Source organism: Furipterus horrens, unplaced genomic scaffold (genome assembly GCF_987537825.1).
Source record: "Furipterus horrens unplaced genomic scaffold, mFurHor1.1.pri manual_scaffold_13, whole genome shotgun sequence".
Taxonomy (NCBI): Eukaryota; Metazoa; Chordata; class Mammalia; order Chiroptera; family Furipteridae; genus Furipterus; species Furipterus horrens.
In genome coordinates, this window is record NW_028327183.1 from 59,904,471 (window position 1) to 59,961,643 (window position 57,173).

The window sequence follows — 57,173 nt, forward strand, 5'->3', positions numbered from 1 at the left end:
CCTAGGTTAAGACTCATCAAATGCTAAATTTGAAATACGTTGTTCACTAATTAAACTTCTTCAAAAATGATTCAATCTAAAAAATAACTGTATGTCCAACACTTTTTAGAAAATAGGTTTAGAAACTATATTTCATCCATTTTTTATGTCCTATGGGGGTTAATCTTTATCAGTGAGAACAAATATATGAAACAATGAAGATCTTTCACATAAATTCACAGGAATGCTGACTGGGTCAATAAAGGAATATTCCTGGACAACAGATACCACTTTTCTGTAACTTAGATTTATTGCCAGGACACCAATAATCTTCAGATGAACATCTGAGAAGATAAAGTATTACACAGAACATTTTGATGATTTTCAATGACAATCAGTTTTTCCACAAAAGTAAACATGCCTGGAGATTGTCAGATTTGTGAACACACTGATCCGGCAGTCTTTTTCACAGAAACATTTCTGGATGTACTTTTAGAAGAGGCACATTCCATCTAGTTGGCTGCAATCCTCACCAATCCCTATTATTCCGTGATTCTGTAACAAGCATGCTTTTCTGTAACAACTGTGATCCCACTACCAGTAACCAACACCCATGGAACTGTAGACATTAAGACACTGGGTCCCTTGCAAGACCTTTGAGAATGATTCCCTTCAAAACTAGCAGTATACTGTGTGAGAAAGAGAAATTCAAGCTGATCTCAGAAGCAGTTCAATTTGTCGACCCTGATCCCTTTGGAAAGTGCTCTATGAGTCTCCTAAAACTCATAGCATCCAGGTGTCACATGAGTATCGCAGAGCTGCTCTTCCTGGTGCTGATGACACTGTGCACTGAAATAAAATGGTTTTGCGTATGCCCCACACTGCAGTAATTTCCGTCTGTATTGTGTCCGCTGATGTTCAAGCAAGAGGAAAACGTCTCTCAACTCTCACAGGGGTGGCTCTTCTGAGAAGACAAAGCTGCCTTGGGATTCTGAGCGTGTGAGACTCTTACAGAAACATATTGTTCAATGGGTGCCTCCACATCCTCTGCTCCACAGCAGCACCCTGAACAAAAACAGACACTGGTGAAGTATACAGTGATCTATAGAGAGGGGGTTTTCTCACCACAAATTTGTATCTGTCACATCAAGACATGATTCCATTCAACAGTTTTCATGCTGGCTAGATAGACTTTGACAGAGTGGTGGTTGGGCATTTTCAGTCACCAAGGTCAGAAAATAATGGGCACCTCACTAAACGAAGACACTAGAAGACTAGGGGACACAGGGAAGAGAGGCAGGGTTTACAAGCTGTTCCACTGCAGATACTCTCCTGCAAAAGCCTTCCTGCTGGTGATGTAAGGCTATGCAGAGGAAAGGGAATGTGCCCCAAATCACAAAAAGCAACTTCAGCAGAGCAGATGCTGTGCAAGGTTCATAGAGAAGTATGTGCGCACCTCCAGGAGCAGCAGTCATTATCCACAGTTGGAGAGCATATCAAAGGGACTCCTCAGAAATGGTTGTGACATAGAGGTTAGAGATGCAGAGATGAGCCCTGGCTAATCGTTTTTACTTTTTATCCAGTACCAGAGATTTTCCTGCTTTGTTTTCTTTCAACTCTCTCACATATCACTAATGGATTTCAGGTCCCCATTTATGTCTTCCCTTTTCTTTCTGATGGATAAAATAAGTGGTAAATCTGTCATTTTCCAAAAGTATGTTCTTACTCCATTGACATTTTGCTTCCTGGCAATCGTCCTCAGCTTGGCTCAAAGAAATACTTTAAAAAGTCCCTACATGTTTGAAAGTTTCTTACATTGACACCAGAAATGGGAGCACCTTGATAATACCTGTGATCTGCACTCAGGATTGGGTTATCCCTGGGATCCCCACACCAAGTGCTGGGAAAATACCAAGGTAAGATCTTTAGACACTATAAGGCAGTTACCACCACCAGGGAGGGACTGGGACATCCTGTCTAGTTTCATAATGGTTTTCAACTTCAGAGCTTGTGGGAAGACTCAGTCAACTACCATTCAGTTCCCGGTAAGCAGGTCTGTTGTACCCAGGCCCCACCTTGGAGTCTGGTGACCTCCGATCATGTGTCTGTCCTGAGTGCCAGGGTCTTACCAGCCCTGTGACATCGGACAAGAGCTCCTCTTCCTGTCCTCATCACCCCACTCCAGTCAGTTTTCTATTTTGGCAGGATCTAAGAAGGTTTGGAAACCAAAGCCTGTGTCACCTCTCAGTTCACAACCTTCCAGGGCTCCCAGAACCCTGAAAATGAAGGTGCAACCCCTCTGTCTCTCCATCAGGATGTGTCTCCGCCTCTGTTCAAAGCAGATGTAAGGCAAATCCCCGTCTGCAGGCCCTCAGGATCAGCCGCATCTTTGCGTCATTACACGGCGGCCCCTCAGCCTGTCACCCTCTCCCAACCTGTCACACCATTTGTCACAAACGAGCACCTCACAATCCCTTACGCCGGGGTCGAGCCTACAGGATGTGACAAGATCCCCACACCCAGGGAGGCAGAGCTTGGTGAGGTGAGGGGTAGGGCCCGGGGGACTTGAACTCACCTCACGAGGCACCTCATGACAGCCACTGGTATCGGACTCTGTAGTGGAGAAAGGACGGGGGAAGAGGGGTCGCAGGGCACCGCAGTCCCCATTCTGGACCAGTTGGGCATCAGCCGGGTGGAGTCCGGTGCCTTCTGTTGCATTTCTGCCGTGTCAATTAGGTCTCTCCGATTTCTTGTCACGGTAAATTCACAGGGGCCCAGAGCTCGGCTGCCTGATTGGAAGGTGATCCTGAGAGAAGACAAAATTTCCTCCAGCAGGGCGACGGAGTCCTGCCCACGGAGTCCTGCCCACGTGCGTTTTGCCCCAACGAAAATGCCTTTCCTGAGCCTTCATTGGCTCATCCCTCGAACAGCCTTCTGGGTACTGTGGTTCCTGGAGTCCAAGGAGATTAACAGCAGTTTTCCACCTGACGAGGGAGCAAAGACCCAGACCAGGGAAATGTCATGAGAGATGACGCGTCCTGGACCAAGAGAGATCTTGAAAATGACAAAACAAAGATGTCATCTCTTCCTGAAGGGTCTCGCTCTTAAAATCCTGAGGACCACATACCTGTCCTTTGGTGTGCTTTTTTTCACATTTTGACATCACCTATCCACTTAAATTTTACTGTAACATGAAATATTTTCTTTTGGACCTATTGGCTAGCCTTCAATAAAGACTTCGAGGAAACCAGGTACAAAAACATATATTTATTCACTGATATGTAACACAGACCTAGAAGAGCCTCTGAAGAAGATGAAATTAGTAAATTACTGAAGAAATGAAATACGATGCCATGTCTTTCCTTCAACTTTTCTAAATTTTTCTGCTCACACCTAACTACTTTGTCACATATTTTTTCCTCAGGTTCTCATGAATTAAATGGACTCACACTCTGCATAAACAACTTCATAATAACCATGTTCCCAGCCAAATCATAGCTCAAATTAAACCTTTCATTATTAGAAGTACCCTTTATTTACCACCATTGTGTTTTACCTGTTCTTAGGCTTAATAGAGCTCTTTCCTGTCTAGCTATTTTATTAATTCTCATTGTATACCTCCATTAATCAACAAGAATACCTTCCTGTAGCTTGATCTAATTCTCTTCTGGAAATAAACTGCAGTCCTCATGCAGGCACTGTCAATGAACTTCCTGCTGAAATGTTCATGTTCTGGTGCCCACTTTCCACACAATTATGGATGACGACACTGCACATATTTTGGGAGCAAATATTAAACTGGTACAAAACACATAATCCCAGACAAATGCCATAATCTTAGAAGATTGGAATACCTTCATGAGTCTTGACAAGGACCATGGTTATTGCTTTCATTAATTTCATATCAGTCAGTGACATGAGTTTTGGGGAGTTTTATTGTCACCCAGAGATGGCCAGGTGGCGAATCCATACTGAGACCTAGGAGCCATGATGGTACCTTGTCCACGAGCTTGTTTTGTGTGGACTGAAGTAGATATGGGGTATCTGAGAAGCTCCATTTATTTTCATAAGCACGTGGGGCAGAAGGTCACAGGGTGGTATGGCCAGTGGATGGTACCCACTGGTGATAACTGGTGGTAGAGCCACTACTTTTTCAGTAAGCACCAAGGCATGGATCAAGGTTTCTCTTTACCCTTTACACAGGCGGAAACTAGACCCAGGAGAGCATCATTTCCCTGTAATCAACACGGCTAATAATCCAAGCTATAAACCGAGGTTGCATGGCCCAAGGTATGGAGAGGAATCACTGATCTCCTCTCCTGGGCTTCCAGGAGGGCTCAAGAAATACTTGTTCATCTTCATACCACCCGATTCACCTTCAAATCCTGCTCTAGCCCAGATGATAGGCCATAAAAATGGGTGAAAACTAAAAAGCATGGCTTTTTATTACTAAATGTTTGAATTCACAAAAGTGATGAAGTGTGTTAATGCAGATTATTCCTTAAAGTTTATAAAATATACCTACTGCATTGTGTAAGGCATAAAATCTGAATAGTTTGGAAATTTTTGCATTACTGAAAATAACTTCCAAAAAAACAATTTTCCATGAAGCAAAAGTACCTGTTATTCAAGGAATGAAAATACGTGATATTTCAATATATATTTTTGCTGTTTTACTCTACTTATTAAAGGAGAGTGGCTGAAATTAAAAATAGGTAAATTATGTGAGCACAAATTTTAGTTAAAACTTGTCAGTAGTATATACAAAGCTACAAAAATTCTCATTAATCCTTAGGGAAATGCAACTAAAACAATAGAGACAGCATGAGGAACATATGAAAAGAGCTAAAATTTATAATTTATAAGGAATATTTTATGTTTATTTCTAGAAAGGGGAAGCGAGGGAGAAACAGAGGGAGACAAACATTGATTTGAGAGAGATACATTGATTGGTTGCCTCTCACACAACACACAACCTCCCAACCAGACCCAGGAATTGAACTGGTGATGTTTCGGTTCATAGGCTGACACTCAATCCACTGAGACACATTAACCAGGGATAAAATTTACAATTATTAAACAAATCAAGATTTCGTTAGTGTGGGGAAAAACAACCCTCATACAATATGAGTAAGAATGTATCTCTAGCTGGTGTGATGCAATGGATTGAGTGTTGGCCTGAAAACTGAAAGGTCACCAGTTCGACTCCCAGTCAGGGCACATGCCTGGGTTGCAGGCCAGGTCCCCAGCTGGGTGCATGTGAGAGGCAACTGATGGGTGATTCTCTCGCTCTCTTTCTCCCTCCCTTCCTCTTTCTCTAAAAACAAGTAAACAAATCTAAAAAAAGTTATTAAAGTGCATTAAGGCACAATATAGTGTAGACTGTGGTTTGTTAGGTTCTTCAAAATTTAAACATTAAACTTCCGAAGCATGTCCACACTGTGAACATACAACATTAACATGTTTTGTTTTCCTTTTCGTTTAGCCCATGATAATCAATTTCACCAATACACTGGTGTATATCGTCAGTCACTGACTGACGTGGTTCGAATGGAAAGTATAGTGTCAGTTACCGGTGACTGACATGGCACTTAACATGTTAAACACAGATGTTTCTTCAAGTTTTCTTCAGTGTTACTAAACCAGAAAAAAAAATTATTTCCTAAAATCTAACCATTTACACACTGAGAACTCTCCAATGTCAAAACAGCATAAACTGATGTCTAGAGATATCCCATGTTCATGTCACACTCGAAACATTTAAGCAGTATGAACTGGGATTAGGTGAACATGACTTGAAGGTAAGACATTTCTTAAATTTGATGTCCTCATAAAGCCTACCACCGTACTCATAAGGCCTTTCCAAAGGGTGAAATCTCTGAATATAAGGGAGCTTAGTCGTACAGGAAAAAAATTTCTCCTATTACATGTATTTATAAAACCTATCACCAGTGTTACCTCTCAAAAGATAACAAAGGAAATGGCAAGAGTAAGATTTTACAAATATTCTAAACTTAGTCATTGTGAATTCTCTGATGACAATGAAAACCATGGCCACTGGCAACAGATTTCCCATATTGACTGCACTCATAGGGCTTTTCTTCTGTGTGACTATGTGATACTAGTAAAGGTGACTGCTACAGGTGAAGGATGTCCTACATTCACGCACTCAAAAAGCCTATGTCCTTCGTGAACTCTCTGATTATAACGAAAAGCAGTTACTGGTAAAAGGTTTCCCAACATCTCTGCACGCAAAAAGCCTTTATCCGCATGAACACTTCAATGATGACAAAAGGCAGAGCTACTCATGTTTTTCCACATTAAATGCACTCATACAGCTTTTTTTCCAGAATGAACTCTATAGTGTTGAATAAGAGCAGAGCGTTGTCTAAAGCATTTCTTACATTCACTGCACTCATAAGGTTTTTCTCCAGTATGAACTCGCTGATGAATACGAAGAACAGAGCTACTGGTAAAAGATTTCCCACATTCACCACACTCATAAGGCCTTTCTTCAGTGTGAACTCTCAGGTGACACCGAAGGTCAGAGTTATAGGTAAAACATTTCCCACATTCACTGCACTCATAAGGCTTTTCACCAGTGTGAACTCTCTGATGCTTCAGAAGTGCGGAACTCATGGTAAAAGATTTCCCACATTCAGTGCACTCATAAGGCCTTTCACCAGTATGAAGTCTCTGATGAGAATTAAAGTTTTCTTTCCTCTTAAAAGATTTCCCACATTCAGAACACTCATAAGGCATTTCTCCAGTGTGAACTCTCTGATGACAATTAAAGTAATATTTCCTTTTAAAAGATTTCCCACATTCACCACACTCATAAGGCTTTTCTCCAGTGTGAATTCTCTGATGATTACGGAGGGCAGAGTTTCTAGTAAAAGATTTCCCACATTCACTGCACTCATAAGGCTTTTCTCCAGTGTGAACTCTACGATGACAATTAAAGTAATATATCCTCCTAAAAGTTTTTCCACATTCACTGCACTCATAAGGCTTTTCTCCAGTGTGAACTCTCTGATGATCATGGAGGGAAGGTCTACTAGTATAAGATTTCCCACACTCGCGACACTCATAAGGCTTTTCTCCAGTGTGAACTCGCTGATGATAACGGAGGGCAGAGCTATTGCTAAAATGTTTCCCACATTCTCCACACTCATGAGGCCTTTCTCCAGTGTGAACTCGCTGATGGTAACGGAGGGCAGAGCTACTAATAAATGACTTCCCACATTTACCACACTCATAAGGCCTTTCTCCAGTATGAACTCTCTGATGATAACAAAGGGCAGAGCTACTAGTAAAACATTTCCCACATTCGATGCACTCATAAGGCCTTTCTCCAGTGTGAACTCTCTGATGACATTTAAAGTCATATTTCCTCTTAAAAGATTTCCCGCATTCCTCACACTCAAAAGACTTTTTTTCAGTGTGAACTCTATGATGATCATGGAGGGCAGAGCTATTGGGAAAAGATCGTCCACATTCACAACACACAAAACCCTGTCTTTCTATAAGGAAACCCTGGTGCCCCACAACTGTGTCATCACAGCCAATGGCTTTCTTGGATTCTCTTGTGGTGTGATGATACGCTGTAGTTTGAGAAGTCATTCCAGAGTAAGAGATTTTGTTTGCCCTACACATGGTGTGAGTAGCCAGTTGCTCAAGATGTCCTGTGCTGATGTGAAAATCCTTTGCAACCAGTGTAGAGGTAAAATGCTCCCATGACATCTGAAAATCACAGTTCTTTCCAAGTGACACCTTGTCCACACAGCTTATGAAACAATCCTTTGTTGTGTCCTGCTCCTGGTCCTGGTGACTCTGTACATTAAAATAAAATGGTTCTGCACATGCCCCACACCTCAGCAGTGTTGGGCTCTGTTGTGTTCCCTGCTGGTCAACCAAGAGGAAAATGTCTCTCAAGACGAGTCCGCAACTCTCACAGGGGTGGGTCTTCTGGGAAGACAAAGATGACTTGGGATTCTTATCCTGCAAGACTCTTACAGAAAAGTTCTGTTCAAAGGGTGTCTCCACATCTGCTGTTCCACAGCAGCAACCTGAATAAGGAAAAACACTAGTGAAGTACATACTGACTTATAGGGAAGGGGTTTTCTCCCCACAGATCTGCAGCTGACACCTCAAGGAATGATTCTGTGCAACAATTTTCTAAGACAACCGAGATAGACTCAGAAACAGTGGTGGTAGTGCATACTAGGCCACCAAGGGGAGTAATTAATTGGACCCTCATTATACAAAGGATACAAGCATAGGATGGGTCACAAAAAAGAGAGGTAGGGTCTGCAAAAGCCTTTTTGCTGGCGATGTAAGCCTGTGTAGAGGAACGTGAATGTATCCAAAACTAAGAAAATCAACAGCAACAAAGCTGATGGTGGGCATTGCTCCTATAAAAATATGTGCACTCATCAGCATTGGCTGGTGTGGCTCAGTGGATTGGGCACCAGCCTGCAAATAAAAAGGTCACTGGTTTGATTCCCAGTCAGGGCACATGCCTGTGATTTTGGCCAGGTTCCTCATTGTGTGTGTGTGAGAGGCAACCAATCGATGTATCTCCCACACATTAAAGTTTCTCTCCCTCTCTTTTACTCCCCCTTCCACTCTCACTAAAAAATAAGTATTTAAAAATAAAAAAGAGAAAGAAAGAAAAGGACAAAAGAAATATATGCACACTTTAAGGCGACACAGGCACTGAGCAAAACTAGAGCGCTCACTAAGAAGACTCCTCAGAGAAATGGTGGTGGTGTGGAGGTTAGACAGGGAGATAGCAGCCCTGGCTTGAAGTCAGAGTAGAAGTGATACCTATTAAAACTATCCAATAGGCAAAATGCCAACACTGAAAAGGACAAGTACATTAAGGTGTGGCCACTGCCAATGGTGACAAAATAGTGTTAAACAGAACAGGTTTCTCATTACGTTTTAACAGAGAGGTGGCATCAAACCCTCTCCAATTGTCATTCACCAACACCAGACCCCCTGTGAGCCCAGCCTGTCATGGCTGGACTCATGTTCCTCTTGTGATAGACAAAGGACTTTTCCGTTTTACTCCCAGGTGAGCAATTGCATGGAATACTGATGATGCAACTCCTAAGAGAAAACTGGAGAGATGAATAAGCAGCACTGTTGTAGAACAACTCAGGACAAACAAGCCAAAAGAAAACATCTATGTCAATGATGACAGAATAAAAAATACACATATTCATTTTCCCTCAAAAATAATTAGACAATTATCCTTGTTAAAAGGAATCCTTGCGGAACAAGGGAAATCCTTAGAAGACCAGTTTTCCCGAAGAGCCATAAGTGGAGTATAAAACAAAGAACTACATGGAAAGAATTACAGAAGAAACTGGCTTAGCCAAGACGGTTAGATTCAAAAGACAAGGATGAGAGCTTCCACCCCAAGCCACTGTGCACCTCCTACCATGGACTCTTAATGACCTGTTTTATAAATGACCATGACAAACACTGTCACTGAGAACTTCAGGATTTTCTGTAACATCTGCAAACTTCTCACAGATTTCTCCTCAAAGGAATATACAGATTTTGTCAGCATGGTATCAAGAGGACTCCCCTTGGCCACAACATCATTTATAAAGGAGAAACATCAGTATCTCCCCAGCAATCTCTGCCACCAAAGACTCCAAAACAGATGGCTAAGTATTTGGAAAACCGCTACCCTGGCCATTGTGGACCCTATCTTCTTCGGTATTCTTAACTCAGTTCATCAGGCAGCAAGAACTGTAACCGAAACTTCCGTTCAGCTCAAAACATAACATATCATCTACAAAACTCTCTTATACCCACATGCAGATTAAACTACTTCTTGCACTGGCTGGTGTGGATCAGTGGGATGAGCACCAAATCCTAGTCCAGGCACAAGCCTGGGTGGCAGGCCAAGCCCCACTTGGGGGTGTGCAAGAGGCAACCAATCCATGCTTCCCTCGCACATAAACATTTCTCTCCCTTTCGTTCTACCTCCCTTCTCCTCACTCTAAAGATAAGTAAAATATCTTCAAAAAAAAAAAAAAAGGTTATGGCCACATATGTTGAAAATAAACAGATGTAAAAAACATTACACACACACACACACACACACACACAAAGAGAGCAGGAGTAGTGACAATTCTCTCACACAATAATAGACATCAAACACCCTTGTCCGGGTGGCTCAGTTACTGGGAGAGTTGTCCAGTGCACCAAAAGGTTGTGGGCTCAACCCCCAGTAAGGGTGCCTGTGGGTGCAACCGATCAATACTCTTCTCTCACACTGATGTTTCTCTTTCTCTCTCTCAATCCCTTCTACACTAATAAGTTAATAAATATATCCATAGGTGAAGATTAAAAACTACACATATATGTATAGAAATTATGAACAAGAATATAAAAAATGTGTTTCCTCACTAATCAATGTAAAAATTATTAGGCTTCCAGCAACATTACTGACTTCAAATACTTCCCAAAGAGGGTGCAGTACAGCAGGTATGGGGGCAGCAGGAAGAGAAGAAGGCAGTGCAAACAAACCAGCCCCGCCAAGTACACAGTCTACCCACAAAACCTGGACAGCAAACAGTGTACACAGCACACATGTGAGGACAGAGCAACCCCTGAGAAATGAAGGGCACAGGGGAAATACAAAGCCTAGTCCGGTCACCTGTGAGTGTGAGGGTGTGTTGTTTTTTTTTTGAAAATGAGAGTTAGTTTAAAAGTTTGGAGCAATGAATCAAAAAGAAGGAACTCTGGAGACATGATCAGGGGTGACCCCAAGACCCCCAGCTGCTGTCCATTGCTTTCTGGGTGCAAATATGGTCAGGGTCCTCAGAGCATAGGATAGAAGAAAAGTGCAACCTTGAGGAAGGGGAATGCAGGCATGCCAAGAAAACTGCACAGGGAGAGTGAGTGTCTTACCCAGCGAGGATATAAGAGCAAAGTTCTCCAGCATCACACTGAGGTACAGGCATCTCTGAGCCTCATCAAGGAGGCACCATTCTTTCCTGGAGAAACACATGGCGACATCCGCAAAGGTTACCCCAACCTGTCAGAATTAATACAAATAAATCCAGAACAGTCGGAGAAACCATATTCCTACTTTCCCTCCTTAGGCCCCTAGTTCAGAGAAGACACCAGCACTTGGTGACAGAGCTGCCAACTCTCTCCTCAAAATCTCATTAATCACTTACATACCCTCAGCAAAGGCAGGTGAGATAGGAGGAAGTAGGGCAGATAAATGCCATCTAAGCTTGGGGCTATGCTGCAGGGGCCCCAACCTTCATGCTAATAAATTCCACTGAGCCTCCCTAATCAGGCCTCCAGCACAGCTAAACATGGGCTTATGCTTCACCCTTAAATCCCAACCTCAAGTACCCATAATCACCAGCTCACACTTCCTCTAGCTGTGCACACCACTGTGTGATCTCCACCTGCTTCACATCTTCACATTCCAGGTTGACTCCCTCAGGTCTGCCACCTTCACCCTCATACACAGAAGAGCCACAACTTTTGCATGTCTCCAGCCCTGACCCTTCCCCAGACTAATGTGTTCAGATGCTCACTGGATGTTTCCACTCACTTCCCTAGGAAACTTTTAAAAATGTTAACCACAAGAACAGTCTGATATTCCCAAAGAGAATTAACCTCCCTACCACCATCTTCCCCAGCCCAGCTGATGAAGCCAGCAGCACTACAGCTGCTTCGATCAAAAACACTGGGGTAGTTTTGAATGCTTTCCTTTCTCTCCTGCAGCTGCAAAATCTGACACTGTCCACGCTCTTCTTAAAAACATGCAGGGAGCAAGGCGGTGAGTGGACATTTAAGAGGGTATAAGTAGGATAAGTGGTAATGCAAAAAATACAATTAAGCAAACAGACCAACAATCCAACCTTTTCCTCGACCTCTGAGGCCCAACGCTGGTCCGTCAGCTCTCCTCCAGATCGGAGAACTCACCTGGTCCTGGGCTCCCTGCCTCCTCCCTTAACACCCATCATCATTTTTCCATTATGCAGCCAGATGGAGACTGTTAAACCCAGGACACACCAACTCCTTTCTCGTAGGCAAATGTCCCTTTATCTCCATAACAGAGTCCCAAATTATCATTTGGCCACTTTACAGTTCTGATTCTTGACTCCCCCCAACCCTCCCCACCTCTGTGCTCCTTGAGGTGCTTATTCCTACTCCCAGCTCTATGGTACCTCCAAGCATTTGGAGGTGCAGCTGTATCTCCCTGGATAACACTCAGTAACTGCTCACACTGACTGCCATTATAGACCGGAAAACATGGGGGGGCCACATACTAAACCTGACCATCAGAGGGGAGTCCTCAATGATGGCCTTACAAACAAAGAGACCAAAAATACCTAAAGAGATGGCATGAAATTACTACTTTCTAACTAAAAACAAGTCATGGCAAGGAGTCATGTTCCCTGAGTAAGGTGAATTTAACTGAGCCCATCTTTGTATTTTTCCATCTATATTAGAGCAGATAAAAAATCCTGCATTGTTTTTATTATTGTGTTCATTAGCTGTGCTATAACGACCAATGTAAAAGAAGTATGTACTCATTTTTACTTTTTATCTAATATCAGAGTTTCCTTCTTTGTTTTCTCCCGTCTCCCTAACCTATCACCAATGGATTCTCAAGTTCCCAACCTATGTCTTCCCTTTTCATTCTGATGGATACAATAAGTGGTAAAACTGCCACTTTCCAAGCACTTCCTGATTCCGTTCAGATTTTGTTTCCTGGCAATCGTTCTTTGTTTGACTAAAATAAACATTTAAAAAAGTCTCTGCAGTTTGAATGTTTCTTACCTAGACACCAGAAATAGGAGCACCTTGATATTACCTGTGACCCGCACTCAGGATTAGGGGATCCCCAGGGTCCCCACATCCCAGAGCTAGGAAACTACCAAGGGAAGAGTCGTTAGACACCATAAGGTAGTGTCACCACCAGGGAGGGGCTGGGACACCCTGCCCTTCCTTGTCTAGTTTACAAAGTGGTTTTCAACTTCAGAAGCTGTGGGAAGACACACTCAACCACCGTTTGCTCCAGGAAAGCGGGTCTCAGCTGCATCTCGGTCCAGCCCTGGAGTCTGGTGACCTCCACCCAAGTATCTATTCTCAGAGCAACCTGTTACCAGCTCTGTGACTTTCGACGAGGGCCCCTCTCCCTGAGCCTCTCTCTCTCATCACCGGACCCCAGCAGGTTTCTGTCTCAGCAGGATGGAAAAGCCTCGGAAACCCAGACACAGCACGTGGCCCCTCTCGGGTCACGACCATCCAGGGCTCTCACAGCCCTCAGCATGAAGGCGCCACCCCTCTGCCTCTCAGTCCGGACGTGACTTCGCCTCACGCTGTAAAGCCGACCGCAGGTATCCGGGTCGTCCCGGTTCAGCCGCCCCTCCGCGTCTTACAGGGCGGCCCCTTAGACAGTCGTCCTTTCCCACCCCCGCCACAGCTTGTTACCCACAAGCGCCTGCCGATCACGGACACCGGAACCTGGGCGACAGCAGGTGACAGGTGACCCGCGCCCGGGCTGCAGGGCTCGGTGGGGTGATGGGGGAAGGCCCGGGACGCGCACTCACCTCAGCCGGGCGCCTCAGCGCGGCCACCACCTCCGGATTCTGAGGACGGAGGGGAGCGGGAGCGATGGGCGAGAAAGGGGCGCAGGGCACCGCGGTCCCCATCGCGGGCTCGGCGGGGGTCACCCAGCGCCGTCACGGAGCCTCACAATCGTGTTTGCGCCGCGGCGACCAGGTCTCTCGCGATGTTTTGTCTCAAGCAACTCCACGGCGCCTGTGCCGGTGAAGCGACCCTGAAAGAAGACAATACGCCTGCCCGCAGGATGGCGGAAGTCCCGCCCCCAAGCGTTTTCCCCAACGGAAATGCCTTTTCTGAGCCTCCATTGGCTCAGCCACGAACAGCCTTCTGGGTACTGTGGTTCCTAGAGTCCAAGGGGCTGAAAAGGGGTTTTCCACCTGATTCCAAGAGGAAAGACCCAGACTCACCAGGAAAAATACTGGGAGATAACGCGTCCTGGTCCAAAAGCGATCTGGAAAATGACAAAACATGTCGTCTGTTGCTGGTGAAGGGTCTTGCGTGCATGTAGATGAACGTGCATCATCTCTGCAACGCCACACAGCCAGTCATAGTAAAAGGAGGTATTCCTGCGTTACAGGGTCCCAAAAATTTTATCAAATGTCCCACTTACACGATCACTCGTATGACGAATATAACCGAGGACTATATGACAGGCCTTTGAAATAAATAAGAACTAAGATACAAAGTATAAACTTTAAACTTCAATAGCTCGGTTATAAATAAATCAATTAAGAAAAATAAAGGAACTAGTAATAATGAACCATGGACATGAACAATAGGGCAGGGATTGACTGTGGGAGAAGGGGAGGAGTGGGCAGGACAGGGGAGAGCAAAGTGGAGGAAATGGGATAACTGTAATAAAACAGCAAAGAAAATAAAAAGTTTTGAAAAACAGGGAGAATTGAATTCTGACAGTTATTGGTGTTTCTTTAATTTCAAATCATAATGTAACTATCATAAGGAAAGAAATTTTCTACTCTCCGCACATTTATGATCAGAGGTGACATGATGTTTCTTGCATTCCTAATAAGATAAAGTACATATTTATAAATTATATTTAGAGTAAATAAAGTATTCACACTGAAAGTTAACCTATGTATACCTCAGAAACTTAAAAAGCATATAAAATGTTAGAATTCAGAAAATACAGGCATATATGTGCAATAAATATAAAAAAATCAGTAATCCTCTAAGAAGGCTATCTTATTTAAAAATGTATAGCAAATATCACACTAAAATATAAACCAAAACTTGAAAAACATTAAAACTAAGTAACATAAGAGAGGAGTTGAAAAAAATCTGAAAACTTACCAGCTATTACTTAAAAATCACTTCTCTGAAATAAAAGTATACAGTATATACAGCACCCTGCAACTGGCCAATAATTATAGAAATGGTCTGATACTCCATCAAAGTTGCAAAGATTTTTATTGTCCACGGAACAGCATCCTGATCTAACCAAATCTGTCCCTCTCTTTCAATGAGTTCTTAAAATCTTGAAGATCCCTAACTTGTTATTTTGTGTGTTTTCACATTTCAACAGCACCTATCCCCTTAGAATTTACTATAGTATGAAATATTTTCTCCTGGATTTCTTGGTTAGACTTCAGTGAAGACTTTGAGGAAATCAGTTTGCAAACACCTTTATTTACTCACTGATATATAACATAGACGTAGAAGAGCCACTGAAGCAGATGAAATAATCAGCAAATGATGGTTGAAAAATGAAACATGATGCCATGTCTTTCCTTCTAAATTTTTCTCCTCACAACTTATCTTTGTCACCTATTTTTCCTCAGGTTCTCATGAGTGAAAAGGATTTACACTTTGTAGAAACAACAATTTCATTGTATCCATGTTTCCAGCAGAGTCATAGCTCAGGTTAAATTTTGTTTCTTTTTTTCCCATTTTTTTATTGTTCTATTATAGTTGTGCCCCCCCCCATTGCTCTCTAAAGCTCTCATTCTTAAAGGTCAGTGTCCTTTCTTTACCACCCATTGTGTCTTACCTGTTCTCAGGCTTAATAGAGCTTTTTCTTTTCTAGCTATTTGGATAATTCTCACTGTATAACTCCATTAATCAACAGGAACACATTTCTGTAATTTGATCTAATTCTCCACTGGAAAACGATCTGCAGTCCCCATACAGATGCTGTCAATGAGGAAGTAAAAGGTACGGTGTCACACCATTTTAGTGTTTTGGGGCTGCCTAATATCTATACTCCATGACTCCTCCAACATGTCTAAAGTATTTTTGTTCGCCTCTGTGAGTGAATACACCTAGTCTCCTGATGTTCACTCAGAGAGCTTTGCTCCCCTTGAAGTGAAGAGCAGGAAGACTGCTTTTTGAGTGAACCTTCATGTCTTTATAGCAATTGTTGCATGTACATTTCTGACATTTTCAGTGAGTTACTTAAATGGATTTGTAACTGTATTTTACTTACATGTCTATGATGAATGTGTGTGTTAAAACTTTCTGCTGGGTTTTGTCACAGCAAGACACACTTAAAAAACAGGTCAATAAGACTTTGTAGAATATAAATAGCAAGATAATCAGGTCAAAAATCTCAAGGGATAAAAAATAGGGGTGATATTAGACTTCATCAAATGCAGTTTAAACAGTGCCTACAGCTGACATCACAGCAGTTCTGTGCTTAGGGAACCTTAGCTGTTACTGTGCTTATTATTCTAACATGACCTACATTTAATTTTTCTTATTTTTAAAAATATTTATTGATTAGAGAGAGGAAGAGAAAGAGAGACAGCTATCAGTTGCCTTCCACATGCACCCCAACATAAGATGAAACCCACAACTGAGATATGCATCCTGACGAAGAATCGAACCAGTGACACTCTGGTGCACAAAATGATACTCCAACCGAGCTGCACAGGCCAACGCTAATTTTTCTTATGTACATTTTTTTTCCAAAAAGTGTATTTGTATCTCATTGTTAATTGAAATCTGGAGTAAGAGTGTCCCTTGTGGCCAGAGTGTGCTGGGAGCTGGGATTCAAGAAAACCTATGTTCCAACACAACACAAGGATATGAGGCACAGGCAGACAGAGGGACACTGCAAAAGATGACATGGGTTTAGAATATGGGCCAGGGCTGCATAGAATAATCAGTAAATGATTGTTGAAAAATGAAACATGATGCCATGGTGAGCACGAATGTCTGTAATCCACTCTGAACACAGAGGACAGAATCACATAAGCAGTGGGGCCCTGTCATGGAGGGAGGTGACCACTCACCCATTGAGATCATGATAACTGAGGTCTCCAGCAACACTCTGATTATGAGGTCCCCAAATTCACATCTGGTTGTCCCTTACATTGGAGGGTGAATGTCAGAGCCATATCCCAAAAACACCCTAAGAAACTACCTGAGGTATCAAATTCACCTCAATGGATGGTATCACAGCCTATCACCCAAAAGGTGGGTGAAATGCAGAGACCAGGCTCAAATGACTTAGCTCTCCTGAGGATCAAACTCCTTGCTGGGCTCAAAGAGGAGGCACACAAATTGCAGTTCAGACATTAACAGTGCCCTTGAAAATCCAGGGGAGCTGAGAGATGATGGCATTACCATTAAGACTGGGAGGCATAAGGTATGTGCTCTGCAATGGCTAGAGACGTGGGGTGGGGGATGGGGAGAAACATAATTGCAACCATGGAAACAGCACCTTTAGCTGAGCCTCCCTGGTTTTTACCAAGTAGCTGCCCATGTGAGGACTTCAACCAGTGCTGGGCATTGTCCCTGGCTCTGGGTTGGAGTCTAGCCTCTTGAATCCAACAGTTATCTGTTGTGTAAACTAAAAAAATTACTTCATTCCTGAATTAAGAATTTACTCAGAAAACACAAAATTAATCTCACTTCCCAGGTTGCTGTGAGAATTAAAAAGAGAAAATGCTCCAAGTGCCAGTCCTGAAATCCTGGCACTGAGAAGTGCTCGTTTCTTACTTTTATTGATTCTCAGAGGACAAGGTAAGTGCCATCCTCACATTGAGCTGAGATTTAGGGAGCTCTAGTGAGTCACTTAAAAATTTCCTGATGGAGACCCCACACCGAGACCTCGGTGCCCAGTACCACCTGCCTCTTTCACAGGTGACTCAGCATTTCTTGAAAGCACCACTTTTTTCTCACAAACACCCAAATCCCAGGGACCTGTGGGCTTTGGAGGACTAAGGAGTGCCTGGCCTGTGTAACAGCTGCTGCACAGCGAATGAGCACCATAGCTCCTGACCTCCAAAAGCTCAGGGACAGAGACATACCTCTTATCCATTGTACAGAGAAAACTGAAGCCCAGATTATAGGAAGGAGACATATTCCTGAGAGCCCCTATAAAATTCAAAGTTAAAGATCCAAGCTCAGGGTGCCTGACTCAGGGCATATGGAGTCTAACAGTTAACTGACTTCCATTTCCCCCTGCAGAGAACTTAGGCACTTCATAAGACCCTACCCATCTGCGTGCCATGGAATCTAGTGTTCCTCGGGATAGCACCCCGGGAAAGTGGAAGGATATTACAAAGCAAAAGCTTATTGCATTATCCAATGTCTAAACTTCTGAATGTGGAAACATTAACAGTGTGGGTCAAGATTTATAATTGTCCATTACTGTGTATGCAGCATTTAAAAGGTGAAAAATATCAGCCCTGGCTGGAGTTGCTCAGTGGATTGAGTGCCAGCCTGCAAACCAAATGGTCAGTGGTTCAATTCCTAGTCAGGGCACATGCCTGGGTTGTGGGCCAGGTGCCCAGTTGGGGGCATGCAAGAGGCAACCTCATAGATGCTTCTCTCCCACTTTCTCCCTCCTTCCTCCTTGCTCTGAAAATAAATTTTTAAAAAATTGTTTTTAAAAGGAAGTACAAATTATTAAAGATAGGGGGATGTTAAGAACAGCATAGGAAATGGAGTAGTCAAATAACTTGTACACATGATCCATGGACACGAACGAACTAAGGGGGGGGGATTGCAGGAGGGAAGGGGGATACTGCTTGGAGGCAGACAAAGGGGGGAAAATTGGGATTGTAATAGCATAATCAATAAAATCTTTTTTTAAATTGTGAAATGTATGATAGCTCATAATACCTCGAAAAGCAAAAGCAATTTGGACACCACTGATAAAATTAGCTTCAAAATATTAAAAAGTTAAATGTCAGTCCTAAAACCTTAAAACTCCTTCAAGACAACCTAGAGAAAAAGCTTTCGAGATTTGCATTGGAAATAATTTCCCTGATGTGACACTAACCACCAGGCAAGAAAGTAAAAGTAATCTGAACTACAATAGATGAATAACCTTCTGCACAACAGAACAGCAAGTAACAAAATGAGAGGACAGCTGCAGGGTGGGAAAAAATACCTGGAAACCATGTAAAGGCAGCCCTTGGAGATACTGTGGGTTCAGTTCAGATCACCACCATAAAGCGGATACTGTGACATAAAAAAGTCACACAAATTTTTTTATTTCATAGTGAATAAAAAAGTTATGTTTACACTACGGTACCATCTAGTAATGCAACAGCATTGTCTAAAAAACTATGTAACAATGAAAAGTACTTCATTGTTGAAAACTGATATTAAATAGGCAGCAGATCTGCTGACTGAAGGGTTTCCTAAAATATTGAATTTGTTAAAAAAAAAAACAAAAACGTAAAGCAAGATGCAAAAAGGCATGTAACTGAATTGGACAAAAAATTAATTTATAAAATATACAAGGTATTTGGAAGACTCATTACCCAACCCTGGTGAGTAGCTCAGTAGGTTTGAGCAATGATTCCGATAACCAAGGTTGAGGGTTCCATACCTGGTCGGAACACATACAAGAATGCACAAACCACTAAATGCATAAATAAGTGGAACAAATCAGCATTTCTCTCTAAAAATCAATAAAAATTAAAGAAAAAAACTAATTATTAGCCCAAAAATCTGGTTAAAAGCAAGTCTAATAATGTAAAGACATTTTCCAAAAAATATGTACCAGTAACCAACAGGAACATTATATACACACACACACACATATGTATATATATGTGTATATATATATATTTTTAAGTTTTTCCTCACTAATCAAGGTGGAATCTGTTAGGCTCCCTGCAAGACCAGAGCCACAAAGCCTTCCCTAGGAGGGTTCAGGTCAGTAGGTATTGGGGTCACACCGTGTCACCCTCAAGTGACTCACTTTAGCGAGCAACAGGACTCCTCTGCCTTCTTGCTTCTGCACCTCGACCTCCAGTGAGTGGTCTGGAGCCACTGGCCAGGTGAGCAGGTCCCGAGGGAAGACAAAATGCATGCCAGGCAGAGGACGGAAGACTGGCCCCTATGCCTTGTACCCAAGTGGAAACGCCTTTGGGGAACCTTCAGTGGCCTAACATGGGCATGGGAGTAGTAGCCCTCCTGCCCCCCGTTCTGAGTCATGGACTTCCTACTGTCTACCGCGGGACCCAGTACTTCCGAGCTAACACCAGGAGAAAGGGCAATCGTCACAAGGAACGCCAGGAAATTGAGCCTCTGTCCAGAAGATATTTTGAAAAAGGCCGAAAAAAGCGCGTTTATCAGTCTCTTCCTCCCTTTGACATACAGACTGCACTTTAGGGTAAAGAAATATAAATTAAAAGCTTTTCTTCTTTACAAATGATTTCTATGTAACAAATGCAGGTGTCCTGATAAAATTAGGTAGAATACGAACATTTCTCAGTAGTACATAAAGTAATAGATTTTTACCAATGGTCATCAACCAATTATTTCAACCAGATACCTTCAAGGACAGCTGGGTAAACATATTGGATGAAAAACCCTGGTAACAGTTGTAACGGCAGTTGACTCTGGCCAGTGGATTTCCAAAAGTGGATCTCAATCCTAAGCCTCCAGTTGGTCTACTTCAGGAGAAAGAACTCACAGGCAATTGTAGAAGCAAGCAGAGCAAGAGTTGATTGGAAATACAGTACACATTGAACAAAGGAATTGTGGGTTCTACCAAGAATAAGTGGTGGGATGGAGTAAGGGGTTTCGATATTCACCAGGGTTTGTTTCTGTTATCGATGAGTTTGGGTTCCTGTCTTCTGATATCAAACAATTTAATCCAGGGACACTGATAAAAGCAAAGGCAGATTTCTTGAGGCTCTGCAGAGGTCAAGGACACAGAGTGTAGCTCAGTTTCTGTGCCCCAACTATGGGGCTTAGGAATACAGAAGGTGCTGGGGTTTGTGGTATGGCTTTAGATCAGAGAAACAAAATTAAAAGAAGTCAGGGCCTATTCATACCTGGCACAGTTCTGACAGGGCTTGACTCAATGGAGCCATTTGTTCTGGGAGGGCTTGATTCAGTGGAGTCATTTGGGGGAACATTTTATTATACATGTTTCATTCCTCCCTGAGAGATTTTGTACACATAATTTATTACTGCTTAGTAGACAGAGATCTCTTCTTCTGTAGCTTCATCCTGCACATGAGGAACATTGGCCTGCTTAAGTAAGAAAGAAACCTTTTTTTAAAAAAAATATTGTTTTATTGAATAAAGCAACTTGTATACTTTTTAACTTTTATAACTGAGTCCAGCCCCAGCCAGTGTGGTTCAGTTGGTTGGAGCCTCGTCCTGTAACTGAGAAGTTGTGGGTTTAATCCCCAGCCTATGGGTGGAAGGACGCAACCAACCCCGGGTCTAGGTGCACAGAGGAGGCAACCAGTTGATGCATCTCTCTTGCATTGATGTTTCTTTCTCTCTAAAAGCAATGAAAAAAAAATGTCCTCGGATGATGATGAAAATGAACTGAGGGTCATCTTTCCTTTAGAGTAAAAAAATAAGAAATTAAAAATATAAACAGGAATAAAATTACAATAGAGAAATGTCCATTTTGAATAAAATCCCAGATTCTGCTGATTCTCCCATCCAGTGGCAGGGCTCAAGTCATTGTGTAGTTGAAGATGATGCCTGGGGAGCATCCTCAGAGATGACGCTTGACTCTCCCTATTCTAAACAGTGTGAACATAAAGGGGCCACATACTAAACCTGACAAGCTCAGGAGGGGCCTTTATGGTGGCCTTATTAACTCAGAGTCCTAAAGAAACCACGAATGGGCTGAAATTGATGTATATTAATTAAAAGCAGTTTACAGCACGTAATCATGTCCTACGCTACGATATTCCCTGACAAAAGTCAATCCTCACCTTAAGCCTGTCTGTTGCCTTTTTGCCTCTACAATAACATATAACACCTTTGGAAGGTCAAAGCGATTTTCATTTTCCAGACTCCCCAAAGCACAGATACTGCACCAGAGCACCCAACCAGAGGTCACAAATCTCATTGTTATTGTTGATTGTTAACTATCCTGTACCCACCTGTGTAAAAAATGTCATTTTACTTTTTATGTAGTCACAGGAATTTCTCCCACCTCCCTAATCACCCACGGACTTCATGTAACCCACTTACACTCTCTCTTCTGATTGTAGTGTATAAAGCAGGGTGCAGAACTGCCATTCTCTGGAGCATTTTCTGAATCTGTTGAGGTTTTGCAACCCAGCAATTTCACCATTTGACTCAAATAAACAATAAATTCTTACAGGTTTGGGCGTTTCCAGTTATCCACAACTGCTAACCGGACTGTCGACACATTGACCCAACCCTGTTTGTCCAACTGGCTCCCATCCTGGGGAATCCGCAGGAAGGATTTCAGTTGTCGTCAGAATGTACCAGGCACTGTGGTGAGGGTTTGTGTTTAGGACTAGTTTCCTACCCAAAGGGCCCTGGTGCAAACTCAGGGAGACTGGAAAGGAGGATATGAGTCCAGAACAGGAATCCAGCCTGCCACTGTCTCACCCAGCCACCGAGGACACAGACTACAGAACAACGTGGCGGTGTGTACTCTGCATGGGGGAGTGAGCACCAAACCAGCAAGACCAGTATCCTGCAGGTCTCAAACATCGTTTCTGAGTATCGGGTCCCAGGGTTCATGTCCAGCTGCCCCACTCCTGCAGGGTGAATGTCAATGCCATGTACCAGAACACCTCAAAGAATCAAACTGAGGCATCACATTCACCACAGTGGCCAGGATCACATCCTGTCACCAAAAAGTGAGGGGAAGAGAGACTCAGAGGTCTCCGCAGGGCAAAACTTGTGTTGGTCTCAAACGGGAGGCAAACTGCAGCTCCAAGACTCCCCTGAAGAAATCACTGGCGATGACACAGACAACAGCACTCCTGTGAGGACGTCAGACCAGATGGTAAGTGCTCTGGGATGTCAGAGGGATGGAGGGAAAATCCTAACAGAAAGGCAGCGGCGGCAGCAGCTGAGCCTGCCGGGTCCTCACACTGTGCCTGCCACAGCGAAGGCTTCACAAGCAGCGGTGGGGAGAGGGACTGACTCTGGAGCCAGAATCCCAGGTTGGAATCCAGACACTTGTCTGCTGTGTAATCTTGGAGAACCGACTTCATTTCTCTAATTCTGAATTTTCTCAACAATACAGTATTAGTTTCACTTTTCAGGTAGTTCTAAGAATTAAGAGAAAATGCTCAACAAGCTAACCCTGGAATCCCAGCACCAACAAGTACTCAGTTTACTTCTACTGATCTTCAAAAACCAAGATAAGGGTTAGCATCACCTGCATGTCACATGGAGCCAATTAAGATTGAAGGAGCTCTAACGAGTCACCTGGATGTTCTTAGGGAAAGACCCCACAGTGGTACCTCAGTGCTCAGCAACACCTGCCACCCTGCAGGTGAATCAGCAGGTTGTGAAAAGTCCTATTTCTTTCTCAGAGCCACCCCAAAACACAGGGCCTCGAGGGCATTGGAGGGAATGAGTGGTTCCTGGCCCAGGAATGTCTCTGCAGTCAGAGGCTAGAGTTGCCTGAGCCCAGGCAAGTTGCAGGTGCAGCTTCTTCTGCGCTGCAAATGGACCCCTTAGCTCTTGACCTCCTTCAACAACTCAGGTACGAAGATACAACCATTTTATACTGAAGAAAAAACAGGTCGGGAGCAGAGGGGGCATCGTTTCTCTATGACCCAATCATATTTGGGAATCTGGGATTCGAATCCAGGCTTCCTGACCCAGAGCGTGGAGAGACTGATCGCTGCCCTATTTCCCTCTGCAGTGAGCTCTGGGACTCCAAAACAACCTGCCCATCCTGCTACCATCTGGTCCCCCTGAGAATCCTTTTCCAACCCAAAAACCACCATGTTAAGAAACCAGGAAAATGGGAGAACACTACAAAGCAAGGGTTTACTGTATTAAAAGTCTCAACTTCTGTAAGTAATGGAAAATATTAATAGAGCAGGTTAAAAGTGTTCATTAATTTGTGCAGAGGACAAAAAATTTAAAAATATACATTATTCTAATATGAAAAACAATTATTCTATATAGGAAAAAGGCACGAAATGAGTGAAATTCCAACATGTGTCTGTGTTGTTTCACTGTCCTTTTGTTAAAGAAAATTGCCAAAATTCATGGCAGATTAGGTTTAACATATAATCAGACATTTTACCAAACATATACAGAGATAGCAAATAGACATCTGAAACAAGGCTCACCATAAATCCTTAGGGCAATGTAACCCAACAGTGAGGTAGCATGACAAAGTTTAAAAAGGACTGACATAAAGGACAATTGACCAAACCAAATATTCCCTAGGATGTGGAGGTACTGGATACCTCACACACTGCTGGAAGAATGCAAAAAGGTAAAATCAGTTTAGATCACAACTTGCTAACTGAAGTTAAACACTTACCTATCCTACAACTCAGACAATGCATTGAACTACTGACAAAGGTAAAGGAAACACATATCCATATAAAGAAATATACACAAATGTTTATACCAGCTTTATTTTCAATAGTGAAAAAATAGAAATAACTCAATGTCCATGAACAAACATGGATAAACTAATGTGATACATTAAAAGATAAGAATATTGTTCGGGAAGATATGTTACTAATACATAATTAAATAAATCTGGATTTATGCAACATAAATGAAAGCAGAAAAAATACTGTGATTCCCATCACATAAATTCTAGAAGATGCAAAGTTACCTATTAAGATAAAAAGTAAATCAATGGTTACTTGGAAAGCTGTGAAGGGCAGGAGAGATTACAAAAAGATATAAAGTTAATACATAGTGACAGATATGGTCAGTACTATGATGGTGATGGCTTCATTTTAATACAGTGGTCAAACTTCATCAGGTATTATACTTGAAATATATCATTTACTACATGTGTATTATACCATACTAAAGCTTTTCAAAAATTGCTTGAGATAAAAAACAAACAAACAAACTGTACATCCAACTCATTTTAAAAAATAGGTTTGGCATTATATTCAATCCATGTGCTCATGCCCTCATGTGGTCAGTCCTTCCTTAGTGACAGTTCACAGAGCAAACAATGAAAGAATATAGTAAACCAGGAATGCTGACTGGGTTACAAAAGCCACATCCCTGGACTATACATTCCCCTTTTTTTTATCTTTGATTTCCTGCCTGGGAAAGAGGTGAACTTCTGAGTCTCCACAGAAATTCACAAAATGTTCTGATTATTTCACTGAAAATGGCTTTGGCCACAAAAGGGAAACATGTTGGAAGATCCTCAGATTTATGAACTCACCTGATCCTGTCACAGAAACATTCCTTGGTACATGTTTAGAAGAGGCACATTCCATCTAGTTGGCCAGAGTCTCCTCCAATCCCTACTAACCAGTGATTCTCTAGCAACCATGATTTCCCATAACTTCAACTGTCTTACGATCAAGTGGCCACGACCTATAGTATCGTAGACAACAGGACACATAGCTCATTATAAGGCCTTTGAAAGTGATTTCCTTCAAAAGTACTGGCACACCCTGTGAACCAGGTATAAATTCATGCGGCTCACAGGAGAACTTGAAGTTGTCACACCTGCCCCTCCTCAGGGTAAATCCCAAGTCTCCTCAAACTTACAGCATCCTGGCTTCATGTGACAAGGAAGCCCTGTAGTCTTTCCTAGGAGGATGTGGGCAGTAATGCAAATTTGGCAAAAAACGATGACCTAATTCCTGCCACCATACTGTCCATTTTGAGGCGGAGAAATTTTGAGACACCCATAAAGGTGTGCACCTCTTCATGCCTGTAGAGCCCAAATCTGCTTATAAACCCCACACAGTAATACAACACCCAAGATTAAAGAGCACTTAAACAATAAGACGGTAATTATTTTACAAACCAAAGTGACTTCGACACTGAAAATCTTCATCCCAGGTATCTAGGGAAACCAGGTCCCCGAGAAAAGCAGTCCTTCTCAAGCTGCCAGCTGACCTCAGATGATGTTCTCTGGGGTCAACGATGGGTCAGGTCCTTGCCCTGGCTGGTCAGAGCGACGGAAATGCAGATCTCCTAAGGGCTCAGGTAACTCCTAATTTCCTCCAAAAAATCAGAAACAGAGTTAGCCTCCCTGAGGACATTAGGACAGCGACTCATGAAAACTGTGGGGACCTGCAAGGTGGTACAGGTAAAACAGCTTCAACCAGAGAAATTTTTAGTGACATAAATCTGGGAAGAGATCTGAGTAAATTAGAATGTGCAATATAGACACACATTGTTCCCATATAACAAGAACTTAAGAGAAATCTCCTTACTGTTGATGTTCGGATGCATGAAATTTAATTCAGACATATAGGACCTCAGAGATTCCTCCTGTGTTAACATTAAACAAACAAAAAAAAAACCAAACCTGTACATTTTATACACATCTATGGCCTTCCTCCATTGTGAACTCTCATGTGCTGAGAAAGGTTAGACTTTCTGCTAAAAGATTTGCCACATTCACTACACTCATAAGGCCTTTCTCCGGTGTGGACTCTCTGATGATAATGGAGTGTGGAACGAGAAGTAAAAGACTTCCCACATTCACTGCATTCATATGGCCTTTCTCCTGTGTGGACTCTCTGGTGAATAATGAGGTGAATTCTTTGGGTAAAGGATTTCCCACATTCACTGCATTCATGGGGCCTTTCTCCTGTGTGAACTCTCCGGTGTCTAATGAGTATCGAGCTATTTGTAAAGGATTTCTCACATTCACTGCACTTGTAAGGCCTTTCTCCCGTGTGAACTCTCTGATGATAACCAAGGGCAGAGACAGAAGTAAAAGATTTTCCACAATCACTACATTCATAAGGCCTTTCTCCAGTGTGAACTCTTCTGTGTTTAGAGAGGTATGAATTCTGGCTAAAGGATCTCCCACAATCAGCACATTCATAAGGTTTTTCTCCAGTGTGAACTCTCTGATGTTGATTCAACTGGGAGCTATCCCTAAAAGATTTCCCACATTCACTGCAGTCAAAAGGCCTTTCTCCTGTGTGAACTCTCTGATGACAACGGAGGGCAGAACTAGAAGTAAAAGATTTCTCGCACTCACGGCACTCATAAGGCCTTTCTCCAATGTGAACTTTCTGATGATAACGAAGGGCAGAGCCAGAAGTAAAACATTTTCCACATTCACGACATTCATAAGGCCTCTCTCCTGTGTGAACTCTCTGATGTATATTAAGGTGATTTCTTTGGGTAAAGGATTTCCCACATTCACTGCACTCATAAGGCCTTTCTCCTGTGTGAACTCTACGGTGTCGAATGAGTATCGGTCCATTGGTAAAAGATTTCCCACATTCAGTGCACTCATAGGGTTTTTCTCCAGAGTGAACTCTCTGATGATAACAGAGGGCAGAGCCAGAAGTAAATGATTTCCCACATTCACTGCACTCAAAAGGCCTTTCTCCTGTGTGAACTCTCTGGTGTTGGGAGAGGTAAGATTTGTGGCTAAAGGATTTCCCACATTCACTGCACTCATAAGGCCTTTCTCCTGTGTGAACTCTTCGGTGTATAATGAGGTGATTTATTTGAGTAAAAGATTTTCCACAATGACTACACTCATATGGCCTTTCTCCTGTATGAACTCTCTGATGATAACGGAGGCCAGAGCTAGAGGTAAAAGATTTCCCACATTCACTACATTTATAGGGCTTTTCTCCCGTGTGAACTCTCTCATGATAACGAAGAGCAGAGCTAGAAGTAAAAGATTTCCCACATTCACTGCACTCATAAGGCCTCTCTCCTGTGTGAACTCTCCCGTGTTCAATGAGGTCAGATTTTCGTTTAAAGAATTTCCCACATTCAGTGCACTCAAAACTTATTTCTCCAGTATAAACTGTCTGTTGTTGAATAAGAATAGAGCCATTCCTGAAAGATGGTGCACACTCACAACATACATAACAACTTTCTCCAGTGTGACTTCTCTGAGGATAAATGAGGATAAATTTTTGGTTAAAGGATTTCCCACATTTGCCACACTTGTGCTGTCTTGCTCCAGCATGAATTCTTCGGTGTTGATTGAAGGTTAAGGTTCCCCTAAAGGATTTTCCACAGTCATCACAAACATGAATTCTGTCATCGGTGTGGACTCGCTGGTGAATCACAAATGAGGACTTGTACCTGAATGTTTTCCCACACTCGCGGCACATAAAACACTGTCTTTTAGTGTGCGCATTTGAATCCTGAACAAGTGTGTTTTGGGGATTAATGGCTTTCTTGCGTTCTTCCCCATTCTTTATGCGTTGAAAACACACCCTATTTTTGGAGCTTTTGTTTGGCTTCTCCCTGGTGTGACTCGCCTGTTGCTGGACATGTCCTGAGGTGGTCAGGCAGTTCTTCCCAACCTCCTCAGAGGCTAAGGGCTTCCGTGACACATGGAAATTGCTTGTTTTTGCAAATGAGGCTCTGTTCATAGCGCTTGTGCGGGGTTTTTCTCCCGTGCGATGCTGCTGGTACTGCTGACAGTTTGCACTGAAACAAAATTGTTTTGCACATGCCCCACAGCTCAGCAGTTTTGGCCTACGTCGTGTTTCCTGGTGCTCAGTCAACTGGAAGATGTCTTTCAAGACTGAACCACACATCTCACAGGGATGGGTCTTCTGGGAACATGAAGGTTCCTTTGGATTCCTGGCCTGCGACACTCCCACAGAAACGCTGTGTTCAAATGGTGCCTCCACATCCTTTGCTCCACAGCAGCAACCTGAGTGCAAGAAATGCTGGTGAAGGACACAATGACTTTACTGGCGAGGAGCAACCAACCACAAACGTGCAAGTGAAAACCAAAAAAGAGAAGGGGTCACTGTGCTTATGTCAGACAAAGTAAGAGTTTAAGTCAAAAACTGTCACAAAAGACAAAGAACCTCCTCTTATAATGAGAAAACAGCCACGTGATCAAGAGGATATAACAGTTATAATTACTTATGTACCCAATATCGGAGAACTAAATATATTAAGGAAGTACTAAGTAATCTAAAGACAGAAATAGACAGCAATATAATAAATGTAGGGAACTTTAATACTCTGATTTCTACAACAGATAGATCACTCAGACAAAAATATCAGTAAAAGAATATCGAACTTGAACTTCACGTAAGAGCAAATGAGCTCTCCCCAAAAGCAGCGAGAGGTGACCTCTGAAAATGGTTCGCTCTTCATTTCACCCAGAAAACCCCACAAAATCATGCAAATCAAGGGGTTCAAATGTTCATATTCACTTTAACAATAGTCATGAAACTTCCAGACTGTCAGGGGTATGCATATTTAAAAAGCCACCAAATATCTGAAGGATGTCACTTCGCAGAAGAAATGTGTGCCCTTCGGTCATTACAATGGTGAAGTAGGTAGGTGTGCCCAGGCCAAACAGTGGCACTAGACACATGGTCAGTGGCCCAAAAGACTGCTGAACTTCTGCTGCACGTGTTTAAAATGGAGAGAGTAATGCTGAACTTAAGAGTTTAGATGTAGATTCTCTGGTCACTGTGTGCTCAACTGATTGTGCTATCAAGTGAACAAAGCTCCCAAGATGCGGCACAGAACTTACAGGGCTAATAGTTGGATTACCCGACACACGAGTTCTCCCTGCCACATTGAGATGATCCTTACTGAATGAGAGCAGATTGTTTCTAAACCAGAAGAGGAAGTTTCACAAAAGAAAAAGATGTTCCAGAAGGAACCGAAGAAACAAATGCTATGGCTTGGGAGTAAATTCAGCATAAAATAAAAACTAAAAAACTTAAAAAGAGAGAGAGAGCACGCGTGCGCAAACAAAGCTGTAACTAGGTAACTCAGTTGGTTAGCATGTTGTCCTGATACACCAAGGTTGCAAGTTCAATCCCTGGTTGGGGTACATACAAGAATGAATGCATAAATAAGCTGAACAACAAATCGATATTTCTGTCTGTCTTTCTCTCAGCCGCTGCCCACAAAAACCAATACGTAAATTTTTTTAAAAAGATCAAATGTACCTGATATATGTATATATATATATGAGATGCAGCAGAATACATACTCTTCGCAAATACACAAAGAATATATGGTATAATAAACTACATATTAGGTCACAAAACAAGTCTTAAAATACTTAAGAAGACTGAAATCATATCAAGTATCTTTTCCAACCAAAATGGCATTAAAGTAAGTCATTAAGAAGAAAAATGGAAAAAACACAAATATGTTAAATTTAAACAACACACTCTTGAATGATTTAATGGGTCAAAGACATCAAAAATATGTATTCAGAGAAATGGAAATGGAAACATACCATACAGAATGCTACAAAAGTAGCAGTAACGGGGAAATTTATATTGATAAATGTCTACATTAAGATAAAAGAAAGGCCTCAAACAATCCTTTAGATAACCTAAGAGAAAAGACTCATAAAATCAGAAATGAAAGGAGACATCACAACTGATAATACAGGAATACAATCAATCATAAGAGACTACTAAAAATAATTATATGTCAGCAAAATGAATAACCTGGAAGAAACTAAAAACTGCCTGAAAACATATAAGCCATCAAAACTGAATCATGTAGAAACAGGAAACCTAAACAGATCTATAATTGGTAAGAAAACTGAATCTGCAATCAAAAATCTCTGACAGACAAAAACCCGGGACCAAGTAGAATCATGAGCAATGCTACTAAATATTTAAAGAGTTAATATCAATCCTTCTGCAAATCACCCAAAAAACGGAAGAGATGACACTTCCAAACTCATTTTATGAGGTGCATTACCCTGATACCAAAGCCATTTGTGGAAAAATAGAAGAAATTTACAGGCCAATATCCTTGATGAATATAGATGCAAAAATCCTCAACAGAACACCTGCACACCACACCTAACAGTACATTAAAAGGGTCATATACAACAATCAAGTAGAATTTATCCCTGGGATGTAAGGATGGTTCAATGTGTGCAAATCAATAAATATGATACATATGATTAACAGAATGAAGCATAATCAATAGATGCAGGAAAAACAGTTGACAAAACTCCATATCCTTTCTTAATAAACAACCCTAACAAATTAGGTATAGAAGCTAACCCAAAGCTAACATCATACTCAACGTCCAAAGGTTAAAGGTTTTTCCTCTAACAACAGGAACTAGAAAAGGATGCCCATTCTCGCCACTTTTATTCAACATAGTACTGAAAGTCCTAGCCAGAATAAAGAAAACAAGAAAGAAAAAGCACCACAATTAGAAAGAAAGAAAAAAACTGTCCATATGCAGATGAAATCACCATTAGAACTAATCATGGGTTTGGTAAAATTGCAGGATAAGAAGAAAAAAAAATCAATAAACAAAACTTAGTTGCCCTGGCCAGGCAGCTCAGTTGATTAGTGTTGCCTCAACACACCAAGGTGGCAAGTTCAATCCCTGGTCAGGACACATAAAAGAAGCAACCAATTAATGCACAAAAGTAGAACAACAAATTGATGTTTCTCTCGCTCACTCTCTCCCCCTGCCCCCAACTCCTTCCTCTCTCTCGCTCTAAAAAAAAAAAATCAATTAAAAAATGCCCTAGCCCTGGCTGCCGTGGCTCAGTGGATTGAGCGTCGGCCTGCGAGCCAAGTGTCGCTGGTTCGATTCTCAGTCAGGGCACATGACTAGGTTACACGTCAGGTCCCCAGCTGGGGGTGCGAGTGAGAGGCAACAACACAGTGATATTTCTCTCCCTCTTTTTTCTTTCCCCTCTCTCTAAAAATAAATAAGAACAAGTAAATAAATAAATTTTAAAAATGCCCTAGCTGGTATGACTCAGTGGATTGAGTGCCAGCATGCGAACCAAAAGGACACCAATTCAATTCCTGGTCAGGGCATGTGCCTGGGTTGTGGGCTGTGTCTACAGCTGGGGGTGTGTGACAGGTAACCACACATTGATGTTTCTCTCCCTCCCTCCGCCTCTCTCTAAAAATAAAGAAAATCTGAAAACAAAAACCAAAAAAACCAAAAACCAAAAACCAAAAACCCTCAGTTGTGTTTCTATACACTAATAATAAACTACCTGAAAAGAAAATTAAGATAACAATCCCATTTACAATAGCATCAAAAAAGAACAAAATACTCAGGAATAAAATTAACCTAGGGGGTGAAAGATCTGTATTCTGAAAATTGTAAGACATTGATAAAAGAAATTGAAGACACAAATAAATGGAAAATTATCCAGAGTTTGTGGATTAAAAGAATAAATACTGTTATAATGTCCATTTTATGCAGAGTAATCTACCCACAGTTATCTTCAGATTCTACTCAATTCATATCAGAATTCCAGTGAAATTTTTCACAGATATAAAAAAGCTGACTTGGTGTGATGAACAAACAATACAGCGTACAGATGTTTATGCTGTAGAATTATACACCTTAAACCTGTATAATTTTAACCAGTTAAGAAATAGAAGAAAATATTTGCAAAAGATACATGAGAGGGGACTCCAAAAGAACCCCAGAATTTATTAAAAATTGTGTACTTATTCTTATACATCTAAACTTTAGTCACCTTCAAAGTATTCTCCACTTAATGCAATGATCCCATCAAGACTTTTTTCCATGGCTCAAAACAGTTTTTGAATTCATTGATTTTGATGCCTTTTAGTGCTTCTGCCATTTTTTGCTTTGCCTCTTCCATACTGGCAAAACACTTCCCTTTGCAGACTTTTTTCATCCGAGAAAACAAAGAGTCGCTCGGGGTGAGACTGGGTGAATAGGGATGGTTGGGAGTGGGGGTCATGCCGTTTTGGGTAAAAAACTGAACACTTGGCACCGTGTGGGCAGGTGCGTGCGTAAATCACCCAACACAAAATAGGCAAACGTGTTGGAAAGAGTCTTCCCTGAAGCCCAGTGAAGCCTCTCACAACAATGTCAGCTGGTACACTGATACAGATGGGTTCCTAAAACACTAACCTAGCGGGGTAAGCCTATACCACCGGGGCCTGCCCTCCAGAAGATAACACTGTTTTTTGGTGGAGGTCCCCTCAATATCTGATAAAGGGTTCATATCCAGAATATATAAAGAACACATACACCTTGAAGACAAAAAAACAGTTCAATTAAAGATGGGCAAAGGAACAGACATACACGTTTATCCAAAGACATACAAATGGTCAAGGTATACAAAAAGGTGCTCAACATCACTAATAGCATACAAATGCAAACTGAACCACAGTTAAACACCACCTCACCCCTGTTAGGGTAGCTATTATCAAAAAGACAAGAGATAACAAGTGTTGACCAGGATGTGAAGGAAGCCTTTTGTACAGTTTGTTAAAATGGAAATTGATACACCACTAAGGACAACAGTATGGAAATTCCTCAAAACATTAAAAAATAAAACTACAATATGGTCCAACAATCCCTTCTCTGTATACTATATCCAAAAGAAACCAAACTGGTATCCGAGATATTTGTACTCCCGTGTTTATTGCAGCATCATTCACAATAGCCATGGTACAAAAATTACCTAAAGCATCTATCCACAACTAAATGGACAAAAAATGTCTGGTATGTGTACACACACACACACACACACACACGATGGAGTATTATTCAGCCATTAAAGGAAATCATGAATTTGTGACAACATCGATGAACCTGGAGGTCATAATGCAAAGTGAAAGAAGCCAGGTTGAAAAAGACAAACTGCATAAAATGACTTACATGTGGAACCTTAAAGAAAGGGGGGAAAAAAAAAAAAAGAATTGAACCATAGAAAAAAAAAGAATGCCAGGGGCAAGCATTCAGGGGAATGGGCAATGTTGTTGAGTTATAAGATTAAGTTCTGAGCCCTGGCTGGTGTGGCTCAGTGGGCTGAGTTCCAGCCTGAGAACCGAAAGGTCGCTGGTTCGATCAGGGCACATGCAGGCAGGGTCTGTTTTTCTTCCTTTCTCCCTCCCTTTCCTTCTCACTAAAAATTTTTTTTTGTTTTTAAAGAGTAAGTTGTGAGAATCTAATGTAAAACATGGTGACTATAGTTAATAATGCTGTATTATATACTTGAGACTTGCTAAGAGACCAGATATTAAGTGTTATTTCACACATGAAAAAGGTAATACAACAGTTTCCTCTTATCCATGGGGAGTACATTCCAAGAACCCATTGAAGTATCCAGCAATGTACAGCAGGTGATAGATATATTAATCTGATTGTACTAATCATTTCAAAATGCATATATACAGTAAGTCATGACATTATACATTTTAAATATGTACAATATTATTTGTCAATTATACTTCCTTAAAGCTAGAAAAAAAGGTCTAAATACTACAAATAGAACCATACAGGACAGCCTTGAAAAACGCCCATGATAATGGTAAGTAACAGTGTGACAATATCTATAACAGCTGGCACAGGCAAGCACAAGGAAATGTCAAATAAAAAGGGAAATAAGCCTGGGAGACAGAAGTGCCATCTATCTAGACACAAGACCCAGTCAGGCAGAAGGCAAAATGGTGAAATCATTAGGCTCTTTGCAAGACTACTGGCCTCAAATCCCTCCCTGTGAGGGTTCAGTCCAGCAGGTGCTGGGGCTGCAGGGAGAGGAGCAGGCAGTGCAAGCAAACCAGCCCTGCCAAGGCCAGGACCTACCCAGAGAACTGGGGAAGCGGGCAGTGCCCACAGCCCACATGTGAGGGCAGAGCGCACCCTCGGGAACAGAGGGCTCCGGGGAAATGCAAACCCTATAGTCCACCCAGGTCAGTGAGGAGAGAGTGAAGGTCTTACCCTGCGAGGATATAAGAGCAAAGTTCTCCAGCATCACATCAAGGTAGAGGCGTCTCTGAGTCTCATCAAGGAGACGCCATTCTGTCCTGGAGAAGTGCACGGCGACATCCGCAAAGGTCACACAACCCTGTTGGGATTAATATGAACAAAACTATGAACAGTCTCTCTCCGAGAACCCACTACCCAACTCCTAACACATCTTCCCATTGCTCCTCCTCCTCCAGGGCTCCCCACCTCAGAGGACATACGAGGCCCTGGTGCTATCCGCTCGCAGTCCCATTAATGACTGTTCTCGCCCTCAGCAACAGCAGCCGGGGGGCAGATAAATGCCATCTAAGCTCTGAACCTGGCCTGTATCCCTCCCGACAAGCAATTTACCTGGGGTTTCCCACATGTGCCTCTAAGAAACAGCCAAACACGGGGCACTCAGCTCATGCTTCCTCTTCATGTACACATAATAGGCCAAACCGCTCTCACATCTTCGGACTGCAGATTCACTCCCTCACCTCTGCCACCTTCCTGCTCCACCCCACAGGCATCTCTCTGGACTTACCCATGTACATGGCCCATGGCATCAGAGTGTGTATGACATACTCAAACAGGATCCAGCACAACCCCAGTCCTCAGATGGAGCCCACAGCCAGGAAAAGCCCCGAGTGAGGCTCTGCAGTCCTTCCTGCCTGTCTCTGATCTTTACTTCAGTATTAGCCACCCAGCACCACATGTGAAGTTCAGATCTAATAACCCCCTTCCGCTTGTGCGCTGCACTTGATGTCAATGCAGCAGCCACAAGCCTCCTCTTTCCACCCAACCTTCCCGAAAAGCCCAGTCCCACTGGTCTCTTTTACAGGCACAGTGACACCTTGACCACATTTTGCTCTAGGCCTTAAAGATGGAAATTCCCTAGATCCCATCAAAATTCCCCACAAAAAAATCTGGTGAATCCTGCAGTACTGGGTAAGCCGGAGCCCTGCCCTCTAGTGTCATCTCTCAATTACTCCTCCGCCTCCCCAGCCATCTCCTGTCCACTGGTCCCATGGAACCCCTGGTCCCCTGGCCAATCAACCTCCTACCCACAACCACTTCTCCCCTTCAGCATGTATCCTCTTTCTGATAAACGAATTAGCATAACCACCATGAATCGCATTCCCCTCCTACATGCGGATGCACAGCTCCACCGCGGTCCACGTCACTTTTGCACGTCTCCATCCTGGACCCCTCCCTAGATTTCCAGACTGGTGTGTCCAGCTGCCCACTTGACGTCTCCCCTCATCGTTCTCTGAAACTTCTCAGACTTTTCCCAGGACTTAAACAAAACTCTTAGTTGCAAGGGAAAATTAACCTATCACCATCTTCCCCAGCACAGCTGATAGATCCCCCATCGCTTCCTGGGGTTGTTTCCAACTCCCCCTTTTCTTTCCCTCACTTTCTTTAAAAATGGATCCAGAATCCAACCTCTTCTTCCACCTCCACTGCCACCACTACAGTCCATCAACTTTCATCTGGATGAGAGCTGTTGCCTCCTCCTGGGCTCCCCTCCCTCTCTTAACCCTGTAACCGGTTCTCCATGTGCAGCCATATGGAGCCTGTTACATTGTGGAGACACCAACTCCTTCCTCTCGTCTTAATGTCCCTTTATGTCCGCAGGAAATGACCAACTTCTTCGGCAGCCACATCACAGGCCAGATTACAGCCCCCCTGCTCCTTGTTCTTAACAAAAAGAACGGAGTCCTGCTGTACCTCGTCCCAGCTCAGTGGCACCTCCAAGGATCTGCATGTGCTGGTGTCTGGCCTGGGTTAATTTTCCTCACCTGTTTACATTGGTTGTAAAGCAAGGGGCCACCTTCATGTTACCTGTGGTCTGCATTCAGGACACAGGGACTGGGGGTATCCCGAAGGTCCCCACATCCAAGGGCTGGGAAAATACCAAGGGAAGAGTCTGGAAACACCGCAATCCCAGACAGACTTGGGGGTATCGTTAAAGGTCTCAGACCCAACAGCTGGCAAAACAGGTGAACGTTTTCCGAGCATCATAATCCCAGACACCACGTGGGCGGTATCAGGACGAGAGACCCGGACACCCCGTCCTGCCTTACCTAGTTTACATCACTGGTCTTTCCATCTTCAGAGCCTGTGGGAAGCCGCCGTCAACCGAGGCTCAGCTGCAGGTAAGCAGGTCTCAACTGCATCCTGACCACCCGCCCCCGACCCCCGGCGACCTCAGGCCAAATGTCTGTCCTCAGGGCCGCCTCTTTCCAGCGCCGCGACCTCGGACGAGGGCTCAACCTGCGTCTTGTCATCCGCATCACAGCCTGCTCTCTCTCTGGGCAGCTCACGTCAGACGGTAAACGTCCTAACACAGCTTCTGTGTTCTCTTCTGTCCTCATCCTTCCACGGCCCCAGGACCCTCAGAAATGGAGGCTCAACCGCGGCCAGGCCAGGTGCCACTCCTCCTCACTCTCCGCTCCCCGAGGGCGTCCCGGGGGACCCCAGGGCCGCAGCCCCTCCCAGTTCCGCCGCCCCTGCGAGTCTTTACACGGCGGCCCCTCAGCCCGTCACCCTCTCCCACCCCCGTCACACTGCGTGTCGCCCACGCGCGCCTCACGGTCCCGGACGCCAGGGCCTGCGCTGCAGAACGTGAGGGGCACTCGGCACCCGGGCTGCAGGGCTCGGCAGGGTGAGGCGGGGGAACCTAGGGGACGCGCACTCACCTCCGGGGGGCGCCTCGGCGCGGCCGACGCCATCGGACTTCGTAGGCGGGCAGGGCGGGAGCGGCGGGAGCAGCAGGCGAGGAGGCGGGGCCACCCCCGGACACCGCGGCCCTTGTCCCGGCCCTGGCAGGGGTCTCCCAGGCGGCGTTGCCAAGCCCCACACCCACGTCTGCGCGGCCGGGGACCACGGCTCTTGCGCCGTCTAGGTTCTGGCAAGTCGTCCTGCGCCGAGCGCGCCCGAGCCTCTGAGACGATGAAAAGACCCTCGAAGAGCCAAAATGACCGCCACCCTGGAGGAGGCCGGAAGTCCCGCCTTGGCGGGATGCGCACGCACGCACGGGAATGCGTCCTTCTGACCCACCATTGGCTCATCACTTCGGTCTCTGCGCAAGGCCTTCTGGGAAATGTATTTCCCAGCGCTTTAGTCGGCACGAGGAAGGGTGTTCACACTTGGACCAGATCCTGAGGAATGCTGAGAAATGAGGAAGAGGCCGGGAGGGAGAGGACGTCAAAAACGCGCATACGCTTTTTTTTTTTCAGTACGTTTTTTTCGAAACGTATTCTTTTCGTTTAGAAACATGGGGGTAGATTTATGTGTGTATATGTACAATAAAGGCCATTTCCTCCTATTCCGTTCCCCATTCTCTGTAATACAGTTGCTATCAATTATTGGGTATCCTTCCGGAAATATTTGTTCGTATACGTTTATGGTAACTAGCCTGCACTTTTCCAAGTCTGCTGTTCCCTAATCGCTAATCCCAAGCACTCATTTACTGTTATTTAATAACTTATTTACTATTAATAGAAACAAGTAAAATACTATTATGGATTTTAAATAAGTGATACTATGATAAATCCTAATTTGACTTCTGTGGGGGCATATAAAGTTTACATGTTCTAAAAAATTGCTGTTGTTGCCCTGGCCAGTGTGACACAGTTGGCTGGAGCATCATCCTGTATAGCAGTGATTCTCAACCTTCCTAACGCCGCGACACTTTAATACAGTTCCTCATGTTTTGGTGACCTCCAACCATAAAATTATTTTCGTTGCTACTTCATAACTGTAATTTTGCTACTGTTATGAATCATAATGTAAGTATCTGATATGCAGGATGTATTTTCATTGTAACAAATTGAACATAATTAAAGCATTGTGATTAATCACAAAAACAATATGTAATTATATATGTTTTTCCCAATGGTCTTAGGTGACCCCTGTGAAAGGGTCGTCCGACCCCCAAAGGTGTTGCGACCCACAGGTTGAGAACAGCTGCTGTAAATCAAAAAGTTGCAGGTTCAAACCCAGTCAGGGCACATACCTAGATTACAGGTTCGATCCCCAGTTGGGGTACATACAGAGATAACCAATGGATGTTTCCGTTTCTCTCTTCCTCTCCTCTCTAAAAGCAATGAAAAAACGTCCTTGGGGTGAGGATAAGAATTCATAAATTTGCTTAAACTGTAAACCCACTTAGATCACCCTAGGTTTTATAAGGTTTGTATAACCATATATACTATAATTTGCTAAGAGTTTAACCAAAAGGCTTGAGACTTGGTTAAACTTCCTTCCATACCTAGGCCACCACCAATACTGTTGGTCGCCAGAGCTCTTTTTCAGGAAGTCCAGCATGTTTGTGCAGGACCAGGGGGTTGATCCTGTGGAAACTGCATGAGACTAGCCAGTGCCACTTGGAGAACCCTCCAGTCATCTCCCCATGAATTTTTTTTTTCATTATATCTTCATTATAATACCAAAATCTCCTCCCAGGAGTGAAGATGTTCCACTGTTTTTGAACATTCATTGCATGTATAGGCATGTTTTCTAACTATGCATGTACAGGAATGTCCTTACCTATATGTGTGATGACAAAGCTCAACTTGATGTTTATGCGTGATTTCCTTGAATAAAGACTAAACTGATCCTTTGTCAGGAGACACACTGCTTTGAACAGTGATGCCCAGTGTGTCCTTACTTATCTACTCACAATAAAGTCCTTCTCAAACATACCATCCTACAGTTGTCTTTTGGCTGTCACCAGGGGGTAACTGGACCTGGTTCAGTCCATTAACAATAAGTGAAACAAATTTATATGAAGACCTGGTTTCAAATATCTATAGCAGTTTTATTTGGAATGGTAAAAAACTGGAAATAACTCCGATATGTAAAAACAGAAAAAAGACATTAGCCTGTGAACCAAGTGTCACTGGTTCGATTCCCAGTCAGGGCACATGCCTAGGTTGCACGCCAGGTCCCCAGTTAGGGGCGCATGAGAGGCAACCATGCATTGATGTTTCTCTTCCTCTCTTCCTCTCTTTCTCCTTTCCCCTCTCTCTAAAAACAAATGTAATAAAAATAAAATAATAAAAATATTTTTTAAATACAAAAACAAAAAACAAAAAAATCTAAACAAATTTTAAACTCTTTAAAAAAGACAAAGGAATAAACAAATAATGGTATATTCACAGAACATCATACTTCCCAGCAATATAAAAAATGATATAAGTATCATTGATGAATCTAAAAAAAGTATATCACACGAGGCTACTTAGAAACACAGAAGAGAAAACACTTTGTGAAAATCAGTTAAAAATCTATAACATGGGCCATGTGAGGACATAAGGGGAAGGTGGCCACCTGCAAACGAGGAAGAAGGCTTTCACAAGGGACTGAATTGAACTCCACCTTGATCTTAAGACTACCTACCTCTGGAACTATGTTTATTGAGGGCATGCGCTATACAACACTGTTCCAGTACCTGAGACCTGATCAACAGTCTCCCTCTCTTCACCTGCCAATAAGTAACATTCAATTACCATAAACCCAAGGAAGGACAAAGGAGACTTTCACCTGTGACAGTGACCAAAAGGAGAATGAAAGAAGCACAAAGACACCTAAAGCCTGTGGTCATAGAAAAAACAAACAAACAAAAAAAAAAAACAATTGATATAGAAAAAGATGAAGAAGAAAAAATTCCTAATTCTCCCATCCAGAAACTGACATTAACTGGGCGTTCCAATTGTGTGAATGTGAGTGAATATGTGTGTGTGTGAAGTCCTTGGAGTGTCTACAATAAAGAGTTTTGCTACTGCCCTGGATGGTGTGGCTCAGTGGGTTGAATGCTGGCCTGCAAACCTAAAGGTTGCAGGTTCTTTTCCTAGCTTGCACATGTCTGGGTTGCAAGCCAGGTCCCCAGCTGAGGGCGTGCAACAGGTAATCTACTTGGGAGTTTCTATCTCCCTCTTTCTCCCTCCCCTTCTCTCTAAAAAATAAATCATTTTTTAAAGATTTTTATTAATTTATTTTTAGAGAGAGGGGAAGAGAGGGATAAAGAGAGGGAGAGAAACATCAATGCGTGGTTGCCTCTCACACAGCCCCAACTGGAGACCTGGCCCACAACCCAGGCATGTGCCCGGATTGGGAATCAAACCAGTGATCCATTGGTTCACAGGCCAGCACTCAATCCACTGAACCACACCAGCTGGGGCTAAAATCCTTTTTTTTTTTTTTTTTTTAAGAGTTTTGCTACTTCTTACATTGATGAAACTAAGACAATATACTGTACAGGAAAAAAAATAGAAAATAAAAAATTAAAGTCTAGAGAATGGGAGGGGGGTCAGGGGGTAAAGGAAGGAGAGAAAGAAAGAGAGATTATTAAAAGGAACAAGGTAAAGAGGATAACGGAGGAGGCTCTTCTCTCTTGAGCAGGATTGCGCCTTTCCTCCTCTTTCACCCCCCAGGCGCATTCTCTCTGCCTTTCTTTATCCTAAGTTCCAAGGCCCCTTTTTTTTGCCTCTGTAACTTCTTTCCTGAGCCTACACAGCTCAGCTGGCTCACTTCTACTTCTGTGACTTTTAAAATAAACTTATACTTGTACTTGAGGTGGGAGGAGGACAATGGGGAAGTTTATTATCATGACCGTGATGGTGGTTTTATGGGCTTATATGAATGCTAAACTTAGGAAATGGCACATTTTACACATAAGCAACATATTGAAAGTTGTTTATACTTTATTAAAACTCTAAAAATATGATTCAAAGTAAAATTCTGGATCTCCTACTCTTTATAAAAAATCAGTTTGGCAAATCTATATTGACTCCATCTCCTTCCTCCTGGCCCTGGAGGGATCCCCTGCCTCAGTGGTAGCAAATATTGGTGAACAATGAATTTGTTTGCACCTGATTCAACAGGAATGTAAGTTGCCCACATGCCACAGAGCTGGCCTCTTTATCCTCACTTCCCTGCTCTGCAATAGCCTTGAGGTGAGTAGCCCAGATACATACAATACATTTAAAATTTTCCTCTCACAGTAACCTCACTATCCAAGATACCAGTTCTGGAGGTGCTGAGAATGTCAGTCCCTGCTCATCCTTCACAGCCATTGTGACTGGAAGACTGTGGATGCCCCTTTACATGAGGCACATACCAACAAGTCTGTGTCAATCCTTGTCTCCCCCAATAAACCTTGTGCTTCTATAACAAGTATGATTCCCCTGCCCATATAATCACATCAGCTGTGACAATATTCTATAGAGTTCTGGACATCAGGGCCCAGGGCTCCGCTGCAGGAGCTGGGGAGCAGATTTCTCTCCCCAGTGCTGAGCACGATGCAATATCCCCAGTGAGCAAACGAACATCGTACGTTGTTCTCAGAAGCCCCTAAATGATCACAACTGCCCTCTCCACTGACCTCTGCAGCCACAAAATACCATACCGTTCAGGCTGCAGATAAACCACAAAACACTGCAGTCTTTCCTTGGAGGCCCCAGGCAGCAATGCAGACTGAGGGAAAATTGGAGAGAGAGCTGGATTCTGCCATCACAGTGTCCACTCTGAGGCATGCAAAGTTCAAAATCCCAAAAGAAAGCTGTTCACCTGTTCCCACCATCTTTAAGATGGAAGCAGGATTGGGGGGATGGATGAAAAAGGTGAAGGGATTAAGAACTACAAATTGGGCCCTGACCATTGTGGCTCACTTGGTTAGGTGTTGTCCTGCAGAGTAAAACGTTGGCGGTTCAGTTCCTGGTTGGGGCTCATGCCTGGGTTGTGGGTTCCATCCCAGGTCAGGGCACGTATGAGAGCCAACCGATCAGTATTTCTCTCTCACATCATGTTTCTCTCCTTTTCTTTCTCCCTCCCTTCCCCTCTCTCTAAAAACAAATAAATAAAATCTTTTTTTTAAAAAGTACAAATGGGTGGTTACAAAATAGTCAAGGGGTATCAATTAGAGCACAGGGAAAATAGTCAACAATATTATAACTATGCATGGTGCCAGATGAGTACGAGACTCATTGGGGTGATAACTTAGTAAGTTACATAAATGTCTAATTACTGTGATGTACCCCTGAAACTAATATAATATTATATGTCAACTGTAGTTGAAAAATAAATTACTTATAGTAAAATAAATAAATAAAATCTTAACAAATAAAAATAAAAAAGTCGTGGTGGTGTGGCTCAACGGATTGAGTGCCGGACTGTGAACCGAAAGGTCACCAGTTCTATTCCCAGTCAGGGCACATGCCTGGGTTGCAGGCCAGGTCCCCAGTTGTGGGTGTGCAAGAAGCAACCAATCACACATTGATTTCTCTCCCTCTCTTCCTCCCTCCCTTCCCTTCTCTCTATAAGTAAATTTTGTAAATCTTTAAAAAAAAAAAAAGACCACTAAAAAAAAGCTCTTTCGCCAGTGTGAAAACTCTGAGGTCTAATGAGGCTGCAGCCTTTGCTGAAAGATTTCCCACATCCATTGGACATAAAACAACTTTCTCTAGTGAGAACTCTGGTGCTGAACGAGTGTGTGTTTGCAGCTGAAGGCATTCGTGCGTCCTCTGAGTCACAGTAAGTTTTTCCCCCGTGCAAGGCTGGCCACTCTAGGACCTGCTGCTTGCCTGACCCCGATGTGAGCGGCCAGTTGCTGGAGAAATTCAGATCTGGCTAAGAAGTTCTTCGCAACTACTTACTCTGAAGATCAATGGCTCCCCTGACTTGGCATATGCAGTTCCTCACAAGCAAGGCTCTGTCCACATGGTTTCTGAAGGTTTCACCCCAATGCATTGCTTCTGCTATTGATGACGGTCTGCACTAACATACAGCTGTGAAATGTGTACCTCGACCTCCAGTGACATTTGGCACTCGGTTGAGCACGAGGAAACACATGACAAATAGAAACTGCAGACGTGGGTCATGTGGGAAACAATTGTGGTGAGACCCACGTGGCCCTGATCTGAGGCAGACGGGCAAACGAAGAGGAACGTGGGCCTTCAATCCACACTGAATGTGCCAGCACCCCTGCAGTGAGCTCACATCCTTTGCCTAGCAGATCCTGCCGCAGCTGAGACTGCAGAAATGGGGTGGCCACTGGCATTAGCACTACATACTAGTTAAACAAAATAGGTTTCTGATGTCATTTGAATATAGGACTTGTATCATGCACCTCCCCAACGTTCAGGATACGTTCCCTCGGAGCCCATTTTACTGAGCCAAACTCATACCCATCCTATGAAAAACCAAGGACTCTCCCCAACACTCCCAAAAAGTGTAGGTATATGGGACCCGGATGATGTAAATCAGTAAGGAAAGACAGGACACAGGAGCAGGTAGTGCTGACCCATAACAACTCGGCACATCACAGCACAGAGGAAGGAAACTAAGTATTACAAAGAGAACTCAGGAGGGTGGTCTTGACAGCAATTCCTGGCACAGGCAGTCATGAGAAGATGACCGCTAGGCGAAGGAACAAGAACCTGGAGCACACAAATGACTGGGATCAGGACAGAGCCAAGAAGGCAGGAAGAGAGCACCAAGATAGGACAAGTTAGGCTGAATGCAAGACCCCGGACCCTGGGTCCTTCCACAGAAGTCTGCAGGGAAGCAGGTGCTGGGGCTGCTCAGGGGAGGAGAGTGTGGCGCACACACCTCAGCCCAACTAACCACAGCACCTTCGCAGGGAGCCAGGCGCGGGGATCAGAGCCCATGGTCCCACTGTGAGGACAGACCGGCTCCTGGAGAAGGACGGAAGGGCAGAGATTAGCTCAGGTCAAGGGAAAGGTCTGAGAGCCTTACCCAGCGAGGTTACGAGTGCCAAGTTCGCCAGCATCACATCGAGGTACAGGCGTCTCCGAGCTCCATCAGTGAGCCTCCATTCCTTTCAGAAGTGCATGGCCATGTCATCAATGGTCTGGCCCTGCTGTGACGGTGTCAGGTGGAACCCCAAACAGTCCACCTCTGAGGAGCCAAATCCATTTCCTCACACATATAACCTACGACCATCCAACTCCCGAGCCTCCCACACAAGAAGAGAAATCAGGTAGTCATTCCTCTCCTGACTCCTGCCCACCTGCTATTTATTCCCACCCAAAGGAAAGAGCAATGGTTCCAGAACATTCCTGAACTCAGTTTTACCTCTCGGCATCTCCCATCCTGGTACCAGCTCCCAGGTGAACCTTCCACATCCACTTACATCGGTTGCCATCCATGGGAACACCACCATATGACACGGACCTCAAAACCACGGTTTAGGGTTTCTCCAGGGCCCCCACCCTCAAGGATAGGGAAATCAGCATGAAGAGACTCAGGACACATGGTCCTGAGGACATGGGGAGGGAGTTAAGGCTGGTGATGGGCTGGGACACCCCTGCTTCCCTGGGCGGTGTCCATAAGCGCCATATGCAGCCTGTGTGTAGGGCTGGGCCTTCCCGGGAGGTGGCTGCGGTGCTGAGTGGCCGTGAACTGAGAACTACCTCCCCGCACCTCAGTGAACCCAGTAGCCCCTCCAGTCTGTTCTTTCTTTGAACGGCCTGAGAAACTTAAAACCCTAGTGGAGATCGGAGATCCAGTCTCCTTTTATTTAACCCCTCCCCCCTCCTGGATTCCACAATCATCACAATAAGGGACAAGCCCAGCCTGCTACTGCAGCTGTCACTCCGCCTCACAGTCTCTGCTCCCCGCAGGCAGGACGACCCCAGGGTCCCGAATCCTCCCAGCTCAGCCACCCCTGCACCTGCTTTCAGCCTGTCACACCCCGAGTCACCCACGAGTGCCTCATTGTTCTGGATGCCGGGGCCTGGGCTGCAAGACTTGATAGACACCCCACATCGGGGCTGCAATACTCGGTGGGGGGAGGGCCCCAGGGACACGCACTCACCTCGCGGAAGCCACTGGAGTGGGAAGGAGAGTGAATCCAGGATGTACACCAGGTTGGTGGGCTCAACACCTGGCAGGATAAGCTCGGCAGCAACTGAGGTTGGGAGCACTGTGGCCAGGCCAGCTCACGTCTCTGTGAAAAGCATAGCCAAGTGAAAATTCCTACTCAATTTGAATGCACGTTTATTCCCAATGAAAACCACAGTAGAGAGTTGTATAATGTCCTGATGTCAATTCAATATTTAACCACTCCCTGGTGGTCTAGTGGTTAGGCTTCGGCGCTCTCTCAATATTCTATTCAATGTCAGGAATATCTTCCCTTACCATGGAAAGTGTTATGAATGTGTTATTCTACTTTTTAAATGGCAAGACATTGTATTAAGCTTGTCCCTTACCAACCCCCTCCATGCACAGACACCTTTTGCTTTATAGATCTGCTCACCCTATTCAAAGAGCTTATATATATTTGTACTTCTGTGCATTTAAAAAATTTTTTTGATTGATTTTAGAGAGGGAGGAAGAGGGAAAGGAAAAGAAACTTCAATTTGTTGTTCTACTTATTTCTGCATTTATTGGTTGCTTCTTGTGTGTGCCCTGCCCAGGGATCCCATCCTCAGCATGGGCGCATCAGGTTGATGCTCTAATCAACTGAGCCAATAAACGAAAGATTAAATACTGTGTTTGGCCAGTTCCTGGTCATACACATAAGACCCTTGACAACAGTGAGCTCTGTTGAAATCATGATACAGAGCTCCTCATTGCTAACACTAGACAAGATCCTCCAACCCCTTGGTGTGACACTGATCATTTGCTGTTTACCAATAATTAGAATTTTCTGTATCTTGCAGATGTTACCTTGAGATGATTCTGTCCAGTCAAGTGGCAGGAGATGGGGAAGACTGATTACGGATAAAGAATCCACTCTTGCCCTGGCCAGGTGGCTCAGCTGGTTGGAGCATAATCTCCTCCACCAAAAAGTTGTGGGTTCTATTCCCAGCCAGGACACAAACCTAGGCTGCGGGTACAACCCCCAGTGCGGGCACATATGGAGGCAACCGGCTGGTGCTTCTCTCTCACATCAGTGTGTCTCTCTCTTTCTCCTTCTCCCTCTCCTCCTTTCCTCTCTTTCTAAAAGCAATAAAAAAATGTCCTCAGGTGAGGATTAAAAAAAAAAAAGGGGGGGGTAAATAGCCATAACTTACATAGAATATACACAAACTATAGAAACAAAAATTGTAAAAAAACAAAACACAAAAATCCACACACTACCACCCACAAATATATGTATGTATATGGGAAGTGCTCAAAACCACAAATCCTTCAGGAAATGCAACTAAAATGACAGGAATAGAACTGCATACTTATTAAAAGGACTGAAATTAAAAGACTGACCATATCAAGTGTTGGCAGGCATGTGGGGGAACTGAAGTCTCACACACGACACAAAGGAAACAATGCAAAAAGGAACAATCATTTTAAATGAGTCTGGCAATTTCTTCAAGCGTTAAACATTCATCTACCCTGTGACTCAGATATAGCACTCTTAAGTTTTTGCCAAAAAATAAAACAAACTTCCACCCATATAATGAACTGAGACAAATGTTTATAACAGCTTTATTTTCAATAGTCAAAATCTAGGAATAACTTAAATACCCACAAAAGATGAATGGATAAACTAAAAATGTTGTGTCCAAAATAAGGATATTATGCAGTGGAAAAAATGAGCTACTATATAAGATCATTGATGAGTCTCAATTTGTCAATTAAGAAACATAAAGGAATCAGAAAAAACAATAGGATAAACAGTTTAGGACTGCAATCATATAAATTCAAGGAAATGCACAGGAAGGTATGGGAAGGGAAATTAAATCAATGGTCACCTGGAGAGGTGGAAAGGGCAAGGAGATTAAAATTGCAAATGAGGTACATATAGCGTGACAGTTAGGGTCATTATCAGGACTGTGATGATGGCTTCAGAAGTTCGCACCTGTGTCAAAACTTATCAAACTGTACATTTAAAAATATATGCAGTTTTGTACATGTAAATTATACCCCAATAAAGCTTGAAAAATTGGCTCAAAAAAAAAAAATCTATATGTCCCACTCTTTTTGGAAAACAGGTTGGGTGACCCTGTATTGATTCCACATCTCTGGTCTCATGTCCTCTGGGGAAGTTGGTCTTCCTTCAGGGGAGCAAATATAGGGATACATGAGGAACACAGATCAGCAGGAATGCTGCCTGGGTCACAGGGGTCACATCTCAAGACCACGAATCCCCTTCTTCTTTTTATCCAGCCTGTGAAGTAGTGCCCTTGAGGTGAACACCACTGAGAAGCTACAGGAATCCACAAAACCTTTCGATTATTTTCTCTGACCATGACTTCAGAGACACAAGATAAACACACTTGGAGGCCCTAAAATTAGTGTACAAACTGATCCTGCTAGTCACTGTCACAAACATTCTGGGTGCACATTTTCAAAGGGCAGCAATACAAATCTGGTCAATCTGACCAGCTTTTTCTGCCATAATACTGCCCCTGTGAAGGGACAGAGACCCACAAAAAGTTGTTCTCCCCTTCATGCTTGTAGAACCCTTTATCAGTTTACAGATTAGCCCACACAGTGAAAGAACACACAAGATTAAAGAAGTCTTACATAGTAAGGGCTTCCTTTTTGTACAAGTCAAAGGAATGTGCAACAGGCAGTTCTCAAGTTCATGACATGAAAGCTAGAAAAACTCACCGCAAGTATCACGTGAGACCCACATAACCCTGGAAATGGTAGTCTGCCAACTCACACGATATTATCTGGGCCAACACCAACGAGGTCCGTGTCCAAGGCAGTGAAGGAGAAAACGCTGACACCCCACTCCACCCCCCTGGAAAAGTTCAGGTTACTCCACATTTGCTCCAGGATCTGGGAGAACAGAGTTAACTTCCCTGAGCTCACTGGGATGATGACTGATGTGGAGTTGCCAGGTGGTAGATGTCAAATGGCTTTGGCCACAGAACATGGCAGGGATATAAACCTGGCAAAAATCCTGTGTAGGTCAGAAAGTGCAACATAGCCACACCTTCCCCAGAACTGAAGCTTATGGGGGAGTCTCACCACTGTGCATGTTCACATGTGAGAATCGATCAGAGAGATGGCTCCCAGTTATCACCAGTGTCCTTACCCAAAACAGGTAAAGTGCACATTCCCCACACAGCTGTGAACTTCTAATGTAAAGTGAATGTTCATTTTCCCATTAAAAATTTCCCACATTCAGTGCACGTGTAAGGCCTTTCTCATGTGTGAATTCTCTGATGGTAATGGAGACCAAAACTAAAACTAAAAGATTTCCTGTATTTGCTACATTGTATAAACATTCTCTATGGTGAATCCTCTGGTGTCCGGAGAGGTGACACTTTTGCTTCAAGAATTTCCCACATTCACTACACTCATGAGGCCTTTCTCCAGTGTGAACTCTCTGGTGTTTAATCAATGCGGAATTAACGTCAAAGGATTTCTCACATTCACCGCGTTTGTAAGGCCCTTCTCCTATGTGAGAGATCTGTGATGGTAACAGAGGGCAGTGCTACTGGTAAAAGATTTCCCACATTCACTACTCATTAAGGCCTTTCTCCAGTGTGAACTCTGATGAGAATGAAGTTTAGAGTTAAAGGTAAAACATTCTGAACATCCACAGCACTCATAAGACTCTTCTCCTATGTGAGATCTTTGATAACATAGGTCAGAGCTCCAGTGTGAATTCTCTGATTTTTATGAGACTGTATTTTTGGCTAAAGGATTACCCACATTCTGCACATTTGTCTTAGGTTGGGCTGCTATAAAATATAATAATAAACTGGGGTGCTTATAAACAACAGAAATTTACTTCTCCCACTTCTGAAGGTTGGGTGTCTGACATCACTGTCTCCACATGGTCAGGTCCAGTGTCTAGTAAGGACCAGCTTCCAGATTCATAGATGACCATCTTCTCAAAGTGTCCTCACATAGCTGATGGAGGAAGCAAGCTTTCTCCCAACTCTTGTAAGGACATTAATCTCAAATTTATGACGGCTCTACCTTCATGACCAATTTTCATCCTAATTACCTCCCATAGACTTCACCTCCTAATACTATCACATTAGGGAACAGGATTTCAACAAAAGAATATGGGGGCACATAAACATTTATTTCATAACATCACTCACATTATCTAGTGTGTACCTTCTGGTGTTGAATGAGACTAGAGCTTTGGCTAAAAGATTTCCCACATTCACAGCACTCATAAGGCCTTTCTCCAGTGTGAACTCTCCAGTGTTTATTGAGGTTGGATTTGTTACTAAATAATTTTCCACATTCACCACACTCATAAGGCCTGACTCCAGTGTGAACTCTCTGGTGTTGAATGAGGCCAGAATTTTGGTAAAAGGATTTTCCACATTCCCCACACTTATATGGCCTTTCTCCACTGTGAACTATCTGGTGTTTAATGAGGCTAGAGCTATGGCTAAAGGATTTCCCACAATCACAGCATTCATATGGCCTTTCTCCAGTGTGAATTCTCTCATGGTTATTGAGGTGGGATCTTTGGATAAATGATTTTCCACATTCACTGCATTCATAAGGCCTTTCTCCAGTGTGAACTCTCTGGTGTTCTAAGAGAATGGACCTGTAGATAAAGAATTTCCCACATTCCTTGCACTCATAAGGCCTTTCTGCAGTGTGAACTCTCTGGTGTTTCATGAGGTTAGAGCTATGGGTAAAGGTTTTCCCACATGCCCTACATAAATAAGGCCTTTCTCCAGTGTGAACTCTCTGATGATTACTGAGGGTACAGCTTTTGGTAAAGGATTTTCCACATTTCCCGCACTCATAGGGCCTTTCTTCTGTGTGCACTCTCCAGTGCCTAATGAGACTGTAGCTTTGGCTAAAGGATTTCCCACATTCACTGCATATGTAACATCTTTCTCTACTGAGGACTCTCTGGTGATGAAAAAGTTTGTGTTCGTATATCAAAGTTTTCATGCATTCCTGAGAGTGAGTTTTTTGCCTGGGAAGGGTTGTCACACAGTTGGTTCCAGTGTTTGAATTTTCTTCAGTGTTAGTGGCTTGTACCTGGAGAAGTCCTGAAGTGGCCAAGAAGTCCTTCTCAACCTCCCCGCAGGTAAGGGGCTTCCCAGACACGTGAAATTTGCAGTCATTCCCAATGGAGGCTCTGTTCACATTGATTGTGAAGGGTCTCTCTCCAATGTTTTGCATCTGGTGCTGAAGGAGGTTTGCACTGAAATATAACTGCTTCCCACACAGACCCAGTCTGCACAGCTTCTGTCCATGATGTGTTCCCTGATGTTCAGCTGAGAGCAAAATGTCTTTCAACGCCAGGGTACACTTCGCACATGGGTGGGCCCTCTGGGCAGACAGACCTGCCTTGGGAATCCTGACTTGCGGCATTGTTTTTACAGAAACACTCTGCTCGGGTGCCTCATCCTCTGCCCCACACCAACAACCTAAAAGAAAAGAAACACTGGTAAAGTGCAGTTGACTGTGACGGGAGGGGCAGCCTACACACAAGTGTGGGTTTGACACAATCAGGAGAGTCCGTGCAATGTGTGCGGGAACATGGACTTGCGCTCAGGCGGCGATTACTTAGCTGTGCTGACCTATAAGTCACACACTGTGGGAAGCCTCATGAAGTTAAGGCCACTGCCAAGAACAGAGAACAGGGAGGAGAGACAGGATCTACAATTCCTTTCTCTGTAAACAAATTTTAGCAGGACCTGTCTGATGGTGGGTACCACCTGAATGCTGGGTAGAAAAGTGCTAGGCTATGAAGAGCACAAATGGGGCAAGAGGTGTCACAAGGTGAAGGCAGGGACTACTACTCGTTTATTTGAAAATATTCAGCAGGATCTTGTCTACAGCTGACCTATGAGCGCTGTGAAGAACGGTGTGTCCAGGGTAAAAAATATCCATGTCCTAGCCAGTGTGGCTCTGTTGGTTGAAGCATCGTCCTGTATACCAAAAAGTTGCAGTCTCAATCCCAGTCAGGGCACATGCTTAGGCTGTGGGTTCAATTCCCAGTCGGGGAGCCTATGAGACGCAACCAATCAATCAATGTTCTTCTCTTATCCCCCCTTCACTCACTGTCTCCCCCATCCCTTTCTTTTCTAAAAGTTATGAAAAAATGCCCTCAGGTAAGGATTAAAAAAAAAAATCCAGCTGCACCAGAGCAGCGGGTGTTCAATGACTGCCTAAGAGTATATGTGCACATCATGACATAATACGCAGAGGGCGATGTTGGAGAGCACTGCCGATGGGGCAGCATGAACAAAGGGTGAGGTGTGGAGTCAGAGAAGTGAGGATGAGCCCACAGGCTGGCTGTAAGAGGAGAATTAACACGTGGAAGAATTGTTAGTAGGCAAAGTGTCAAGAATGGAGATGGAAATCCTGAAATAAAATGTAGCCACTGACTTTGGAACCAAAATAAGACCCCAACAGAACAGGTGTCAGTACGGTTTCAACACAACCCTGACATCATGCCCTCTCCCAGGGTGCCACCCACCAGTACCAGGCTCCCTATGTGCCCCTCTTGTTGTGGGTAGACTCATACCCACCCTGAGAACCACGAAGGGCTCTCTACCCTACTCCCACGATGAGCAGGGCCCTAACTGGTGTGGCTCAGTGGATTGACCACCAGCCTGCAAACAGAAAGGTCACCAGTTCAGTTCCGAGTGAGGGCACATGCCTAGGTTGCGGGCCAGATCCCCAGGTGCGGGCATGCAAGAGGCAACCGACTGATGTTTCTCTCCCTCTCTTTCTTCCTCCTTCCCCCTCTCTAAAAATAAATAAATCTTAAAAAAGAGAAGTGAGCAGAAATGAAGAACTCAGCACAACAGCCACAAAAGAGAAAACTAAATACTATAGAGAAAAGTTCTAAGAAGAGTCTTATAAGAATAGTGCATTGTCCACAAAAGCAGTGACAGTGTAACCGATGGCAATTCCCAGCACAGGCAGGCATCAAAAATGTTAGCAAGAGGCCCCGGCTGCTGTGGCTCAGTTGTTTGAGCATCGGCCTGCGAGCCAAGTGTCGCTGGTTCGATTCCCAGTCAGGGCACATGACTAGGTTGCACGTCAGGTCCCCTAGTTGGGGGTGCAAGTGAGAGGCAACCACACGGTAATGTTTCTCTCCCTCTCTCTTTCTCCTTTCCCCTATCTCTAAAAAAATAAATAAAGAGACAAATAAACAAATAAAAAAAAGTGTTAGCAAGAGGAAAGAAGTCAACCCTTGTGCAGAGTGTTGATTTCCATCTGGACAAATTTGCCTGGTTAAGGCGACAGCAAGCAAGGTGGGATCTATAATAGTGACTGCAAGACGACTGACCCTGGAACCTTCCATGGAAAACTGAGGGGAAGCAGGTATTGGGCACGTTCAAGAACAGGGCAGTGCACACACTTTAGTCCAACCAACCACAGCACCTGCCCAGGATATTGTAAAAGAAAGCAATGCTCATGGTCCTAAGAGAGATGGAGAGACTTCTCTCTGGGGAAAACAAAAGGGCAGAGACTAGCTTAGAACACAGAGGTGGGTGTGAGGATCTTACCCGGGGAGGTTATAAGTGCCAAGGTCTCCAGCATCACATCCTGGTACAGGCGTCTCTGAGCCTCATCAAGGAGATCCCATTCCTCCCAGGAGAAGTACACGGCCACATCATCAAAGGTCACACTGTCCTATCATAATGGGGACAGATGAAACCAAAAACAGCCCCTTTCTAAGGACATACCATCCCTTCCCTCTTATATTTGGTCCGTGCCCATTTTCCTCCCAAGCTCCCCAACTGCGTGGAAAAACCAGGCCCTGGTACCAATGAAACTGTTGTCCCCACATAAACTCATTTGTCTTGAGGTCCAGTCATCAGTGACAAGAGGCAGGTGAACAAATAAGATATCTAGGCAGTGAGTCTGGACTAGAAGATTCCACCAGCTCCCAACACGCAATTCCTCTGGGATGGCCAAAGTCATACAAGTGTCAGTACAAGGGCCCTGAGGCCCTCAAACACACTTCTGCTCCAAGTGCATGCAAGTCTTCAGACTGCACATCCATCACACCTCTGGCCAGCACAGCCACATGCCCGTGGCCACCACCATCTCACTACCCCATACCATAGGCCTTTCCCTAGTCTCTCCACGTGCTATTGTAACTTAATGGCCTCTCCTCTCCAGCACATTGCTAAGGGTAGGATCCTGCCCTAGGGTTACAGGGAAAACCAAACATATGACACCTGACACTGGAGAGATGAAATGGACAGCAATTTAATTGATCACATATATTCATGGCCTGGAAGGGGAGGACACCACGCAAGGCTACATGGGGTTGTACTATGTTCTTCTGTCTTTTGTTTTTCCTAATCCTCACTCAAGGATATTTTTCCATTGCCTTTTAGAGAGAGAGGAAAGGAGAGAAACATCCATGCAAGAGAGATGCATTAATTGGTTCCTTCCCATAAGCACCCAACTGAGGCGCGTATGCGCACCAGGACAGGAGACAGAACCTGCAACTTAGGTATATGCCCTCACTGGAATCGAACCCGCAGCCTTCTGGTTACAGGACAACACTCTAACCAACTTTGTCACACACCAGACAGGGCCATGGGGTTGTACTATGGAAAAGAGTGAACAACCAGGGGATGTAGAATGCAAGCTTTATAGTATTGGGATGGTGAGGTACCCCTGGGTTCCAGCAGGATGATGCCACTGGTTGGTCTAAATAACTCCATGGGTCAGTAGAGAACTAAAGCCTAATACAAAGGGAAAAGGGGGAACTGGGTCTGGTATCCTTAATAAAAAGGATTGCTTGGCTAGTAGAACTTATCCCCAGGAGCAGAGTGGGGAAGGCAACTTGCATGCAGGTCAACTGAGGCCCTCCAGGTTTCACCAGATGTCAAGGCAGCACGTAACACTGGGACTTCATGGTAGGCCTTACACTACAGCTTAGCAGACAGCACCCAGAGTATGGTCGGCAAATTCAAACAGGATCCCATATTACCACAGACTTCCCACCGCTCCCACGAGTGGTGGCAGCTCTAAGTACTTCCACAAACGCCTCACTGTCTGGCTTGGTTCCCTGCCTCACTTAGCCACACAGAATCACGTGCAGATCTCACACTCACACACCCATGACCCTCTCTCACTTCTGTGCTGCACTTGTCCGTCAGTAGTAAAAACTTCCTCTGCTCACCTAACCTCATGCCTAGTGACTCTCACAGATGACCCTATGTGCCCCTGAAACGATCCTTCTGGATGAATAAAACACCCTGCCCCATCAAAATTGCCACAGAATTTTGCTGGGTGCAGAGCATGGAGTGTGAAGACCAGCTCGGGCGTAAGTGTCATCCTGCTTCGATTACTCCCAGGCTTCTTCATCTCTTGTCCATTTGTCCCTTGGAAGGCCCTAGTCACCTGCCAGATTATACAGTCCTCAATATGTCCTCCCTTTATGGCCACTTAACTGCCTCACCTGAGTTTGTGACGCCCAAAACCATCATCCAGTACTCAAGCAAGAGACCTAGTGTACAGACTCCACCTTCCTCAACCTGACCTCCCGATAGCTTTGACATCACAACCTGAAGATGACCCCTTCTAAGTGTAAACACAGTTTACTTTCCTGGGTCCACAAAGTAACTCCATTTTGGATGTTTCCATCAAGAACCCTCCTCAGATTTCCAGACCTGTGTGTCCAGCTGCCCAAGTCATGCTTCTGCTCAGTGGTCTCAACCTCTTAACACAACCAAAGCAAAACTCTTGATATCCTCAGTGAATTCCTCTCCTATTATTATACTATCTTCCCCCACTTGGATAATGGACCACCTATTCCTACAAATGCTAAACACAGGGGTCATCACTGAATCCTGTGTTTCACCACCTCTCTCTCTCTGTTAGAAAAACTAGTTGCCCCCTTTTTCAAATATGCATCCAGAGTCCAACCCCTTTTGCTAAGCTCCCATTCTGGTCCATTAATCTTCACCTGGAGTCAGTATTAGCCTCCAGTCTGACCTTGCTTTCTCCTGCCTCAGCCTCACAGTTTGCACCCACTGTACAGGCACATGGAGGCTGCTAGGACCTTTGAAGACCACCTCCCCCCTCTAATGCAAACCTCCAATTACTTCCAGAATACACATCCTGCATCTCAGGCAGCCATTCCAGCCCCGACTCCTGCACCCGTGCTGTTTGTGCCCACATGAAAAAAAAAAGAGAGACTTGTGGTTTCCGGAACACTCCCAGGTGAGTTACGCCTGTGAGCATCTACGTATCCTGGTACCAGCTCCCGGTATAACCCTCCATACTTTTGATATCGGTTACTACCTACAGGAATGCGTCTGTAAAAAGCCCGGCAAAACCTTATCACTCCAGACTTGGGGTTGCTCCAAGATCTCCAGACAGAAGGTCAGGGGGAATGGCATTTAGGACGCTAAGTAGGGCCCTGGCCGGGTGACTCAGTTGGCTGTAGCATTGTACTGTACACCAAAAGGTTGTGGCTTCAATCCCCAGTCGGGGCACATGCCTAGGTTGTGGGTTTGATCCCTGCTGGGGCGCATACGGGAAGCAACCCGACTCGTGCTTCTCCCCCTCTCTAAAATGAATAAATATATTGGCTTATTTCCTTAAAGTATTATGTAGTGTCCCTGGCTGGTTTGGCTCTGGATTGAGCGTCGGCCTGCGAGCTAAGTGTCGCTGGTTCGATCTTCCAGTCAGGGCACATCAGAGAAGGAAAACTCTGACTCCAAAAAACCTCCGCTGCCTTGCGGCATACCTCTTCAGGGGAAAGGCTAAGGGAGTAAACCCCGACAGAAAATCCGGAGCCGGAGTCCCTAAGGCGGTTTGACGTTGTAGTCAACACCGGCAACTCCTGCGGCGCACCTGAAGCCAAGCTGTATCGACTCCGTCTTTCCCTTGGACCCTTCAGCTGCGAAGAGAGGGGGGTGTCTGCTGCATGGGCAACAGCAGACCCTCCATATCACCCTGCCCAGGCTCTGTAGCTTCAGCTTCACTGGAGAGGACACTCCAGCGTCATCGCAAGATGTCGATTCAACACGGGAGGAGACAGATACCGTGCCACTCCCGAGTCGGACTGCACAGCCATTCTCGGCGGTGCAGATAGACTCTTAAGAAGCTACACCATCGTCTCTCGAGACGGACGGCTGCCGACTGATATTCTTGAGCGAGGATTTAAAAAAAAAAAACAAGACTCCAAGTAGATATACATAGATATATAGATAGATAGATGTTGAATCACTATGTTGTACACACTTGAAACTAACAAAATCTTTTATGTCAGCTATAACTTAAAATAATTTTTTAAAAGGCTCTTAAGAAAAAAAGCCATCCAGAGGAAAATGTGGGGAGGTAGAGAGGTTAGGGCCGCTGAGGGTCTGGGACACCCCCTCCTTCCTGTGCTCCCACAGACACTTCCACGGGCTCGAGAACCGTACAGAGGGACGCCGCAGGGAAATCGGTCCCTGGTGAGGCTCACGCCTCCGGGTGCCCCTTCCTGGCCCTGAAGCCCGGTGACCTCGCGCGGGGCTGCCTCACCTCCCTGCCTCAGCGCTCCGTGTCCAGCGCCCCGACTGTAAACAGGGCCTCAGTGTCCTCATCACCGTCTGCGGTCTGGTCTTCCTTGGCGGACGTTTGAGCCA

At 44.1% G+C, this 57,173-nt stretch overlaps 3 protein-coding genes across 5 annotated transcripts in view; all 3 read right to left on the reverse strand.

Annotated features, from left to right (window-relative positions):
* Positions 1–4,212: 4,212 nt before the first annotated feature.
* LOC149995716 (uncharacterized) lies at positions 4,213–13,760 on the reverse strand. Its single transcript, XM_090261037.1, has 3 exons — positions 13,581–13,760; positions 10,912–11,038; positions 4,213–8,048 (listed from the first exon to the last, which is right to left on the reverse strand). The coding sequence occupies exons 1-3, from the start codon at positions 13,680–13,682 to the stop codon at positions 6,310–6,312; spliced, it is 1,968 nt and encodes a 655-aa protein (XP_090117163.1). The 5' UTR covers positions 13,683–13,760; the 3' UTR covers positions 4,213–6,309.
* A 10,648-nt stretch (positions 13,761–24,408) lies between these two features.
* LOC149995717 (uncharacterized) lies at positions 24,409–37,407 on the reverse strand. 3 transcript variants are annotated; one of them, XR_016507847.1, is made up of 4 exons: positions 37,356–37,407; positions 34,645–34,771; positions 25,784–28,624; positions 24,409–25,344 (listed from the first exon to the last, which is right to left on the reverse strand). XR_016507847.1 is itself a non-coding variant. In XM_090261030.1 (4 exons), the coding sequence occupies exons 1-4, from the start codon at positions 37,386–37,388 to the stop codon at positions 25,962–25,964; spliced, it is 1,821 nt and encodes a 606-aa protein (XP_090117156.1). In that variant the 5' UTR covers positions 37,389–37,407; the 3' UTR covers positions 24,409–25,961. The 3 variants fall into 3 exon arrangements, 2 of the variants coding, with proteins under 2 accessions (XP_090117156.1, XP_090117154.1); XM_090261030.1 differs by having other exon boundaries at positions 24,409–25,972; positions 26,975–28,624; XM_090261028.1 differs by having other exon boundaries at positions 24,409–28,624.
* Positions 37,408–49,692: 12,285 nt separating this feature from the next.
* The window catches only part of LOC149995718 (uncharacterized), an 8,083-nt gene continuing 602 nt past the window's right edge, over positions 49,693–57,173 (reverse strand). Inside the window, exons 2-3 of the mRNA XM_090261039.1 lie at positions 53,085–53,211; positions 49,693–50,990 (exon numbers count right to left, since the gene is read on the reverse strand). Coding sequence (XP_090117165.1) covers positions 49,693–50,990; positions 53,085–53,211 — 1,425 coding nt within the window. The remainder of the gene's footprint in view (positions 50,991–53,084; positions 53,212–57,173) is intronic.

Excerpts from the sequence above, each read along its gene's own strand:
- LOC149995717 (XM_090261028.1), bottom strand. The coding sequence starts at position 37,388 with ATGGCGTCGGCCGCGCCGAGGCGCCCCCCGGAG. Across the intron at positions 34,772-37,355 it reads CGCCGAGGCGCCCCCCGGAG|GGTTGTGTGACCTTTGCGGA; the intron begins GTGAGTGCGCGT and ends TAATCCCAACAG. Across the intron at positions 28,625-34,644 it reads TGCTCTTATATCCTCGCAGG|GTTGCTGCTGTGGAGCAAAG; the intron begins GTAAGACCTTCA and ends TCTTGCACTCAG.
- LOC149995716 (XM_090261037.1), bottom strand. The coding sequence starts at position 13,682 with ATGGGGACCGCGGTGCCCTGCGCCCCTTTCTCGCCCATCGCTCCCGCT. Across the intron at positions 11,039-13,580 it reads CGCTGAGGCGCCCGGCTGAG|GTTGGGGTAACCTTTGCGGA; the intron begins GTGAGTGCGCGT and ends TAATTCTGACAG. Across the intron at positions 8,049-10,911 it reads TGCTCTTATATCCTCGCTGG|GTTGCTGCTGTGGAACAGCA; the intron begins GTAAGACACTCA and ends TTCCTTATTCAG.